This window comes from Anas acuta, chromosome 1 (genome assembly GCF_963932015.1).
Source record: "Anas acuta chromosome 1, bAnaAcu1.1, whole genome shotgun sequence".
NCBI lineage: Eukaryota > Metazoa > Chordata > Aves > Anseriformes > Anatidae > Anas > Anas acuta.
Window position 1 is genome coordinate 177,957,908 of NC_088979.1, and position 72,089 is coordinate 178,029,996.

At 35.7% G+C, this 72,089-nt stretch overlaps 1 long non-coding RNA gene across 1 annotated transcript in view; it reads right to left on the bottom strand.

Annotated features, from left to right (window-relative positions):
- Positions 1-71,846: 71,846 nt before the first annotated feature.
- LOC137849666 (uncharacterized) overlaps positions 71,847-72,089 on the bottom strand; it is a 22,369-nt gene continuing 22,126 nt past the window's right edge. Inside the window, exon 3 of the long non-coding RNA XR_011092017.1 lies at positions 71,847-72,089. This exon is cut by the window's right edge and continues 1,822 nt beyond it. This is a non-coding gene — a long non-coding RNA (uncharacterized lncRNA).

The window sequence follows — 72,089 nt, forward strand, 5'->3', positions numbered from 1 at the left end:
GGAGCTACGGGGAGAGCTTACCATTCACCAGGGAAATCCTCTGGGCTTGGTTGCTCTTTTCCATGCCTCCCCTAAGGAAATGTGACCAATCAAAGCTGCTCTGTGCTTTATGCGCTTCCTCTGATGAGAGCTCTTATTCATTCTTGAATGCCTGCTAGCACATTTTCCCATTTTTAGGAGCCTAAATGCCTTTTCCAGTTTAGCCCTTACTCCACTTCATGATTATTTACAGTCTCTGGCTGGTCTGTAGATGAGTGAGTAGGAAGTGCCTGTTTTGTGTCGTCACATGCAAAATGAGTTTCTTTTGGCATTGGGGGAAGCAAAGCCCTGTCAGCTCTGGCTATCTGCTTACTCCCTCTTCTTTCAGCTACTTTAAATTTTTCCTGGCTAGCTGAGATGGGCTTTCTAGCCTGCTGAAGAGAGAGGGCTTGAGGATATAGGCATATCTATCCTCATGTTTTGGGGGGGCACACAGACATCTGTCAGAAGAAAGAATGGCTGCAGGATCCTGTTGCAATTTCATCTGGTGAGAGTACTTAGTACCATCTCCTGCTCCTCTGCTATAGCAAGGGTGATTACAGGGATTGCACAACACATCCCCAAGAGCACCTGCTCACATACAGAAATGACATAGAGGCAATACAGTTGAAGGAAAAGGAAACCTCTTCACAGATCCAGCTTCTGCTGACCCATTATGGCATGTTGGGTGCTCGGCTGAAGTTTATATCTCTGAACACCTCCCATATGAATAAACAGAATTCAAGATGAGAAAAAAAGGAAATGCTAAGACAAAGTAATGGTAAATATATCTTGGAACAAAAGATACCTTAGAACAATTGTCAAACTATGTTAGCTAGCTCAGGAAGTATTAATTTCTTTCTCTTACTTTCTTACTTTAGTGTCTTGAATAAAACTAGAACTGCTTGCAACTGAATTGCAACATAATTTTTAGACTATATAGGGCTGTGTGTGTGTGTGTGTGAAGCTGCAGCCTTCCTAGCAATCGCCTTGCTGACATACCTGCCAGTCAGCAGCTGCACACACCAGCCAGCCCTCTTTTGTGCCAATCTGGTGGTGAGTGGTGCAGAAACATTTTAATTAACGTTGAACTTCTTAAAGTTGAAGTGAAAACAATTACAGCTCAATTTTACTTTGCCTCCTCACTTTCATCACTTATATTCTCTCTTCCTCCTCCCTCTCCATTAGAGGGCTTCATTTCACAGACAGTGAATTATAATCTAATTATTATATTTTAAAAAGGCAGGCAAGGCATTGTTTCTTCATCCTTCAGTTAAAAAGCTCTGAAATGACAAAGGAAAAGCTCTTTCCTTCGTGAGTGCCAGGAGCAGAGTCACTCCCACCACAGACATCTCATCTCATTCTTACCCATGTGTTTTTGTTTTCTTTTTTAAATACAGAAGGGATCACGTCTTTCCCTTAACAACTGTTTGCACACCAGACTCAAAGAAAGTTCACAGCACACATTGCATGTACATTGGATATGTAAGTGAAGTGATCTGTAGCACAGCTAATTAGACCTAAATTCTTGATTTACTATTTATAAAACAAAATTGATTATTACTTCATCAACAACATTTAAAGCATCATTAAGAGAGGTCTGCTCCAGCAGCCTCAGGTTAAATTTTTTAACAAGCACTTTAGTTGCTAATCTGTGTTATTGCCAACATATGTAAACTTCCTAATGCTAATTGCATTCAGCTGTGAATCAAACAATGTCTAATTCTCTTCAGGATTAATTATGCACATGTGCTGCCTGCATTCCTAAACATGGTTCTCATAAATAATAAGAGATATATCTAGGCAGATGGGATTTTTTCCAACTAAATGATCTGTTTATCATGAATAAAACAATTGACATACACTAGACGTCTAATGCAAAGTCACCACAACATTCCCATGTTTTTTAATCATAAATAATTGCTGCGACAGTTGCTTGCGTGAACATTTTTGTACAGCCAAGCACTAAAAACCATGTCCATTAGTGTTACCACTGTTACCGCTGTGTGCATGTCTAACTCCTCCCTCCCTCCCTCCCTCCCTTCCTCCCTCCCTCCCTCCCTCCCTTCCTCCCTCCCTCCCTCCCTCCCTCCCTTCCTCCCTCCCTCCCTCCCTCCCTCCCTCCCTCCCTCCCTCCCTCCCTCCCTTCCTTCCTTCCTTCCTTCCTTCCTTCCTTCCTTCCTTCCTTCCTTCCTTCCTTCCTTCCTTCTTTCCTTCCTTCCTTCCTTCCTTCCTTCCTTCCTTCCTTCCTTCCTTCCTTCCTTCCTTCCTTCCTTCCTTCCTTCCTTCCTTCCTTCCTTCCTTCCTTCCTTCCTTCCTTCCTTCCTTCCTTCCTCTCTTTTTGTTTAAAGGTGCAAAGCAGAGTGGTTTATATCATGTGTTTGATGAATGAACTAACAGTCTTCTCTAAATGCAAAAGTTTTATAAGCCCCAGGGAAACCTGGTTTAGGTACATTGTAAGAAAAATTGCTAAACTGTTAGGCATTCTGCTTGTTTCAGGAAGAAGCAATGAGCTTCTAACATCCAAAAATAATGTTGGCAGACTCTTTATATATATATGCATATATATATATAAATTAGTCTTAAAGGGATGATAATTAACTGAATTGGTAAACCAAAAAAAAAAAAAAAACTTACAGTGCTAAGAACACGGGAAGTAGAAATATATATATATATATATATATATTTTTTTTTTTTTAGTTGGTTTTGACAATGAAAGAAGGAATTTGTTCCTAAAGAGGGGATGCAAATAAAAGCTGTCTATCCCTCTTTTTGATTAAGATGTCTACTTGTTAAAATCTAGCCCCAGTGAGCAAATCCATAGCATGTTTTTTCTTATATGACGCAAACTTCTTGGTTTCTGCTGGAAAAGTATTACGTGCAAAATGCACCAGAACAGCAAGAACTTGATACTTGTAGAAGCTTATAAAATTATATTGTTTAATCAGATATTGTTGCACCCATTATTTTCAGTGTTTCAGTGTTACCGTAGCATATTTTAATTTTCCCTGGCTGCCTAGGTAAATTTGAATTTCAGAGTGAGTCAGTATAATTTCTCTGTCTCTCCCTTCCCCCCCTTTTTTTCTAAAACAAAAATTGGAATAGCATGGCATTTAAGAAATGTAATAGACTAATAGCCTCGATGTCTGAAATCTTTCAGCTTCAGAGTAAGTGGAATACACTTAACCCCTGGCAACGTGCCCTTAAACTTATTTTCCAGGTGCCAGGTGTAGATGTGTGAAAGTTGTTGAGCACCTGTGTCTCATTCAGTACGTCATTTTTCTGTTGAGTCAAGCAAGAAAGGTTATCAACTGGTATAATTTATTTTTTTTTATAATGACATCTGTCCACTATACAAGACCATCAGCTAATTTCATTAGGCAATCAAAAACTCAGTTATCAGTGGCGACCTTTGCTGAATTTAAGCTGGTGACATAGAGATGGAGAGCTATTACTTGTCTGTGAGTCAGCCCGCCCCTTGCTCACTTTGGGCAAGATAAAACTTGATGAAGCTTTGGCTGATCTGTTTTGAAGCAAAGTTCTGATGTGACAAAAAAAGATGAATAATCTGGAAAACACATTTTAAATAGTTTGAACAGTTTTATCACAAAAAGAGATATTTTCTATTCTTTGAAATCAGATTATTCATGATGACAGCATGTAGCTGAAAGAATAAAAAACAACTGAAGAGGTGAGGGAACTGTAACATTCAACTGTCTTTCAGCAGTAGAGATTGAAAAAAACAAAAACAAAAACAAAAACATTTAACAGTGCAGAGTGCTGTACTGGAGCATGACAGACAAGAGTACATGCATAGGGTTCTTTACCACTAAGTGAGAATATACTTACCAGGGATATTTTTTTATTTGTTTGGTTTTTGTTTTTCTCTTTTACAAAGCCTAGGAGCTGTGCTTAGCTGAGTCAGCTGAAAACAGCTCAGATTTCCACTTAGGGAAGAATGCCTTTCAAGAGTTTAAAGAAGTCCCAAAGTTTGTGTTTAAACAGGTTTTGAACTTTTAAGCAAAGGTGGTTTCATTGTCATTTCTGAAATGTTACAGAAGATAAGAGTGAACTAAATTATCATATTTAACCAATTCCCCAGTGAAAAAAACAGACAGTACTTCTGGAAGGTATTGGACCTTTGGAGACACAATTGTTTCACCTGCTTACCACTGGGTTGTTGCACAGCCTTCTGTTCCTCCTGCTTCTCCAAGGCAGACTGACTAAAACACCTGGTCTTATTTTGGATGGGGAAATTCATCATCTGACAGCATGAGTGACACCCTTTCACTGCACATAGGTGATATACAGAGAAGAGGAAAAGTAGAGTGTTGGGAGAAAAAAACTGTCAGTGCTAAGACTCACATACCTTTCATCTCAATTCCATCATGAAGACCCAGTTTAAAATTAAATGTTAGCAAAAAATATATATTTTCTTACAAGTGATTTCAAATAAATTAATTCAAAACATTAACTGGCACTTCTTACAGTTTCACTTGCCTGCAAAATGAACCATTTTGGATATTACTGTTCTTCTGTAGCCTGGAGTATAATTGTTTATGGATTTTAAAAAAGACTGTTCACATCATGCAGTCACCTTGGAGAATGTAAACTGGACACCTTTACTAAACTGGATTATATTTCCCAAACGCGTACTGAAAATACACCAACTGCAAACAGGCACTGAGCTCATGGGCAATACAAGGATCAGTCTAAATTAACCTCCCCTTGAAATGTGTACAGTGGGGTTGCTGGATCTTAAACACCATCTGTTTAGTTTTGCAGATCCAATACTAGCACATACACAACTCCAAAAGCCATAAAGGGTACTCATTGAATGCTGAACTTCTCTGAAAGTCCAAGCATAAGAGGGAGAAAAGCAGTTAACACACATTGTGATTCTGCCCTGCATAAGTAAATGCAGAATGTCTCAAAGATGCTTTGACAGGTTCTTTTGTAAATTGGTGGCATCATAGGCAACCTTGGCAATTTTTGTCTGAAAGAAACTTTAGAAGAGGATTTCATTGTTATTTTAGCACAAGAAATTGTCAGGTCAGCGTGAAAGAGGAAGAAAAGTACCTTATAAAATGAAACTTGCTAAACAATACACTTAGACAATGCCTATGCTGCTAAACAAAACAGGGCAAGGGAGACAGTACAAGCTCTGGATGGCTGGACATGGATGCTGTTTGACTGTCATGTGCTGTTAGGCCATGCTCACTGTGGCTGCCTGGGACAAAGCCTACCCACGGCCAGAGTGGTGTGGTTTAAATGGCGACAGAATGGGCTCTCTCTATCCCTCACAGATCTCTCCCCCTTCTACACACCTATGTGTCTCCATGCACTCCACAGCATGGAAGTGGATGGGCTGTATCACACCCCACAAAAGGTGGGGGATGATCCAAGCTGAAAAACATATACTCACAAAGTCCAACAAAGGTGGAGGTTCCTGCACCTAAGGAGGAATAACCCCAAGCACTGGTGTAGGCTGGGGGCTGACCTGCTGGAAAGCAGCTCTGCAGAGAAGGACTTGGGGAGCCCTGGTGGACAGCAGGTTAACCATGAGCCAGCAATGTGCCCTTGTAGCCAAGAAGGTCAATGGTATCCTGGAGTGCATTAGGAATAGTGTTGCCAGCAGGTTGAGGGAGATGATCCTGTCCATCTCAGCACTGGTGAGGCCACACTTGGAGTATTGTGTCTAGTTCTGGGCTCCCCAGTACAAGAAGGACATGAGCTACTGGGGTGAGTCAAGATGATGATGAGAGGACTGGAGCACCTGTTGTATGAGGACAGACTGAGAGAACTGGGCCTGTTTGGTCTGGAGGAGGGAAGGCTGAGAGGGGATCTTATCAATATTTATAAATATCATAAGGGAGGGTGTGAAGAGGATAGGACTCTTTTTGATGGTGTCAGCAATAGGAAAAGCTGCAACACAGGAAGATCCATCTGAATATGAAGAACAACTTTGCTGTGCACACTGGAGCAGGTATCTCAGAGAGGCTGTGGAGTCTCCTTCTCCGGAGACGTTTAAAACTTGCCTGGATATGATCCTGTGAAATGTGCTCTAGGTACCCTGCTTGAGCGAGGGGAGGTTGTACTAGATGATCTTCAAGAGGTCCCTTCTGACCTCAACTATTCTGTAATTCTGTGTAATATAATAATTACATTTTAGGATCATAAAAGCAACATATGAAGCTTTGTTGATACACAGGACATTTTCACCTTCACTGTGATTCCACTTGCGATTTCTCCCATGTATTGCTTTAATCCCAACATCCCTTGCATTAACAAGAGCAGAGCTATAAATAAGACCAAGCTAAGAAAAAAAGAATTTTTAGTCTTGTGTATTTTACATAATAGTTCTCCTAGAAAGTCATTTTCACATTGTAGTGGCTCCATTTCATTGTTATTGTTGTCAGTTATGAATATATTATTGTCTGATGTGATTTTTATATCCTCAACGATTATAAAAAGATAGGGTGTTTAAAGAGAAATCTCTATATTGAGGGGGACTTGAATTAATTTGGAGGGAAAGTTTCCTGAGCAAATGAGGAAGGAAGAACATCCACTTCTACATTTTGTTTTGCCTCCTCTCATACTAAAACATTTTGAAGAACTTAGTGGGATGCTGAAACCTAGGGAATTTTTGTCAAGTTACTTCATTTACGTAGTGCTGGTGTTTCTCAGCTATGTGCATGAGATAAAAGCCTATAATATGCCTCTTGGTTGCAACTTTAACCTTTAGTAATTTTGTTAGTGTGACACAGATATTTTGTTTTCCTTTCAGGCAAAACAAGTGAAAGCACTTTACAAAGAGCCTTCCTTCTTTAAAATCAGTAGCAGATTTTTTCAGCTGTTTTTGCATAAAATCAGAATATCATCCAAGACGTTTTCCATAGCTTCTTCTTTTGTTATTTTATATAATAATAATAATAATAATAACAATATCATCATCAACAACAACAATAATAATAATAAATGAAAGAAAAATAAAGAGGTGTTTTAAATTATTTTCTGTTTTATTCATTAACAATTTACCATTTTCAGCTTAGGAGAAATTTTCCGATGCTCCCATGTGCAAGGCATTTACTGACATACATAGAATAAATGACTCAAGCACCTATTTTCACACAGCTTTATAATTTGCTTGCAGGATGTGCTACAGTATATTATGTGTGTATACCTTCCTATCCCAAACTCAAAATTTGGGATTTTAATGTACAGAATATCTCACAGGTCTTACCAGAACTCAAATCTAACAGTACTTCTATGCTTTATACATTTAAACACCAAATGAAACCCTGTTTTAGAATGTGATTTTATGTAACAGATCAGTTGCTTTTGAGACCGAGTATAACATAGCTGCCATTTGTCACGCTCTGGCCTGCTCTGCAGACATGGTGAAGCACACTACATTTTCAAGTCCTTGATGACATTCTCTCAATTGCTTCTGTGAAACTGTTTGGATGATACACCTAAACTGATTAGGTCACCATTACGGACATTAACATACTTGAGTGTTTGAAAAGGGCAATAGCAGAACCCCTTTGGATGGTAATGACAAAACGCATGTTCTAAAGGATCATGTTGCTTGTAATGTATTTATTTATTTATTTTTCAGCTGAACTGTTTCTAACAATTAATTTGCCATCTACTAAAGCTTACCATTCTTATATTCTGATTTGTGTTTAATAGTTTACTGATCAGCCAAAGAAAAGCAGATAAACATATAATTTCAAGGGTGTAGAAATGGGGATTATTAGAGCTGTGATCACCTCTGAAGGAGGACTTGTCTTTTTCTGTGCCCCTCCCTCCTTTATTTCATTGCAGGTTCATTTAAAAATCTGATTGTTTTTATTCTGGAAAGTTAATAGATACTTTAATATCATCTCTGCCATTAGAGTTACTAAAACTTACTGTTTTTCTGTTGAGCACTATGGACAAACTTTCTTCATTTTAAAAGAAGTTAAAAAAAACTTGCATCAGTAGTTTCTGGGAGACTGCAGTAAACAGCTGCTCTATGAAGAATATGGAGAGTTTCCACCACCCGGTCATTATGTCTAGGGAGATGGCACTAGTAGAAACATTAGTAGTAGCAAAACCATGGTCTGGCTGGAATGATCAGTATTTAGTTTGCTCCTCAACAGAAGCTCATTTTTATTGGGAAATATATATGTGTATATATGCACCAGTCAGAAGGCTGAGGTAGTGGAATTACGCACATCTGTGAGCTTGCTAAAGAGGACTTTGGCTAGGGTTACATGTTTGCTGAGCTGAGAGAATATTGTATGCTTCTTTCTGCTCAAAGAGCTTCTGTTACTGATACTAACTGGAGTTGAGAGGAGACCAAAAGTAGACCAAGAAAAAAAAAGTTACTAGTCTAATTCAAAATATGAGTGAAGGGTGGTTACAGAAGTTCAATAGCTGAACAGCAGTAGCCACATGTTGTTTGTAGACATATGTCCATATACTGAGGTTTGTCCCTATGCTTAGCGTCCACAAAGTGTATTGCTCCATGAAGCAATTTATATCACAGAAAAAATTATGTGGCATATACTATACCTTCTTCAGTAGCTGACAGCCTATTCATAACAGCTAGGGCATGGGTGGACAGGGCTGCTAAACTGGGCTGGAAATGGAATGTAAGCAGAAGCAAGAGTCTATGATTAAAAAAGATCAATGTCAGGAGTGGGAAGGAGCCTTAATGTTTCAGTCTAGGGAGAAAATACCTTATGTACAAGTCAGGTGGGAAGCCCAGAAGAAAAAGCATCTGTATATCCCAAACCTAAGGGGCAAGGCAGAAGCCTAGCACTGGTAAAGGCCAGGGCACTAGGGATTTTAAATCTGTAGTGAGGGGACAGGAGCAGGAGCAGAAAATGCAAGCTAGTTGGAGACAGTTGGTCAAGAATGATCAGAAAATTAACCAAGAAGTACAGACCACTGGAACAAGACTTGGAAGCAATCTATAAGTTGCTGAGAGTCTTTTTTATAGCTCTCTGACTCTAGTCAGAAGCTTTATTTGGAGCAAGATCCAAAGCAAGATGTTGCCTCTGAGGTAGTCACCTTGATCCACTTTGTAACTAGCTGGGAAAAATATACACCTGATGGGTGCAATTCATCTATTCCTAAAGCAGATGTTTAAAGTAAGACTGATGAATTGCACCCTAGAAGTGTCTATTTCTCTCCATTAATTATGAAGAGGGTCTACACTAAGTAGCTGAGATATATGCTTTTGTTATAAATGTCTAGTGTTGGATGAGACGAGTCCTACAGCCTCAGGTGTCCTAGTCGTTCTGCTGTACCAGTCGTTCTGCTCTGCCCTATTCAGTTAAGGACCTGATCCATCAAGCTATTAAATATGTACGTAGGTTTTTGAGAATGAATGTGATTAAATGTTCTGGGGGATTGTAGGCAAGTTGCAGATGAGTAAATGCTTCAATGTGTGAAATGTGAATCTTAAATTAACTATTTAGTTTGTATTCCAGAAGCCTGACACCAGTTTTGTAAAAATCTCCATTTCCTCTGTACTTCAAGCTGCATTCTGTCCCTAATGAAATATACCAGCCCTGCTATCAATGCAGTGTGCAAGCACACACTTGGCTTTCTGGTAGCAATTCAACAATATTCAACCACCCAGACATCTGGAAATGTAGTCAGCAGGGAGCTGGAAGAGTAGCCAAAAGAAATTAATCTCTGAATTTCCATGAATTTTCAGGTGTATTTCATGATCTTTCCCTAGTTATATCAGAAATGATGGGGTGAAGTAGTTTAATCAGTGTCAGAGTTCATGAGATCTATGGTTGATGGGATGCTGTAGCAGATCATAAGGAGATCTCATTATCAGCTACTATAGCTGTCTCCTAGAAGTAAGGAATAAATAAACTTAGTTGAAAACACGATGTTAAAATATTTCTGGTTTAGAACATTATGCATGCAATTCATCAGATTTTCTTAGTAGGTTATGTCACTGACCATGACTTTATTGAGCATTTTGGTACGGTGTCCCATTTTTGTTTCACAGTTGAGATATTACAGTCTAGATGGATAGACTACCAGGTGGATGAAAATATGGCAGGGTCACTGGTCAAAGTGGTTCACCACCCTTGCTCTTCCTTGTGTGACTGCTTACAAATGAAGTTTCTAAGGGAAACATCCTGGGACCAATGCTATTTAATTAATCCCATTAAAAGCTTAGAGGAGAAGATAGAAGATACCCACATCAAGTTTGCATTGTACGCCCATTGTAAGTACAATGGTTACTCCTGAGAGCAGGGCTGCCCATCAGATGGATCTGGCATACTAGATGAATCAAGGAACCTTGTCAGATTCAACAAGGATAAATTCAAGGAAAAAAGTCCTGCATCTTGTACAGACTAAACTCTACATCAGTGCTGGCTGGGTACTGACTGACTGTCTCAACTCTGCTGGAAAGCCCCTGGGAATCCTGGTGGACAGCAAGCTAGACTTGAGTCACACCAGGCAGTGGTAAGGGCTAACAGTATATAGTGTAAAAATAGGATTTTGGCCACCAGATCAAGGGAAGTGCCTAACCACTTCATCCTGGTACTCTTTAGATCACTTTCGGGAGACCTGCATCCATTTTTGGGCCACTCAGTACAGTAAAGATATTGATTAATTGAAGCCAGTTCATCAAATGACCAACAAAATGGATGGAGGATGAAGCACTTATCCTGTGAGGAGACAATGAGGGAGCTCAGCTTATTCAGCATGATCAGATAATGTAGCTTCAGGGCATCTTAGGGACTACCATAAGCACAGAGACAGGCATTTTACTGAGATGTACAGTTAGAGAATGACAAACAGTGCTCATAAATTGAAGCAAGAGAGTTTCTGACATGGTACAATGAAAATATTTTTGTCATGAGGATAGCTAAGCACTGGAGTAGGATGGTCAGTATCTATAACCTTGGAGGCCTTCAAGAATGGACAAAATTCTGAGCAACTTGGCCTGAATTCAGTGTTGACCCTACCTTGATCAGAGGAACTAGAGACCTCCTGGCATCCCTTCTAAGATTCTGATTCTGTGATAGGTGAGGTGACCTCATCTGTGCTGATGGTGACTGTGGGTATAAGGAAACAATTATATGACAAATAAGAACTAGGTGCAATACCATGTTAGGTACAGGCTATAGTCTTTGTGCCAGACTATGAAGATAAAACCTAGTGTTCATGTGTTGTGGAAAAAGTATGGGCAAGCCTACAAGTGGGTCTGACTGGCTTGAACTACAGTATCAGAACAAAACACCAAATTTCTCCTCAAAGAAGTATCATCATGATTTTTTCCAGGTTTGATATTTCAGAAGCACAGGTGAGACTGTGCTGGCCTACTTTAATACTGGTATTTTATTGCAGATTTTTTTATACATGACAGCTATACCTTTTAGGGTGTCTTTTATTATTTTAATAATATTTTGGCTTAAGTAAAAAGCCTAGTGATGAATGCTCTTTCTAACTTGGCTCTATCAAACCACAGGTCTCTCTGAAAATTTTACTGGAAAATATAAAAGCACAATTAAACTAGTGCTATGAGTAAAGAAAATGATAATTTATAATTTCACACTCTGTAAATATGTTTTCTTTGGCTATCAAAATTGTATATGCCTCCACAGCATGGTATGTCATAGTAACATAATAAACATACTTTGAAGGTGTGTTTTTTTTTTTTTTTTTTGTGTGTTGTTTTTTTTTTTTTGAGCACCTTTAAAATTTTATTCATAACTGGAATATAGGATACAAACAATGTAAAGCTTTCAAAGTTGGATTCAAGGCATGTATTAAAATGCACTCATGCTTTTCACCATCCATTTGAGGTGACCTGTTATTTGGCACTTTTTGGATGGAAAGATTCCTGTTCAATTCATGGAACATTTTCAACTATAGTGGTCCTAGTATGTAGCAACAGCTTTATATAGGCATAGACATATAACACTTATGGAAATACTGGAGTAGAGTACCATGAAAATTAATATTCTGCTTTTTCCCTGTAGACATCTTGAATGAGAGACTTTATATTATTTTTACAGAAACTTGATATGAACCTATACATACATTAAATATCACTTTATTTGCAGTATATTTTAGCACAACGCCAACATCTTACATACAATATAATATTTATTTTATGTGAAGTGTAGTTTTGATAATATACATTTTGTATGCAATGTGTATTTAACATTTTCATACTACACAGGATCCTTTTACAGCAATAAATATGGCATATATTCTTTTCTTTTTCTGTAAAAATATACTCTCAGCAAACTCCTGGCAAGATTACTTGATTACTTTTTTTTTTTTTTTTTTTTCTTTTAAAATCAATTTTATATTAGACATATACAATAGCATAACAAGGTCACTCCTGAAACCAGCCCTCCTTCTGATGGATCCTTTTCAAGTACTTGGGAAGAATTATTTGTGAGTCACATTGTTTATGGTACTATCTTACACCTTAGGACTCAGTATTGTCTGCACTGGGAACAAGTACTTTTAGAAACGTGGAATATCCTTTCTTTCCTGTTAGCTTTGTAAAGTTCTGAAATAGAGGTTCTCATACTTGTATATGCAGCAGAAGTGAATGACAGCATTTCAGGCTGCTGGAAGTTTCTGTTTCCAAAAGCTAAAGTACCTAAGCTAATGAAATCAGCAGGACTTTAAGAAAATTAAGAAAATTAAGACATGTTTCTCATATTTCTGTGATTAGTTTTTTTTTTTTTTTTTTTTTTTTTTTGCTTGTTTGTTTGCGATGCTACCCAGACTTTTGGAATATACTTTTTTTTTTTTTTTTTTTTTTTTTTTTTTTTTTTTTTCTGGGCTTGGGAAAGTCCAAAATATACACTGAAACCTTCAATAATTTGATCCTTAGGAAAGACAGCATTTTTTATTCTTTCTACAGTGTGTCTAACAGAGTGGCTTCTATGTGCCAAGGCGCACAGGGAACAATCATCACCACCATTATCAATAACTCTTGCTTTACATTTTTTTTCTTTACATTTTTTTTCTTTACATTTTTTTAATTTACAGAATTTAGTTATTATCACCAGGCTTCACCTCAACTGTTTGGTCTGTGCATATGATTATAGATATTTTCTTTTTTTATACACCAATACATAATGTGGTGACTTTATGCAGACAATTTTTTTCTCTACCCTTTAACTGCCTCGTAAAAGCTCTTTTACACTCACCGTTTAACAAAACAGTTACTGTGTTATGACAGTTTTCTAAAAGTAAAAGTAGTTTATTAAATTCTAGGTAAAAATTCAGCTTCCTCCATAATTGCATGCTCTGTCCTCTTCCTTCCCTACCAGTCTCTGGAATGACAAACTTCAGTTCTTGTTTCTGAGTGTATTTATTTGGTCTCTCAACAAGTTATAAAGGGAAATTGGGTATTTTTTCGCCATTGTTTCCTGGGGTTGTGCTTTTGTCACCACTGCTATCAAGAACCACTTTGGAAACTGATTATCTAACCAATCCCTCATCTAGGAGGGACTAGAATTTCACAGAAATCACACCCAGAAAGGTGGCCATCAGGAAATGGGAAAGAGAGATTGCTTGGTTGAATTTGTCATTTTAGATTTGTAGACTTGAAGTATTCTATATTATCGCTACTCCAGTGTAAACTGCAGAAGGTGCTGAAAAGAAGCAATTTACTCACTTCTGTCCCAAATATTAATGTCCAAGCCTCCTTATTCTTCTGTCAATAGCCTCTCTCTGGAAGAGATTCCATCAGAGGAAGTTGAAAGGAAATGCACTTTCCTCAGTAGCAGAATATTTATCTTCCTTTTGAAAAGAAAGACAGTGCTATAATTTTTGACCCCTTTCATCCTGGCAGTAGCATACATATTCATTGCCTTTTTTTTTTTTCTTTTTTACAAGAGAATGATGCTACTGCATCAAAAAGAATTGCTTGATATTTATTCAGTACCTTAAAGATGTATTTATAATAGTTGTGTTGTTTTTAAACACATAACTCTATCCAAAAGAAATAATGAAAAATAACGAAAATGTGTTGCCACTGATTGTGTACTTGAATAATGCATATATTTGAATATCCAAACAGTTAAAAGATATATTTCTAGAATCTAATGCCCAATCTTTTCCTGAAGTTTGACGAATTCCCACATTCTTGTTGTTCCTCTAGAGCTGATATTTTTTCATGATTTTTTATTTTCTTTTTTTTTTTTCCACAGCAAAACGTCAAATACTTTTTCTATTTTACCATAAATATGAATTTCATTATTTCTTCTTTTATAAGGTAAACTTTTTTTTAGTTTTTGTTTCCATTTTGTTTTGTTTCCAGTTGTCTTTGGTAACAAACATGGGAAATTTCAATACAAATCCAAGTAGTCCTGTTCTCTATTATGTGTCTGGTATGTCTGATTTGGTATTTCAAAGACAACTTCAAAATGGACATCATGCAGTGTAGATTACTCTCTCTTTACTTCGTGTGCTGTTGTCATCCAGAAAGTGAAAAACTGCCAAGTGGGGGAAAGTGGGGATTTCATTTGAAAGACTTCCTTTTTCATCACAGCTCCAGCACCACTCACCCATGCTACGTTCCCTATCAAGCAGCATTCTTGCTGATTCTGTTAAACAAATGGGAATTCCAGACAGAAGCAAATCATTTCCATATTGTCAGCAGACAAAATGAAACTTTGCATTAAATTCTACACTTATTTTGGAGTTTGTGAGGGCTGTTATTGTTGTTGTTGTTTTTAATCTCCTAGAAGATGAATTTACTTTAGAACTCATATTAATACCAGTTCTGAAACCCTTAACTCATGTTTAATTTGAAAATATCATACACAGTTAATTAAATTTTGGTTTGAGTTCTTTGGAAATAAACTTCTTGTTATTGATGATGTCATTAGTGCTAGGAGATATGCATTTCCTGTGAAGGGCTGTAATAACCCACTGGGATTATTATTATTATTTTTTTTAAAGTCCCTGCATGAAAAATTAATAATTCAGATAATTTGTTTATAAACTAGGCTGTAGGGGGACATTGCTGAACACTACAAATAAGTTTTTGATGTAGTTATACAATTATTTCCTATGCTATTTATCATTTCTTAAACCAGACACTGTTGATGAATATTCAACATCTGCATAAGGCATAGGAAAACCTTTTTAATCAGCACTAATATTGAAGTGTGAATTTTCTAATCAGCATAACAGGTCTGTGGTGTGGGAACCTATAGGGCTAGTGAATTTTTCGGATTAGGGAGTGTTAATGGATGGAAGAAGGATAGGTGTTGGCATCCATGCAAAGCTCTCATTCTTTTTTAGCACTTCCCTGACTTCCAGGACTGATATCAAGCCATGGGGAAAGGAATTGGCTTGTAGGGCAGAGAGTATCACCCACAATGGCCCTGGATCCCTTCCAATAGTTTATGTAAGTCTCCGTTTTGATGTGCATTGACCCAAACCAACTAGCTTCTTTATCATTTGTGAATTTGTAGTTTAACAAAATGGTGTTTAGGGTGGGGCAGCTCTCTGGATTTAAATGCATGACCCAACAATGAAACCCAAGTTGTTCATATTTCTCTTGAACTACAACTCATTCACTCATGCACTTTTTTTCATAGAACATAATTATGTAATTAGATTCAATGCAATTTCACACTGCATTTTCTCTGTTAGAAATAAGTGCTGAATTTGTCAGGCTACAAAGTGGCTGATGGAAAAGTACAAAGTGAACTGGAGAGCATGTGGGGTACCTCTTTGTCTTTGTTTCACCCAAGTTAACTAGACAGTGTTAAAGAACGGTCTTTCCCCACCCACTACCCACCATCCACCCACCTTCCACCCCCACCTCCCAACAGAACTACTTAATTCTCACTACACTTTTTTCCCTCCGTTGATTCCAGGAGGCAGCTTTTCTTTCTAGCAAAGACATAGCTACAGCGGTTCTGCTGTCTCTGTGCCAATTGGACCCAAGTTCTTCCTTGTCTAAACAGTGACCAGAGCACTTATGTAGAAATTGCTGTATTACAGATTAAGATGTCTGCCCCAGCTCTTTGCTGGGAACTCTCCCTCTTGCATGTTGGAGATGTGGAATGGAAAGCATCTCCATGTCCTGAAAGCTGTTTTCACAATCTGACAAACTGATGCAAATGAATCTGTACTGATGGTCTGTAGACTGGACTCACTACTCATGCAGCCACTCCCGACGGTAAGGGAAGAGAGGACTGGAACAAAACAGGAAGAGGTGGAAAATTCCTTTACCTTAGCTGGTATGCCAGAACTCTTAGGAAACGTATTGCAAAGAAATGTGGCCATCCTCCTTGCTGAGCTTGTATAATGACTATTATACAACTAGTCTCTAACTATAGATTAAGGTCATAATAACAATCCATCCAATCTTATATTTCTTTTATTTTTATTTATTTTATTTTATTTTTACTCTATGGCAAAAGATGTATCATCTGGAGCACCATAAACTACACCTGCTGAAAGCCATTCCGAGTTCAGGCCAAATCTAATATAAGCATGCACGACTCAATTAAAGTCATGCTTGCTTACACCTGTAGTGAATTTGATACTAGATGTATGCATCGACTTGTACTAAATATGTTGTCTAAAATGATTAAGCACCAACCCAGTCTGTAGCAAATCTCTGAAGCCTATTCAAGTTAGGTGATTTATGATAATTTTCATTGAAATTGTTCTTTTCTGTGCTTGTCTGCAGTTTCTGCATTACACTCTCAGAATCTTTCTAGTTAATCTGTTTTCATAAAAGCTCTACCTGTGTTGCTGTGACTGCAGTTCACTTAGAAATAGCTGCAGAAGCTTTATACTAGCTAGCAAAAGTACAAGTGGCAGGACAGTTTCTGCAGCAAAGAACTGAGTGTGGGCTGCAGAAGCTTTTGGAGAAGTAAATTAAAGGTTCAGATGGTTAAAACAAGCTCCATGGGGCCATGGCTCTCTGTTGACACATCCACTTGATCAGATTTCAAGCTAATTCTGGTATGTCCTCAAGAACAGCAGTCACTGCAGGGACAGCAGTGTAGACATCCCAGGAGACATCCCAGGAAGCAAGCAAATAAATTCACAGTTAATGAGACTAACTCTTAGCAAATTCATCTTCTATTTTATCAATACACTACATATAATATGATTCCAGTACTTCACGTTGTTTCATGTACATTTGCTTGGTTATTTTGTGAGAAGAAACACAAAAAAATACCTAATCATGTTAAAACATTACACAGCTTTTTACATAATCACATTAACTGCTTATGAAATAACTACATTGCAATATCATTTTAAAGGTAAGGCAATTTAAGAATGGTCTATAAATTGTACACACTGCTGCCTGCATTAATGGTACCTCATATAGAAATATATGTTATTTCAGTTGGAAAACAGACTTTGTAATAAAGTCAGAGAAATCATAGCAAATTGGAAAGACACATTAAATTATTATTTAATCAGTTGTTTAATAAAATCTGCTTCATTCATAAGTATGAAAAAAAAATAACAGCAGGAAATATAGAACTGCTATCCCATTTAATCTTACCTGGAAACTACTTTCATACTTTCTCAAAGTATTCAGAGAAATACAAAGTTAGTCTATCTTCAGCACTGCTTATCCTGTTTGCAGAAGCAGAGAGATTGGTTTTGATGCTTGTATTTTTTTTTTAAGTGGAAGAAAATGGAAAACAATGCAGTAGAACAGTCTTATAGTTTGCCTTTTGTAGAGTTTAATGCAAAGATCAGTTAATCTCTTTTGATATGGTCATGATTAAAATCAGTTGAGATATGTGGTGTTCGGTCAGGCTACAGTACCTGATCACACACTGGTTCTTTGCCCATGCCAGCTGTGGAAGGTGGTTTAACATGTCTGATTTTGCAATTGGGGTGAAGCAACAGTGCACATACCGTCAGTTATGATAGCGGTTAACCTGAATGGCTATAGTCAGTAAGACCCACTGACTCAACTGAATCGTTGTTTTGGGTTTGAACAAATGTTCAGATTTAGTTTTCTCATTTAGGATTTTGTTGAGTGCTATCTCGCAAAACTTATTTGATCTAGGAGAAAAGTCATATTCTCCTCTCAAGTGAGAGATGTAGAAATGTTCCTTGAAATCTGGAAAGGAATTTATTTGGGCAATGTCAAAACATAGCAGTCTTATACTGGCATATTTACAGCATATTTAGCAGCTCCAGCTACCAGAAAACCATGGTGTGGTAGTGGGTGGTAAATCAACACTCTGCATTCCTCAGGAAGTAGTGTCCAACAGGGTTTGCAGGAGCTGTGCAGGGCAGAGGGATGTGGGTGGCCAGAGCCATCTGTGCCAGGATCCATGCTGTGTCTGACACAAGGCCCAAGGAGATAAAGCCAGGATGAAACTAGATGAAACCTTTCTGTTCTGATCCCTTAAGTCTGCTGGTGCAGACTTATATATGGAATCTGGGTGTTTCACTGGTGAAATATCTATGTATTTGTGCCATTCACCTAAGAATGGCATAAGATGCAATTCTTCACTGGATCACACCATTTTGCATTTTTTTTTAGCATTTTATTGGCTGTTATCCTTGAAAAGTAATGGAAATAGCCAGATAAAAAAAAAAAAAAAAAAAAAAGAATTATTTAGCTGAGGAGATATGTCAATGAATGGAGAATTAAAATATAATCAAATATTATAAACCATAAAAAAAGTTTATGACCAGCTCTATTAATATAGTGTTGCTTACTGCAGCTGTTAAGGCTTTCACAGTCTTCTTCCTTCCTTCCTTCCGTCCTTCCTTCCTTCCTTCCTTCCTTCCTTCCTTCCTTCCTTCCTTCCTTCCTTCCTCCCTATTCTTGTTCTTTTGTTCTTCTTCTTCTTCTTCTTCTTCTTCTTCTTCTTCTTTTTTCTTCTTCTTCTTTTTCTTTTTCTTTTTCTTTTTCTTTTTCTTTTTCTTTTTCTTTTTCTTTTTCTTTTTCTTTTTCTTTTTCTTTTTCTTTTTCTTTTTCTTTCTCTTTCTCTTTCTCTTTCTCTTTCTCTTTCTCTTTCTCTTTCTCTTTCTCTTTCTCTTTCTCTTTCTCTTTCTCTTTCTCTTTCTCTTTCTCTTTCTCTTTCTCTTTCTCTTTCTCTTTCTCTTTCTCTTTCTCTTTCTCTTTCTCTTTCTCTTTCTCTTTCTCTTTCTCTTTCTCTTTCTCTTTCTCTTTCTCTTTCTCTTTCTCTTTCTCTTTCTCTTTCTCTTTCTCTTTCTCTTTCTCTTTCTCTTTCTCTTTCTCTTTCTTTTTCTTTTTCTTTTTCTTTTTCTTTTTCTTTTTCTTTTTCTTTTTCTTCTTTTTCTTTTTCTTTTTCTTTTTCTTTTTCTTTTTCTTTTTCTTTTTCTTTTTCTTTTTCTTTTTCTTTTTTCTTCTTCTTCTTCTTCTTCTTCTTCTTCTTCTTCTTCTTCTTCTTCTTCTTCTTCTTCTTCTTCTTTTGTCTGGGAAGTAAAAGCATAAGACCGACCTTGTTTTATAACCAAGCAAACATCTTTCATCTTCCAGACATCCGTAAGAACAGACCCATATATGATAATAGCCCAATCAATATACTGAAAATAATATAATCAGGACCATTCTTTTGTTAATTATTTCTCTACATTTTTGTTTTTACAATTCTGAGACACTATATTCTGAGTTACCAAGAAATGTAATATAATATATCAAGCCTTTCCAACACAATAAGCTTCTTGTAATGATCTCATTGTATTTTCTAGGAGGTATTTGTCTATCTCATAAAATCACTGCATAACAACACAATTGGCAGCTTCTGTTCAGCAGAAGCATAGTATAATGGCAGGTCAAGGATAACACATACTGGCAGAGCTTTGTGGGTAAGTTTGTAATTCTTTTTCTGACTTCTCATTACTAAAAAAAAATCATTTAAATGATGATTCCAGAATTCATATTTTTTGTTTATGAGCTATACAAAAAGCTAAACAAAAGCTATATATACTTGCAGTTAATATCAATAAAATATTGTGATCACTCCGTGCATGGTATTATTAAACACTGAAATATTTTATAGACTGTCCTCTCTTGACTACATTGTGGATAGCCCCTCTGAATGCCTCTTCTGTGAGCTCTTCCTCCATATGTCCAGTGTAAGGATGTTATTATAGCTTGGCACCTGTGATCGTTTTGACACTCTGTTATTCTCAAGCATTCCTCTTTACATGTCATGAAATCATCACTGCAACAGCAACAGCCACTTCCTTCTTTTCTTTCTTTCTTTCTTTCTTTCTTTCTTTCTTTCTTTCTTTCTTTCTTTCTTTCTTTCTTTCTTTCTTTCTTTCTCTCTCTCTCTCTCTCTCTCTCTCTCTCTCTCTCTCTCTCTCTCCCTTTCTCTCTTTCTCTCTTTCTCTTTCTCTCTTTCTCTCTCTCTTTCTCTCTTTCTTTTGAATTATCTTTAATAGCTTGACAGTCAGCTTAAAGTCAGGATCTGTTTTGCAATCAATGAGAAATAGCAGACTGATTATTGAGTAATAATTGTTCCTCAATAACCATTACAAGAATAATCCATTTTAAAATCTTAGCATTTGGTCTGTCTATTGTCTCAATACCACATAAGGATAAGGACACCAAACACGTAACAGAGGTATGAATAATGCCTATTTGTTCTGAAACACAAAATCAAAAACTTTTTCAAGTAGTTAGCTATTATTATCTAATCATAATACAGAGGGTTTTTTTTGGTGTAGAAATATTTCATAAGCGTGAACATGCAGTATTCCTCCTTTCTGACTACCTAAAAAAAATCCTATCAGAGCCATTCCACGTTCTTTTTTTTTTTTTTTTTCATACCAGCAGTATACAACAGATCTAGCTATCTAGCTTTTATTTTTTATTTTTTATTTATTTTATTATTATTTTTTCCACATAAATTAGCAGTGTTTTTATAATTTGGAAATGTTTCTAGAAAATTATTACTTAGATAGACACTGATCTATATTGCATTTTGAATAGGGAATGACTTTTTACAGTAAGCATTATTGTGGTTTTTTATGATATAGTTGTTCTGCACTTCTTTCACAGCAAGAATCTAATAATATAATGTGTGTTCTGAAGAACACATTAAAATGACATTATGCGATCAGGATGCCAATTACAGTATGACTAAAGACTAGCTATCAAGCTACAGAAAGACAGTAATTGTGCTGATATAAACATAATGTTTATATGTCTTGAGTAGAAAAGAATGAATCCCATTTTATTACTTACATACGATTATTGACAAAACACTTAGGGATACATTTTCAAAGTGTTGTATGGGTTTTTAGCTGCATGACTCCCATTTAAGTCAATAAGAGTCACATAGTTAAAACCCCATGCAACATTTTGAAAAATTACCACAGAGAAGCCTCTTTTTTATTGCTTAGCTGCACAAATCATTTCATTCCCTAGTAGCTCTTCCACATGGCAAGCTAGTAGTGTTGGCTGTCAGTACTTTCATAAAAAAGCATCTACAAGCTTCCAAATATAGTGGTCTATTTATATGCAGATTTCAAAAAATAATAACATGATTTGTACTTCTATTGTTCCTTTCATCGGGTTATAGCCCAGTGCTTTAAAGCTATTAGTTAATTATATCTCACATCACTCCTCCAGGTAGATACACTAGTAGCTGCCACCTTTGGTGGCTGGCCCAGGGAGACAAGGTGAGTCAGTGAAAGAACAAAGAATTGAACCAGACCAGCTCCAGGTCCTTGGTCCCTTGTTTCAGCTGCTAAATACTCCCAACCCCCAAAGATTCAGCATTCAATAGTAAGTAATGCATATGAAATGCTAACATTAATTGGAAATGGCACTGGAGTGACCTCACTTAAGTCTACTGAGGTCTGATATTGCTTCCTTTCACTCATTAATTCATTAATTAGTTTAAAAGGGCTAATGGAAAACAAAAATATTCCATTTGCCAGGGAAGATCACTGCTGAATATTTAGATTTTTTTTGTTATTATTATTCATACAGAATCATAAGTGCTTGACAGACAATTCTTGTTGTTGTTTGTTTTTGTTTAGATAAACATAATCCAGACTTTTTAGAGCACATCAATTTAATGGACTGATGATCACTTCACTGTGCTTTGACTTTGCAAGGCTAAAGAAGCTCCACAAAACCATTTTTTTTATCAGCTTAGTATACTGACAACCACCACAACTCATTATACATTGTTGGCCTCAGCGACTTGCAGCAACAATAGAATGGTATCGTATGCTTATTTTACTTCCCTATTATGCAAAGAAAGAGATTTTAACATTTTCTCTCTTTAAATAAGAAGCACATGATCAAATTACTGATTAACATTAGTACCTATACACATAAACAGTACTTATTAAAATATTAATGTAAATGCTTAAGATATTGAAAAATTGTAAATATTTTACCATTAGCTAGGATACTAGTATCATCAGCTTTGTTCATTTTAGCTCATATCCTTCCCTGAACTAAAGAGAATTAGCTTTGTCTGGCAGATACCCATTTGTTCTCTTGAATTGATGCATGCAGGTTCCCATGCATGTGACTGGCTTGTTTATTAACAGAAATGTTAGCCACAGTCAGGTTGCCTTAGAATAGGAAGAATAAGTTAGTGCATAACAAAAGTCATCGCAATTCAGAGTTTCCAGAAAATAAAACTAGACTTCATTAAGATTACCTTTACTATCCCAATATTTTTCATTTAGTAGCAACATACATTTTTCTTATTTCACTGCTGTAGTATTATAATGCACTAAGACAAAAATTGTTTTTCCTAGTTGATTGTACCCTTGTGTCTTTGTTACTTGTATTTCTATCGACACTGAGCGCATTATCCATTGTTAAATGATTTATAAAAATTGTTAAATAAGGCAAACACTATATTCAGTGTAGTGTAATGAGGCCTATCAAGCAGGAGAAATACTTCTCATCATGATATTAAAATTAAATGTAGCATTTTAAAAATTCTTGACATAAATAAAGAAGTTATTTATCTGGACCACTGCTTTTTCTGTAAGCTCAGTGTTCTGTATAAGTCATTGTCAAAGCATATATTTTATTCTGTAGAATAATTTCATTTCCTTTTTCTCAAATATATTTTGAACTTGAAGTCATGAACCCATAGTACACAATCATTTGGTCTTTTCCATGTTGGACTGTATTGTAGTCCAATTTTCACCAGCAGCTTTGTATCTCATTAGAATGCTTTTTTTTTTTTTTTTTTTTTAATACATGAAATGTGTAAAAAAAACACAACACGTCATCCATTCAAATTTAATTGACTATGGTGAACACAATGTTATTTATGACTGTATTGAAAAACTTAATTTAGTAGTTTTCTTTGTGTGCAGTTGCCACACTCCTCCTCCCCTAACTTCCAGTTGAGGACTGGAATCTAAATCTAAATCTAAATCTAAATCCAATCTAAAGCAATTTATCAAGATAGTAGTATACAAAAGGCATGCAGTAACTGTAACATCCAATTACAAGGCAAGGATGGAGTCAGCATCAGTTCCAGTTGTCTTTGGTTCCTCATCCTGAACAACATGGTCGTTAAGAGCTGAATCCTTTGAAATAATTTTCCATTAAGTCTTAGACTTCTGGACCAGTATCTAAATATCTACCAGTTGTAATTACAAAGCCAGTGCAAATACTATTGACTTTTTTTTTTTAAATGCATATTTATATATATATATATATATGTCATACTTTTTGAAAGTCATCCTAATTATGAAATAGTGCACCATACCTTATTGAAACTGACAGATATCTAATTGATACAACTTTAACAGAATTGTGCATCTTTGTGTAACTGATGTTCCCTGTTTTGTTACATTTCTCTGTTTTCAATACATTTATTATTTTTTATGTTATTAAGATATTTATTCAGATATTGATGTAACAGCACAGATCAGCTTTTACTTTCCATTGTTGCTACACTATGGAATACAAATAATCTGTGAAAATAAAAAAGTTGTATTATTAACAATGTATTTAAAACTCTGAAACCCTCCTCTACCTTACCTTTCATAACTCTTCTCCATATGAAATGTTCTTCTTAGGGAAGTCCCTCAACTTGTCATTTGGTGGTTCCTTTTCCTCAACTTGTGATAGACAATAATACTTAAAATGATAAATTTTAATAAATTATAAATTCTTGATAAATACTTTGTTCCTTCTTAACTCCTCCTCTCATTTAAATATGATCTTATATCTGGAGAGAATTTTAGCTACATAGAAAGACACAAATTCTCTTTCTCATGGTTGATTTCTGTTCAGTCTTACAGATGAGGTTATTTGTTTTAATCCTCCTGTTTGTTTCTCTGTTGCTGTTCATATAGAGAGACAATCAGTGAAGATGAGATATTTGACTGAAAAAATGTCAACAAGCTGAAAACAAAACTGGTTTACATCTTTTTCTTTCAAAGACCAGTCTATATTCATAATTCCAAATCACCCAAAGACGAACAAACATAGCAACAAGTAGGTTTCATAACACATCCCAGCAAGAACTTACCATGCCAAAAATGAGAGTTTTTTCTTTATTTCTGCATGAAGTTTACTTGACTAATTTTATCTAATAATGTCTAAATCTGTAATTTCATGTATTTAACTTCACTGAAACTTTGTGAAACAAGCATCCTGTAATTCAACTAAGATTCAGTAAGATTAATTGGTTTAGGAAGGGCCACATAGGAAGATAAGTAGAGAGTACCACATAGGTAGAAAGAGTAACTGATCATAAACTCCTTAATTAACATGGTATAATAGAATATAGATAAATAATAGATAATAGAATTCCCTGTTCATAACTGCATATACACAGAAGGCTAATTTTCATTTTGGTTCTGAGGATGTTTTTTTTATTTGTTTGTTTTGTTTTGCTTTGACATTAGTAGAGCTATTTAATGGAATAAGGGAATATAATAAAGGAAAAAAAAAAAAGCAGTGATATTTAGCTGTTTCAGGGTTATGCAGCAGAAGATTAAAAGATTCATGTTTTTCAAATGTCAAGTCAAGATTTTGAGATTAAATTTGAAGAAATTTAATGTGATTTTATGAAACTGATCTCCAATAATTTAGGAATTAAATTTCAAATTTCAAAATACTGACAAAAAATCCTGTAAGAGTTTAAGTTATTTTTGACTTTCAACAAGTTTTAATACCACATTCACAAACGATGTAATCATTTTAAATGTTATATCATTATCTAGCAGGTAGAAAACAGCAATGTTTTGGAAGCAGGGAATCTAGATCTAGGTGGTGAAGAAATGGTTATCTCCAGGTGGAATCTGAGACTCAAAGCCCTGAATGTTGTCCATATGAGACATGTGTTCTAAAGAAAAAAAAAATAAAAAAATCCAAAGCTTTAGTACACAAGGATGGCCAGTTCTATTTTCAATAGTAATGACTATCTGGTGGCATATTCAAATTCAGAGAAGTAAATTAGAAAAGTGGTAGGATGACTGAGGTATAAACCTCATACAGGTATAAGGATAGTGTTATATGAAATATTTCCTCTTGTTGGTTGAATTCTACAGTAAAATTCTGCATTCACAAGATTTTGATTTAAATTAATTCATAAATTGTTTTGAATTCATACTTGTTTATTTACTTCCCTGCAAAAAGACTGATTCCCAATGTTTGGCAACCTTTAAAACACATCAATAAATGCAGGTTTTGCATTTTATGCTTCTCTTGGCTAAATAGTTGGATACATTAAATCTTTGCACATTTATTTGGGCATAATTTACTGCTAATATGCCTTAATGTTAGATATTTTAATTGTGCTAGGAAAAAGTGGTTGCTACATTTTTATATTGGTTCTGCTGGATGAATAACAGGTCTTTATACTTGATTTCTTCAGCAAAGACTATTCTTTTAATGAAGCTCAAATATTAAGATTTTAAAATTTGAATAAACCAGCATTAGCTTGTTTCTAAGGACTGCATAAAGTTATCTAAGAAGCTTGCATTTTACTTTGGTACGTTAAAGTAGTTGTAGCCCTCAGTCCCTAGGTCAGTATGGGCATATTTTGCTATGTGAGAAGAAACTCTTCAACCAAGATACACATACTTTAAGAGTGATCAATGATTAATTGTTGGTTAAAACACACAGAAGAGAGATACAGTTTCGGAAATGCATGTGATAGGGCTAAGATGTAGCATACTCACCTGTTCTCCTCCTTCCTTGAGATACTCGATAAGTACTTGGAGGTCTATCAGATGGAGAAGCAGAGATCTCCATTGTTTCATTGAAGAAGCTGATCCTCAGTGTTGCTGCTTTGTTGACTCTGCATTCTTTGTTTTCTATTTAAAATCCTAGATCACCTTTTTATGTTGGTATTTTTCTTCTTGAACTGCTATCAACATCTCGAGTTTAAATTCTGCCTGCATTTTTACTTTTCTTATGTTTTATGGTTTATTTCATGTATTTGCTTACACCTTAACAATTTTCTGAGTAAAACTAAGTCAAGGTCACAGAGTTGTGCTGCATCAAACTAAGCTCTCTATCACAGAGATCTGTACCCCAGATCCTAGGGTTACAGACATATTTAGTGAGGGGAATGGAAAAACTTCCTTTTTGCCCTCACTGATCACTAATTTTGGAATTAGTAGATCTCATCCTCCTACAGACTAATGGAGAAACAAACAAATCTTTATATTTTTTCAACTTCCGGACAGTTTTTCACCTTCCAGTGAGCTAGTAATTGAACTGATTTGATTGAAATGAAGAAAATATTCTCTGTGCAACTGTAAAAGATTTTACCAGTGCCAACAGCTGGTTGAACTGAATTCAACAGACTCTGAGTCCAGTCATTTTCCCATTGATTTGCACCAATTCAAATTTATCTCAATCAGTACTCCAAAATTGAATATAAATCTGAAATAACTGTATTACTTTAACAGTCTGTCATAAATGAATGTACAGTAATATTTAAAATACATTTACTAATGTTTAAAATATGCTTTCTTAAAAAGTTATAGATAAGTTTTCATCTACTCATGTAATGGTCTAGGACAGAAGCTATTGGATCAAACCGACATGGCAGCAGTGACAGAACCCTCATTACTACCATTACCACAGCAGTCTGTTGTATTAAACATGCTGTGAGAACTCTGAGGCTACATCCGTACTTGTAAATTAAAGATGTTGGAAGCATATGTTGGCACTGAGTTGATGAAGAATATTAAGTGTCCCTACTATCAAACTGTCTTAGCTCTTAAAACAGGATGACTGCATTCAAACTGCCTCTTGAGCATAGTCTGTGCATAGTGCTAACTCCCTAACTGCCTGGAAGATGTTGTAAAGCAAGCTTGAGTTGGCCAGAGCCAAAACCATGCCCAGGACAATCTAACAATGTAACAATATGGATGATCATGTTCCAGTACCCAGGAATGTTTAATTTAATAGGTGTTCAAGGCCTGAATGTGATAAGGAAACCATACAATTTGTGAATCCTTTAGGGGATTACGCATATGCTGTATGGCACTGAATTGTTCAAACTCTTGGGTGCATTCAGTAGCCAATGAAAAGACATTTCAAAGGTTTTATAACCTTTTGTTTCAGGCTTATTCAAGTAAACTGCAGGGTTCGGTACCTTCTGTGTATGTATACGTTTGCAATAAGGATTTTCACTGGAGTTGCTCTCACTTAGTTTGGTCTCTATAAAAAGACTGACACAAATAAGCCTTAACTTTGATTAAACATCCCCACTGTCACTGCCTTTTTTCAGTGCCCCAATTCTAGGAAACAGTTCTGGTCTTTCCACAGGTGGTAATCAAGGTCAGTAGAAGGCCATAAATTCAGGAATAAAAATGTGATGGGAATTGCACTGGTAACTTCCAGTACTAGTCATCTGTAGCACACAAAAAAGTTTTAACCACAGCTCATGGTGGGTAGGAGTTTGCTGACAGCAGCCATTCAGCAGAGCTGAATGGAGAGACTAGGTTAAGCTTTTCTTTGGGTGTGACGTTGAACAATATTAATAGTGAGCATAGACATTTTATCACTCTTACCTATGATAAACAGTTTAGTCCTTTAGTCTTTAAAATGTCTCTGCCATTTTTAAAAATGAAGTTTAGACTGCCAAGTCAGTGAAGTATTTTCAAAGCTTGTGTATGAAAACTGTATACAACCAAAAAATGCCACCGTTCAATATTGTCTAAACAAGTGGCAATTGAATAAAGTTCTTGAAAAAGCAAATTCATAAAGGAAATATTATTTCTGCTCAAAAGCAGAAGCTTATGTGTGTAGAATTACATGTGTACACTAGACAATGAGCAAATGTAACAGTCATCTAAAGAAAGGAAATACCTAATATAGAAGCCATCAAACGACATGGAAAAAACAAAGCTCAGGACCTCAGTAAACAGCAGGCACTTGCTGAGCTAATAACATATGAGCACACTCACAAAATTCTCATTGTGTTTCAAAAGAATGAGAACAGCAGTGAGATACTTGCAATAAAGAAACGTTCTCCTGAAAGCTTACTCCTTTCTGTTTTCATACTATCATTTGCTAGCTAAATAATTATTTTTGTATTTTTAATTGCATTTATTAAATATAAAATTATCTGTTAAGCAAAGAGGGCTAAAAATGAGTCAGTCTTATTAAAGTTCTGGTTATGAGCTACAGACTTTTGAAAGGAACTGTCAATTGCTTTTTACTGGAGGTTCTCCTTTAGTATAAATTTCCAGTAAGTATACATAAGCCAAAGTATCTATTTCTTCATCCGTAATTGTCTTCTCATATTTATTTGGGTGGCATTGGCTTAGGTGTGAAATGCAAATAGTGTCAGGATGTCAGAGGTATCCCATTGTTTGAATACATTGCCTTTTATTTTCTTCTTCAGGGAAAGAAATAAAATAAAATATAAAATAAAATAAAATAAAATAAAATAAAATAAAATAAAATAAAATAAAATAAAATAAAATAAAATAAAATAAAATAAAATAAAATAAAATAAAATAAAATAAAATAATAAAATAATCTTTCCATTCAAAGAATATGAACCACTCTGACAAGACTCCTGATGAAAGAAATGCAGCCTACTTCTTCTGTTGACCTAACCATCAATTTCTGTCAGGATTGCTAGCAACAAAGCAACAAATGTGTTTTGCAAAGTGCATTATTTTTATAATTTTTTATTTATTTTTATTTTTCATTGCTCCAACTTAGTATGTTGTTTAGGAATTTGGAGTTTTGGAACATTTACTCATATGAGATATAACTTGTACTAGATTCAAGGGCCTATATGTGCAACGAAATACTTCTGACCAAAGATCCTGGAAAATTTTTAAAATTCAGAATACGTGCACCAAGAATGTGTATGGATTATTTGCTGGGAGTATACTGCAATGATGCCCTAAGGGAATGCTGTCCTTTTAGGTTAAGATGCTACATTATTACTACTAAGTGACTATGCATTTTCAATTTAGGAGTGAGAAGAATGATGCTGTGCTGACAGGAGATGAAACAGTCAGAGTAGTTTTTCCTTGTTTCATCAGTGCAGATCTCAAAAGCCAGTGAAGTCATCTACAGCAAAGTCAGACTAGCAAAGGAAAGTTCTGTGTCAACAGTGTTGAAACTACAGCCACCTTCAAACATTGTAGCAGGTACCAAAAATGCAGTCACAACTAAAAGTATACAGGGCATATGATTTCTCCAATCCTGCAGTACACAGGTCTCAGTTTTCTTTCAAAGCATTTGAAAGCAATGAAAAAATTGCTTTGAAAGCACAGTTTAAAGGATCAAGATCAACATTTTTTAAGGTTCTATTAAGAAAGTGGTGTTTCCTGCCATAAAGTTACACTTGTTTTCTACAGATTTTTATTTGGTTCAAGAAGGATTGACTTTGAAATAAAGTCCAACAGGTTTCCCAGTTGATTTTGATTTAGTGGATGTCTTTGGTGGAGGGCCTCAGGACAGGCTGGCTCTAGCTATTTATCTTGATATTGGGTAGTTTATATATTTTAAGAAAGTGACAAATGGCAGCTTTAAAAAAACTCATTATGGTAATTGATTATTATAGGAAAACCTTGGAAACTTTATGAAAGAGCGACATATTTTCTACATGTCTTAGTTTTAAAGCAGACTTGTAATTAGAAGAATCCATAAACATTTATCACATTAAGAGAAGCTCGGTTAGTAAGTTTAGAATAAAACTGCGGAGTCATTTTATTGTCCTGTGTTAAAATCACATACTTTACTGATTTTCTCTTACCACAGTGAGATCAATTTGCCCAGCTGAACAGAAGACCACACACACTATCAGAATTGGTCTAAGTGGAGTTCTACAACAAATGTGATGTGCATTACTCTGGGAAAAGTGACTGGACTAATATGTTCCTACATATTGTAATCAAGCCATATTTTCTGAGTATAACTCACTCAAGAATTTGAATTCTAAAATATTGCTTCTCTCCTTCTTCTCCTTGGCTTCTCCATCTATTTGAAACTTTGGGTGTTCAGCCAGCAGGCAACTCGTTGATCTCAGATTTCCTTCCTTCCCTCAGTTCCCTTATTTTAGCTGTAGCTCATTCTGACCAAATTTTGAGAGATTCCAGTTCTGGATCCACATGTAAGACTACATTTGTCTTATATTTATGTCAAGCTGATTTAGAGATTGATTTACATGTATTGAAGAAAACAAACAAAACATTTTTGTTAATTTATAGCTAATGTGGCTAGGAGTTTATTTGCTTTCACTAATGTGACAAACCTTTCAAACAAGAAATGGACCACCCTTTGCAATCACTACCCCATGTTACATTAGCAGAGACAATTAGCACTCCAGAAAATCATTCAGTATTTTCAGAAATTCTGGATATGAAAAAATATCTATCTGATTTCATGAACAGGAAAGTACATAATCATGTCCAAACATGAGGACTTGCCACTGGCAAAGTGTACATAAAAGTAAATATTCTGTAGTAGACTTCTTATCACTTTTTGTTGTCAATATAGATCTGCATTATATGACATGGTTTGATTTTTAATTTAGGCATGTATTTCAAGTATAAGACTGAAAATAAAAGCTTGCACAGGAGAAACCCTACTCGAGCATAAGAGGTAGACAACACATGCAAAACCATTACCACAGTACACGTACTTCAACAGTTTTTCAGTTTGGAAACAGTATTTTGCAGTATTGAATTCTTGCAGATGATCTGCTATGGCATTTCTTATCTTTCAACTGGCTTTTATTATGGCAAGACTCAGCATTTACAATTTATTTTTTTTTAATGGCACCAAATCCAGATATCATAGGAATACATAAGAATGCCATCATTATTTCTAAAAAGAAAGTTAAAAAACAAACAGACAAACAAACAAAAAACTTTGTCACCTTAGTTTTTTTTAAGCCTCACAAGTGAGAATACAAATGAAAGAATGATATTTTTAAACGTTATTTTATTTTAACAAAAACATAATTTTTACAACTGTTTTATGGTATTTTAACATCTGGATTTGACAATATCATCGTTTCTCTTGTTTAAATATATTTTATTGCTTAAGATAATGTCCTACATATAAATTTACACATGTCCATAACAGGAATAAACCACAAAATCTGAGAAACAAAGTAAAGCTTTCAAAAGAAAAGAGTTTTTCATTCTTCTAAGCAGACTGCTTCCAAAACCAAACCCATAATAATTACACTGATTCTTTCCCCACAGCCAGCTACATCTTTTTACCATTAAAGTTTTTCTTTTTCCAAGTTTGCTTCAGTCTGTAAACCCCTCTTTAAACATGAAATAAAAATCATTGTTGCTTTGGCAACTATATAGTTTCTTTGTTGAAAGCTGCTTAATTCAAATATTCTGCTCTCAAAGATATGTTACTTGGCAGCTTGATGTGTACAGTAAAAGTGAATGATATCTGTTAATAGCAGAGAGGAAAATTCATGTTCTTTGTGTTTCCCCATAATAGAGCTTTTTTCAAGTTATCCAGTGTTTCAGATTGATAAACGTCAGGTAAACAATGAAATGTATAAAGGTCTAACCCTCTGAGTTCTTTTGTCCATACAGCGAGTGTGAAAAGAGCACATTGGCATGGGGCAGGATCAGGCCATAAGATTTCCAAGCATGATGCAATCGTAATTTGAGCAACAGCTGAGCTGTCTCTTTGCTCCTATATAGCACTGACTCACTGGAGGAACACTGCCTTTCTATGGTTTTATTTTGCATAATTAGCTGTTCTGAAGTTCTACCTGAAACCAAAATACTCTCTGCTAAAACTGACATAATGCTGGTAACTTTCAATTATAGCTGAAAGGGTATTAATGCACAGTAAAAATACTAGTTGAAATATATACGTTATCTCTGGAAATTTATTGCTGTATTGTGTAATGTTCACCTCTTTTTTTTTTTTTTTTCTTTCTTTTCTTATTCAGACTGCTTTGTATATATGAGCAAGTTTTTTTGTTTGATTTTTTGTTTTTAATAAAGTGAAAATATTTATTTCTGTAGAAGTGGTGGGGTAGAACAGAATAGGAGATCACTGAGCTTTCCCCTCTAATTTATAAATAGATCGTTAATTCTGTACATTTTTTTCTACTAATTGACAAGATACTGAAATTAATTTTTATTCCCTGAATCTCACATCTGGTTGTTTGTCTAGTTTCCTGATCAGCGACAAAAACTATACAAGTTTTGGAAGCAATAAGCTACTTGAAATATAATTTTTTATTTTTTTATTTTTTGTCAAGTGAATTCTTTTTAGATATAAACTCTTAAAACTACTGCTATTCACAAGAACTTCAGTCCAGATCTAGATCTCTGTAGACATAACACTGCAATTCTAGGAAAATGTGCCAGACCTCTATTTAGGAAACAGTTAAACATCAATACAGAGTGGAAGCAAGCTTTGCACCATCCTGTTCTCATTTCCCATATTAAAGTTGTGGTATACTCCTGCAAGTTCCTTGATTTGGCTGGTTGGGAGCCTGGACTGGTGAATGCCTTGCATTCATTGGCATAAGTGAAAAGAAAGCCCCAGAGTTCCAGCTTTTCAAATGGGATTTGTCTCATCTATCATCAGAATATTAAAAGTTAGATATCTAAAATGAAGCTAGTCTCCATTTGCTTCCTTAAGGGAGGTTGTTATATTTCCTAAAGCAATCAATCTGAGCAGCCTTGAGACACGATGGCTGGTATATAAAAAGACAATCTACAAATAGGCCACATGCTGTCTTCTTAGTCCATGCATTTGTGGTGGCAATGTTAAATTTACTGTATACTTCAGAGCAAAAAGATAGGAATTCCAATTCACTGTACAAGCTGAATAGGGACAACAGCCCAGTGACTGCAAAAGGGCTGCTATGCCAATGCATATCTTGATTACTGAGAGCTATGTTAGTATGGAGATGCCTTTTGCCTTTCTTCCAGTGTACCCTGGTGGAAAAACTGGTAAGAACTCAATCCTAATTTAGTGCAATTTCTTGTGCATATATTTGCCCCAGCAGTATTTTATGCTTAAAGGACAGAATTTACTCTCATTAACCCTGCAGAGGTCAGTGGGATATACAGATACTCTACTAAGCATTAATTTTATATCATTCACATACAGCAGTTTTATCAGCATTTCAAAGATGCAAAACACTGTCATAAGGAAATTCATTCACTGATATTTTCACAGTATAAAATGTTTATTGGGAAAACATATGCTTCATAGTACATATGTTCCTATGTTTTAATGCACATTTCATGTGTGTGTTTTTTTTTTTTTTTCTTTTAAACCTGTTATTTTACCCTTTTGTTTTTAAAAGTTAATTCATTGTTATTAAACAAAATCAAAGAGGTGAAGAAAACAACATGTGGCAGCTCTTTTTGTTGCTATCATCTTGTTTTATTGTTAAAATGCCTCAGAAGGTGGCCATTGTACTTTTATTGAGCAAGGAATAGAATCCCTTTAAAATCCAGGTGTCAACCACATGTTTATCAGACTTTCCATAAACAACAAAGAGTTTTTCTTTCCATATCTGCTTTCTTTGTGAAAATCCAACTGAGCCTTGCAAATATGTTAATCCAAGTCTGCAAAATCTTCAAGCTCTTGATTTGATTCATGCATGCTAGCAAGGGTCAAACTGAGGGGAAATAGTAAAGCAGCATTTCCTCTGAGGTGATTGTATTGCTCATGCCTTTATATATTGCTACCAGCATTGAATGGTGGCAGGTTTTCACTGCTGAGGATTAAAACTAATTTAATGTTTCTAAACTAAACATGCCTAGGATGTAAAGTTCAGATACAAATTGCAGCTTTATCAAATTAGATGTTCAGATACAGTGACTGGGGTTTGCTTCAAATATATAAAATGTTCAGATCTAGTTTTTTCAGATGTTCTCATATTTTTAAGTGGTGATGTTTTAGCATGATGTGGGGCTGAATAAGAGCCATATTTTAAAAATAACCCTCTAATTTTGGACTTCTTCTTATCACACTCCTGCTTGCCAAGCCAATAAACTCCAAATGAAAAAAATAGATTTTGGATACCCAAGAGCAGTTTCCTGCACCTGGGAACTTCAGTTTCTGTAAATTATTAGTTTTTGGTTGTATTTACTTCACAGGAATCCTTATATATATTTTACATAATGTACATATATATATATATATATATATATAAGAGATAAAAGAGAGAGAGAATGCTAAAACAACATGAATACTTTTTTTTTTTTTTTTTTTTTTTTAAGAAATGGTATAAAATAACAAGCAACGTAGGTCTTGAACTTGCAGTTCCTACATGACCAAGTATAATAAGAAGAGTCATTATTAAATTAGCAATTATTCTTCATGAGGCTCACAAAGAAGAACTATACAACAAAAAAGAACAAAGAAGCATATCTTACACTAAAATAACTATAACAGGGCAAAACATTGAAAGAGTAAAGGAATGACAAGAAAGTTATGTAGTTATGTGTTATTTATCAGTTATGTTGGCAGACTATTACCTTTATTAAAAGGTAGCACTTTCCTTCCTTCCTTCCTCCCTCCTTCCCTCCCTCCCTCCCTCCCTCCCTCCCTTCTTTCCTTCCTTCCTTTCATGAATATACTTTTTTTTTTCTTTTTAGAGACATAGTAAAAATAAATTTGTTGTTGAACTTCCCTGAAGTTTGCAGTGTCAGGAAGATTTCAGGTAATTTTCTCCATATTATGTTTGGTGTCTCATCACGTGAATGTGAGAGAAATTTATGCTACTTTATCTAATTAGCACAGCAAACCTTTCAAACACTGTTAAAATTTAATTAGGCTTCCTACTTATTATGTTAGAGTAATGTTAGCTTATTTTTCTCTTACAATTGATTTCTACAATATTTTTCCTTAGCTTTTGGTGTTTATTACAGCAAGAAGTTCAAGAGGATTATGGCTTCAAAAGTAGTGCCTTAAGACATTTAGAAGTGTGTGGTTTGTTGTTGCTGTTTGTTTTTTATAAAATAACTTTACAGTGACAGTTCAGATTAGACATTTTAAAAGTTCACTGGCTGTGTATTCATTTGACCAGTAACATATCAGTTTTACAATTTTGCTATTGATTAGCTTTTCCTTGTCTTAATAATGGAACAAATTAGAATATTTACTATTTATAATGTGACTGTAATTTTTGTAAAATTATGAAAAAGAGCACAATGGAGAATTGTGCTGATCTAGAAATGGACAGACTGACATGTTCTCAAGATGCATGAAAATGGAGTGGTTGGTGGTTTTACTGTCTTGATGATTTCAGTTGTCTTTTTTTTTTTTGGGGGGGGGGAGGAGGGGAAGGGAAAAGGGGTAAATTAATTTCACTGAGCATGTTTAAACTCTCTAAGCAGCTATAGAAGTTGCTCTATCAGTACAGTATAGGCAACACTGAAAAACTGAATATGAAATTATTCCTGTTCATTGTGATTTGGACTCCAAGTTAATTGTGAACACAAGACTCAGAAGTAGAGCTAACATTATCTACTTTGACATGTGCTCTCTTCTGAAAAAGTGGTATTTTCTACAAACAGGCAACAGGCACATGGCCTGTTGGATCAGGTTACATCAGGTGATGTTTTGTTACGTGATATGACATGCTCTGCAGTGACCTGAGGCAATGTCATCTTGTGTTACCTTGGTAAGGAAATACTGTTCTTTATTAAGTAAGTGAAGAGAAGACTAATCATCTCTAGTCATGAAGAATTTCTATACTCTCTGTAAAGAGAAGCAGTAATAACAAGTAACCCATTCTTTTGATTTTCTTTTGGATAATTCCAGTGAACCTAAATCCCATATGAATTGTGTCTTACTGTTATTTACTAGTTGGCATGTACTTTACAAATCTAATTTAATATATTCCAAAGTACACACAGAAAAGAAATTCCTGTAGTGTTACAAAGAGGTGTAGTACTTGGAGAGTGAATAGACAATAGCACCTATTTGGTTATGGAAATGAGAAATTTTGCAAAAAGGATATTAAGTAATCTTCTTAGATGGAAATGCTTAGTGTTGGAAGCCTAACTATTTATACATTTCTATGCACAGACTGGTCATTATTGCTTTTCTACGGTTCTTATAAGCTTCTTGCTTAAATAGTACATTATGAAAATGAGCTATTGCAACTGCAAAGTATGATAAAACTGAGTCTACAGTGTGACCCTACCCATGGCTCTATCAGGATAGGTACTCTCAGTAAGTGAGTCCTGAGTTACTGCATTATGAGAGATTATTAAAAGAACCCTTTGTACTTGGCCGTTCAATGTAATGATCTTTAATTTTATTTCCTATTGATACATTCGCCATGTAAATTCACTTTTAAAAGATTTACACAAAGAAAGTGAACACTATTATACAGGTACAGCTATCTACTAATTTTACAGTAAATTACCGGTGCATGGTACAGAATGTAACCTCATGGTTATATTCTGCAGTAAAAGGAATAGGTTAGAGAGGTTTTTATGCAAATTAGAAATGCTCTGTGTTGGAAGCCTAATTGTACTTTTTATTGTTGGACAAGTCAATACTGCTTTAATACACATTTTATAAGCTTCTTGCTAAAATTGTATATGAAAGGGATTAGTTCCCATAGATGAAAGGCATAATCTTAACAATGAGGCCACGTAAGCAGAATGGTTGAAGTACTGATAAAGGATTTGTTGGCTCCAACATAGAATAAGTCTTATTAGTCTTATTAGTCACCACTATTTGACCCACTACAGTTCGTTGTACAAGTTACATATACTCAGTCAGTGATAGAATGAACAACAGCAACTGTAATTGTATTCTGGCCAGTTAAAATAAATAGTAGTGATAGTAGTGTGTGAAGTACCTTGCTGTAAACCAGAAACAACATAAATTCTTTTTTTTTTTTTTTTTTTTTTTTTTTTTTAGTTACTCTTGAATGGAGAAAGAAAAAAAAAAGAAAAATCATTTTAAAAATGAGCTGTTTTATAAAACCTACTAGGTAGCAAGCACATCATGAAGGAGGCTGGAAGAGAGGGTCAAAGTTCAGGTTTGGCTTGCTGTCTCACTTGATCTAAATCTTCCCACATGTTCAACAGTGCTCATTATCACAAATAATAAAATTCAGATGTTGAAGAACAAGAGTTCAGTTCATCAGAGGAAAATCTGAAGAAAATTGTCTTCAAAATGCAGGTTTCACATTAGAAAAAAAAAAAAAAAAGTCATTTGTTGTGCATATTTTCCTGTTTTCCTTGCTTTTTAACTTCAAACCAATACAAAGCTTTTTTTTTTTTTTTTTTTTCTCTACATTTCTGACAGAGGTAGTGAAGAAAATTTTAAGTATGTGTATCAACTTTTAAATTAAAAAAAAAGGAAGCCAGTCCTATAAAATAGAAAAAAAGAAAAAATGAGAGGTTAAAATAATAATAATTATTATTAATAATAATAATATGTTGATATTCCCCAACTGTAAAGTAATCATTAAAACTGAATAAAATAAAATTCCCTAAAATATGGAATAATGCAGCATATAAAATATAGACCAGAACAAAATGCAACTGTAAATATACACAGAGGAATCTGTGGCCATCAGTTACGCCACATTTCTTCAGCCACATGCTGGACCATCCACTTCTGCTGAGGTAAGTGACCAGACTCTTAATCCTCAGTCTATTTGGTCCTATCTCTGAAATATTTTAATTAATTTCTGCTCTTCTCTGTGTAACCTTGTGCTGGAGAAAGTATTATCTGCTCACATCTGGAATATTTTTTGGAGGGACTTTCACTTTAAACCATGCTAAACAACTGTCCCATTACCGTTCCACGTAGACCTTTTCTTTCACACTTAATTCACACATTATTGTATGTGTAGCCACACAGTGTAGAGCAAGTGAGAATCTGTCTTATTCCTGCAGATGCTGTTATTCAGCATTTGCAGGTCTATGGGCAATATACCTGCACATTTAGTCCTTCTTTGTCTCCTGAAAAGAGCACTGTACCAGACTCCAGTGCAGATTAATATTTACCTACCATCAATTGCTTATTAGCTTGTCTTCCCAAAAAGGTGCCGTAGATAGACAGGCATCTTTCTGTGATTCTTTAGCAGTTCCTTATGCTAGTCTTTCCTTAAATATATATATACGTTTAAGAATATACTTGTGTGCATATATAACTATATAGAGAGAGTTATATATATGGCTTGTATTAGCTTTTGGGTTAGATTTGCAATGAAAAACTACTTTTCCCTGAATCTGAACAGACACTTGCAGTCATACAGTCCCAGTGCCACTGAAAGTGGATGGCATAGAGCAGTTATTTGCAATAATAACACTGGTAGTTCAAGACTCAAATGAAGCATTTCAGAGCAGCAATTGCAGTATGTTGTACAATATGAGCTTTTGGCAAACCAGGGGATAAAGATGATACCAAATTGTCAGAGAAATTGAAGACATTCTCCAGTCTTTTTAACAATACGGATGAAGTAGTCAGCAAAGCAGATATTTATGGGAATGAGGGGGAGGAGGAGTGAGGGGAAGATCAGTGGAGTTTACCGAAGCCCTCTGCCTCTTTCTGATAGTGTAAACAATTGTTCATTTTATTTAACTTTAACAATTTAAAAGACAGGCATTCAGATTAAGCAAATCATACAGGTTTCCACTACAGTCAATGTAGAGAGTTAGGTTCTTCCAGAGCTAATTCATCCCATCCCAATTATATTGTAGACAGGATTGATTATTCTCTGGATGTGTCTATTTCTCTCCATTGATTAGAGAGAGAGCCTAGATGATTAGCCTAAGCAACTAACTAACATCAACTAACAGCTGATGTTAGATGAGATGAATTCCCACTCTCAGACTTTTGGGTAATGAGGACGTCATCCTCTCCATTATTTGATTTATTTCTTCCATTTTTGTTAGCACCTATTCTCATTCCCCAGTCAATTTTTCTCAACAGTTGATAAAATTATAGCTTCTCATTCTCACCAAAATGGTTTCCATGTGTTTTACTTGAGCCTCAACCGGTTCTACCTCCAGTGTCCCTGTTCTGGCTATGATATGTAGGAGGGTATTAAAGTGGTTTTCAGATCAAGTCTGAGTTGTCTGGGCATAGCAGAGTGGACCTTCAGTTCTCAGTTCATTTTGTTGTTTATGAAAGAAGGTCAAGTTTTATCTGTTAAAACTGTTAAATCCTTGCAGTTAGAGATGCCTGGATTAAGTCTCTTTAACACTAGTCCAGTTAAAGGACTACACTCCTTTAACAAAGGTTTACACTCCTTTGATATTTAATGGATAGAATTAAGCACATCTAGATAACAATTGAGATCATAGATAGAAGCAACATTTGTTCTCCAACTTCTGTTTCTAAAAAGCTTTATATTCACAGGGTTTCTTGTTTTGGGAAGCACTTGGAGATAAGAGATGGAGGCATTATATATCATCTTCTCCCTGTTTTTCACACTGTAGACTTCAACGGCAGGACTTATTGGAAATTCATTCATTGTATTTTTTGACACAATCCATTCAGCTGCTTTGTTGGCAGTTTTTAAAATTTATTTTACATTGATTTTAAAATATTAACAGACAGAAAGTTTAGTTAAGAAAAAACAGTGCTTCAATACACAATTGTCTGTTCATTTAAACAATGGTAACAGGTTTAACAGGACAGGACATTGAAAACTATATTTAAAATGACTGAAATTCCTAAATATATATTTTTAATTATATATCTTTTTTTAGTATTCTATAGCATGCTGAGCTTTCTGGATCTCAAAATATTCTCCAGTATTCCCACAAAAACATTAAACTCTGCTGGTTCTCAGTCTTCATTGTTTAACATTTCAATGTCAGTCTTCAATATTTCGTTTGCTTATCTGCAAGGTATTTTTATACATACAGTATATCAGTAATAATTATATTATTAATTTCTGCTGTAAGTATGTGTAGTAACAAAGCCTCTTGCTCATATTTTTCTTTAAAACAACTTATGTTTTCTATTGTTTTCTCAATTTTATTTTTTTTTCTGGTTCTCACAGCAGCTGTTAGCTAAATCTTGAATATTCGAGTTTTGCATATTGGGTTTGTATTTGAATGCGGCTTATTTTTCTGGTTGTAGAAAAAGCTTTATAGAAAGAGATGACTATGTTTGTCTTGAGCTTACCAAACTTCAGGCCTGTTTACTGGAAGAATCCTTCCATTAAAGAACATGCCACTGACCATATGACAGAGAAACAACCAGGTTGCTACTAGATTCCCCCACTCTGTATCCACCACAGTCTCCAGAGATGGTAAAATTTGGTCCTCCTTTACTTCTCCTTCCTCATATAGTTTAAAAACTCCTGCTTTGATAGCTTTTCCTTTAATGAAAGGTCAGTGAATGTGCATTGTTTGACATAATTGATGGTGTTGTTAATTAGAATTATCCTGTACTTTAAATAGCCTGTGCTTCTAAGATCTGCAGCAGAAGAGCTACCTCCTGCCGAGTTTCTGAGATCTAAAGAAGGATAGCTTCCTCAAGAACTGTTTACAAGCTTCTTTACTGTGCTTGTAGCATCTATAATCTGTAGAAGAAAGACTCCCTCCTGTGGAACTAATAAAATCCACAGGAGAAATGCTGTGGATTTCCCAAATCCCCATTTGCCTGTAGGAATTTAGTAAGTTTGCAGCCATCTTTAGGTGTGAAGCCATGAAGTTCTATCATGTACAGTCTAGGTCTACAAACACTGGGCTCACCTTGTGTTGTGTTACTTGGGTTTTAAGATGACGTATCTTAAATGTAGCTTGATGAATACCCCGGACTTCATACTTGAATGAAGTCTTCTAAACAGACTAAATAACAGAAGCATTCTAAATAACAAGAAACGAAAAGGAAAAAAAAAAAAAAAAAAAAAAAAGGAGGGGGGGAGTCAGAGGAGGGAACACAGGAGAAAAATATATTTAATGTAACCCCTGATGGAAGAACTCTGCCATTAACTTCAAAAGGAATTGTCTAGATTACTTCAGATTGTGAAATGTATTGATGTTATTATGGACAGCAGCAAATTCACATATACGATTATAATAATTCCTTCCCCTTCATCTAAAAATTGCTTGCAAAACTAAATGCTTAGTGTATGAATTATTAAGTAAATGCCTTTATATATTCCCCCCTCTCCAAAATCCAGCAAACCAAAATGTTTTTAGAAGAGTGTTAATCAGAGAATTTGTCTGATTTAGCAAAATTAGAGAAGGTTATATGGCATTTTTAATAATGGAAGACAATTATGTCTTTACAAGAAGATAGCCAATTCTTCATAATGTAACATAGCATTTTTTGTTTATGTCTTCTCTGAAAGCAATATGGATTTTAGATTATGTCAGTATAAACTGTGGCTGACAGGACAATAACTTAGATCCTTTCATTTAAGGATAACAGACTTTAGAATAAAATTACTGTATATTCTGGCATGTATAATATTCATTACTAGCTATTGTGCTTTCAGTACCATTTTAGCTTCAGAAGTACAGATATCTTCATGCATAATATGTATTAATTTGGAAGAAAAAAATGAAAGAAAATAAAAGAAAACACTAGAAAGCATAGGGTTCTTTCAGTTGTGCTTTTCTTCCAAGCAGGCTGCTTACTTAATCTAGTACAAGAAGCTAGTGTGAGTTTCATTGACTTGTTTTAAAAAATCGGTTAATCAAAGAATAATGGATAGGATGTCTTCATCTGACAACATCTGTTGATCTGAAACAAGAGAATAGCCAGTGTGACAGTGAAGGTGTTCTCTACTTTTTTCCCAAGCTAAAAAAAAATGGGGCATAGAGCTGTACAACCCATAACAATGTGCATGTCTTTATATGATGTTGTTCACCAGAGACTTGTCAATAGACTGAGCCATATTGGTTCTGGCAGTCTTTCTACTGGGACAATATTTGCCTTGAAGTACTATCTTTTCTCTTTTTCAATGTCAGCCTGAAGGCTCTTAGACAGCATATGTTCATTTCATGTCTTAGAGATATTGCTTCTGGTATTGCAAATGCATTACCACATTGAGCTTTTTTGTAAAACAGATGGTACATATTAAGGTCTCAGTTTCTTAGACAATTTCTGCAACAATTGTGCTGCATTCTTCACTATGACAAAAACATCATCAGCATCATGCAGTGAGGCACTAGATTATGTCAGAATGGTAAATGAATACCCACAGCAGAGAGTTATGAAGGTGAATCAGCTTCCTTAGAGAAATGAAGAAAGGTGATAGTTTTATTTGTTAGATATTCAGTTAAAATTTAATGCCCTGATCCTATAAAGTGATTTGTTTGGGTGGAACTTAGCTTTCAAGAAGGACTGTCATTGATATGCATGAATCACATTTAGAATGTTATCTTTTATACACTTCGGTTCTTAGACTCATGAGGATGCAAAAATTTAGGTGACTACAACAGACAATCCATAAAGTGGTCATTGTGAAGGATCATGAGAATGACAGTGAAGTGAAGGTTCATGGGACAGCAAGCATCAGTAGAGAGCTAGGCCAAAATAGAAGACCATCTAGGACAGATCAAAAATCCATGTGTGCAGCAAACAGGCAATGAGCAAGAAGGAAATTTGTCCCATTCACCCAGGCAGAGTATGGAAGGAACTCACTGGTAACATAAAGGTGCCTGTAGGCAAAACTAGAAATGTTAGTCCAACTGGGATTATGATAGAAAAAACGCAGGTAATAGTCTGTTGGCACCACTAGCCTACTTTTGAGGTACTGTGTCTTTCTCTCCCACTGCAGCATCAGCCTTGTTAACAAGGGATTAGCTCAGTGACTAATAAATATAAGTTGGATCTCTTTATCTTCTTTTCAAGGGTCTCATATATGGAAAAGATGAAAGTCGGACGTGGGTTAAAGTAAAAACTTGGATCAGAATTGAAGTCAGTTATCACAGCTGGCTGTTAAAATCTGCACAGAAAGGCCTGAGATTGCCCTATCATCTGTTTATTCTGCCAGGAGGGTAACTGAAGGTGCAAAACTGCTTTACCATTCCCATGCCCTGTAAAGAACAGGGTTACTGGTTCTTCACATGAGAGGATCACCTTCATATTAAACCTGCATGACTCCCTTCTGAGTGTGAGGTTTGAGTAACATCAAACAAATTAAAAAGAGAGGAAAAAATGCATGAGGACAAGTGTCTTAATGACACATTAGCATAGCAGGTGTGTAGTGTAAGGGTGCGTAGGCATGCATACACCTTGAGCAGATAATCAACACTGCAGAAATGGTGGTCACGAGACATTTGTGCTGTATCAGTTAGCCAAAAATGTCTTGTATCCTACAGTGATGTTTCACATGTCATCCTTTACAGAAACAAGTCAAATTGAAACACTGCAGGTGGTGAGCACCATTTTGTGAGTGACGCTACTGTTCTGAAGCTGTATTTTCAGTCAGCAATACTGTGGGTATCTCAGGTTCTAAATGAGCTTTCAATTTGCTGCTGTAAAGTGAAGGTGCAGCTGTGTCTCATAAAAAGTTATATATGGGATAAGGCTAGAGTGCTCCAGTGTGCTACAAACTGTCCTAATTTGTTTTAGGAATTTACCATTATGGTAAATTCTTCATCAACACCCAGTCTCCACATTTGTTTGTTTTTCTTGTGCTCCTCCAGTCATCTGATCTTTCTTCCTGTGTTGCACATCAAATAGTCAGAGAGATATGGGACCTCAGATTTTGAACTTGGTATTTTATTTCTGAAAAAAAAATTAACCATCACATGTTAGTATGGAATTAAAGTCATAATTAAGTCATAATTTTTATCAAAATATCCCAAGTGAAGTGTCCTAAAGTGAAAATGGACAAACTCAGATGAATAATAAATACTATCAAGGCATAGTTCAAAAAAACCCCACTACATTACCAAGAGGCCAGGAGGTCTGATTGTAGGTATATTGGTATTGGACTTGATCATAATGTGATTTTGCAGAAATATGAAGTCATGTTTTCTGAGTTCATGGAAACAGCTCAGTCCAATGAAGGACTGAGGTAGATGGATGATATTTTGCCACTTCTTTCCCTTGAGGTTCCTACATACCTAAATAGATAGGGTCAGATTCTTGGTCTATTTCATATATTACCAGTCTGAATGACTTACTCTCTTCAGTTTCAAAGACATTTGGAAACTATTAATTACTTTCATAGCCCAGATTGAAACAGCTTAAAATAGCCAGATTTAAAAAACCAAGTGTCAAATCTGTGACAATTAGCTCTTCTGAAGGTACCTTATATGATAAATCTAGATTCCTGATTCTAGAAAGAGCCTGAACCAGGAGCTGTAATACTCATGGCTAATTATGCTGAAATACACAGGGATCTAGACAGCAGCATTAAGCTCTGGGGAGATGTTCTAAAAGAGAGCATATTTTCATGCAAAATGGTATGGACTCTAACAAAGTACTGAACAAATTAAAAAAAAAAAATCATATGAAAACATGAATGTCATTGTAGTCTTCAGTGTGGAAGTCCCATTAACACCAAAGTGAAATCTACTGAGCTCAGAAATCAGAACTCAGATATACGCATCCACCCTGTCCTCTAGTCAAAGGAGAGCTGTCTTGTACATTTTGACATTTAATAGTGGGTTTGCAAGAATTTTCAGTTTGCTAGAACAGATAAGTTTCTCTGAACTTATTGTGTTTCAAATTAATGATGGCACCCTGTTTTCCTAGTTCTTATGCCCATTAGGGAAATGCATAATTTATTCTAAAGATATGCGTGGATTGAGATACTTGTGTTTGTGACCAGCTTTTACAAACAGAAAAGAAATGTCCAGTTTATGTAAACAGCTGCTGAAGTGGAATGTATATATACATATATATATTCCCATTTAATTTTAGCCTCATTGATTCACTCTGTTTTTCGGCAGTTTCGCAGATCCTGTGAAAAAGCTATACAGCAGATTTAATATTCAGCAAGAAAGGCAACATACATATTTTTGAGCTGAATAATAAAACTTAATTTGTCTAATGGCTCTCTGACTTAAAAATACATGCAGATAAGTACAAGAAAAAAAAATCTCTGATGTTCGAAAGTCTCACAAACAGCAATTTAAGGTCTGTGTTCAATGTTTAAATTAATGAGCAAGCCATTCTGGCAACTTTCCAGTTTTAATAAATTAAAGACATTTTTAATACTGATAAGTCCTTTGTCTTTCAGAAATACTGTGCATGCGCTGTGTTGATATTTTCTGATAATACTGTAAAAAGTTTATTTTTCTTTCGTTGTGCTCCTGCTAAACATGAGCATGAGGTGAATTCTTGTGAAAAGAAAACAAAGGATATTTTCTTTGGATACCAAAAGAAATTCCTCACATGTCACTTGGCCCTATAAGCAGAAGGTGTGAAGGAAGGGGCTGAAATGCTAGAGACATCAAATGCTTTAAAAGCCAGCACTTGAGTGTTTAAAAAATAGACTGTCAGCTGAAATGTTTCAATGTGAGAGAAAGAGTAGGAGAGGCTCAAAGGTGTTTAAAAGGGCTGCTGGCTAGACTTGTATCAGGAGCAGTAATAGTGAGAAATTCATTGGTGTTGATGATGGAGGGGGCAGTATCATAGATGACTGAGGCACTGAAGATGCTGGCAGTGGAACTGCAAATGGTGACACTGGTAGCTGTGGGAGTGGTGGAGGTGACAGCTTTGTTGGCTGTGCTGTGTCTGATGAAGAAGTGAATGCTTCTCTCCAAGTGCACCCTTCACCTTTATGTTAAAAATAGCACTTGGTAAGCTATTCAAAGGGACTTGGGGGATTCTGCTTATCCTTTGCCATATGGATGGCTTTTGACATTAGCTTTGGCACTTCTCTTTCCCCTTGAACCACAACATTAGCAAATGGGGAGCTCTGAAATTCACTGTTTTAATCTATGAGACTTTCAAAGAAGCTGCTCCATTTATTTAATTTCTGATGTAAGCTTGTCATAAAACCAGCAGGAATCTCTTAATTGGACACACCTTCATTGAAGAAAAATAAGCAAAATACAAGTATTGAATTGGATATTAGATTTTGAATATGTGACCTGGGCTCTTCTTGGTGTTATTGTTGTGGTTGTCAGTTCATTTCCTTTTTACTCACAGAATAAATATTAGCTACTTTTTAAAGATCTGCCAGCCTTGCTTCTCATGGAGATTTTCTACAGCTTACGTTTAGGTAAAATTGTGTTTGCGTGGTAGTAGGTTTTCTTAGGAAAGTAGAGATGATTTACCTTACCTAGTCTCTTCAGGATTACTCTTCAGTTACAGATAGTTGTTATAGGTGTAGCCACATGAAAAAGTCCTTTGGTGATAATTCAAAATTAGAAGTGTTCAGATAAGGAAATAAACTTCAAAAAAAAGCTTTCCCTTCCTTTCCTCTAGAGAAATCTAGAACAAAGCAAGGGAAAGAATCTTATTTCTGTTTTTATTTATTTATTTTTAATTATGTGCCATTATTACACTATAACATTACATTGTAATATTGTAGTCACACATACTAGGAAACACCTAAACTAGATAGGACTTCTGCTGTGGTGTCAGAAATTTGTTGCTATTTATGACACACTGAAATTCACATTTTTATCTCAAAATTTCTGTTTCTGAAATGGTAGGGCATGTTGAGGGATGTTACATTTACTCCCTTTTAGGCATTTCCTGTACCTGAAACCTTCTTTGAAAAATGAGACAATGTAGTATGTCTTCAAGACGATTCCCAGAACATTATCAAGGCTAAATTTCAGAGCTATTATTTTATCCATAGATATTGGTAATGTATTTGCAACAGTGTCAAAGCAGAATACTAGGCAATTTTAAAATAAATATTTATTAATGTGCACAAACCTTTACAAGTTTGCTGTATTCATAAATGTATTTTTGGAAAAAAAAAAAAAAAGCAGGAAAACTGTAAATGTTCACATATAAACATGTTTAACCAACCTGATCACCTTCTACAATGAGATGACTAGACTGTCTGGTTGAATGAAGGGAGAGCAGAGGATGTTGTCTACATTGATTTCAGCAGGGCTTTCAACACTGTTTCCCATAACATCCTCCTGGGCAAGCTCTGGAAGTGTAAGATCCATGAGCGGACAGTGGGGTGGATTGAGAACTGGCTGGATGGCAGAGCTCAGAGGGTTGTGCTCAATAGTGCAGTCTAGTTGGAGGTCTGTGGCTAGTGGTGTCCCACAGACATCAGTGCTGGGTCTACTGGTTATTAGCTGAATCTGGCTATTCAACTTATTCATCAATGAACTGGATGTCTGAGGGACAGAGTGCACCCTCAGCAAGTTTGCAGACCATACAAAGCTTGGTAGTGTAGCTGACACACCAGAGTCCTGCGCAGCCATCCAGAGGGACCTGGACAGGCTGAAGAGCTGGGCAGAAAGAAACCTCATGAGGTTCAACAAGGGCAAGTGCAGGGTCCTGCACCTGGGGAGAAATAACCCCAGGCACCAGTACAGGCTGACCTGCTGGAGAACAGCTCTGCAGAGAGAGACCTAGGGGTCATGTCAGACAACAAGCTAACCATGAGCCAGCAGTGTGCCCTCATGGCCAAGAAGGCCTGCATCAGGAGGAGTGTGGACAGCAGGTTGAGGGAGGTGATCCTCCCCATCTACTCAGCTCTGGTGAGGCCACACCTGGAATACTGTGTGCAGTTCAGGGCTCCCCAGTACGAAAGGGATGTAGAACTTCTAGAGAAGGTCCAGCATAGAGGCACAAAGAAGATTAATGGATTGGAGCATCTGTCTTATGAGGAAAGACTAAGTGAGCTGGGCCTGTTTAGCCTAGAGAAAAGGAGATTGAGAAGGGATCTTATTGGCCTCTACAAATACCTGAGGGGACAATGTAAAGATGATGGGGCCAAACTCTTCTTAGTGGTGGCCAGTGATAGAACCAGTGGTACTGGATATAAATTAAAGCACAGGAGGTTTCATTGCCATGTGAGGAAGAACTTTATGGTTTGGGTGACAAAGCACTGGAACAGACTGCCCAGAGAGGTTGTGGAATCTTCTTCTTTGGAGATACTCAAAACCCACCTGAATGCGATCCTATGTAACCTGCCTAAGGTGATCTTGAGCAGGGAGGTTGGACTAGATACTCTCTGGAGGTCCCTTCCAACCTCAACCATTCTGTGATTCTGTGATTATACTGGCCTTCCTTCTTTTGTTGCTGGTCATCATACGTGTAAATAAATAAAAAGTGTAAATAAAACACAGATGTGAGGAGTCCCTCCTGTGATTTTGTTTTAAAGTTTCTCAGTTTCTTTAGCAGTTATCCAGTGTGTAAATATATATGCATGTGTGTTTGTGTGTGTGTGTGTATGTGATACTGGAATTTGGAGAGAGCTGGAGTGAATGACATCATTTCAGAGGCTTGCTGGCAAACAAAAATCTGGAGATATAGTTAGTAGCATTCCAGCCTCTCAAAACATAGTTGACTAGCCACGTTAAGCTTCTGTCCAAATAGTAAATGTTAAGATTGCATCCAGTAGGGCTCAGGTATTCATAGAAGACACATCCTAGTCTTGTTTCAATTCCCTGTGGAGTCCAAAGAGCTTTTTTTTTAATTCTTATATGAATTTAATAGCCTTTCTGCTTGGACCTCTGATTGGCTCAGCACTTGAAGCCAGCTGAACATGGTACCAGCAAGGCTACTTATTTACAGTAAAATTTATTTTTGTGAAGTTATTCACAAGAATAACACCAAGAATTTCTACTTCTGGCAATTTCTGAGCTCTTTTTAAAGACCTTCTCTGGTTTGCTCCCAGAAATACAGGGATACACAGTATATTTAGAATGTATGTGCTGTTTACTCCACTGCTTTTTTTTTTTTTTAATTTTTATTATTATTTTTATTTTTATTTTATTCAATCAGTGCTGTAAATATGGAATAAAGGTTACACATGGAACCAAACGGAACCAAAATGCACCATGTTGTTTGAGAACATTGTGTTCACTCACTGACGTCTCAGAAATTCAAGCATATGCAGCCTGTGTATACCCAAATTTACATGACTACCAAGGATTTCTGGTGCACATAACTGTTCTGTAGGCTGGCATTACAATTATTGAAAGTTTGTCTAAGTTTTTTTTTTTTGTTTTTTTTTTTTACAGTTAGCCTTTTTTTTCTTTAGAGCTATTTGAATGCACATCATCACTTGAAAGGGGTTGTCTGAAAGGCTCTGTATGTCATAAAGCATTGTAAATCATGCTTACCTGCAACTTTCACAGCAGTGCTGCTTTTTGACCTCTTTCCCCTAAGAAAAACAAACAAAACACACACCTCAAAACCAAACCAGAACAGAAACAGAAGTGGATTTTCTCATTAGGTCTACTTTTGGGGGTGGGAAAAGATTTAAGTTCATTTCCCGATATGATAGGACAGATATTCAAGAGGAAGACAGGAAAAGAATAGGCTGCTTTTTGGATTTCTATTTGCAAAAGGATCCTGTGAAAAACAGATTCTTGAGGCTTACCTTATTTTGATCTTTGAAGTGGTCTCTACTACATCTGCTCACAGGTGGAGCCCGTGCTCACCAAGTACTACGTTACTGCCTCAGGTGGTAAAACTGCTGACAAAGAAGTTGTAATGGCATATGCTCTGGCTACCAAATTCTCACTCATGGCTGTCCCCTGTCTTCTTGTTCCATGTCTTGTGGCAGATGGAATGAAAATTGTGAAGAGTGGAGGGGGAAAAACAAGCAAACAAACAAAAAAGGCAAGATGGAAAAGATGCTGTAGTCCAGAAAGTAAGGACAAGAGAATGAGTTACCAGATATCTGGTGTTGCTTTTCTGACTTTAATGCCTGATGTGGAACGTGAGGAAGAGCATAGGGAAGAAAAAGCAATGGGGACACCATCAATATAGTGGAAGGTTAAATAACAAAAAGGAAAGATGAGGTACCACCATGTATGATTTAGTGTGTTTCCTGCTTTACTATTTCTGTAACATTTGGATACTGCACTTTTTTCTTTCTTTAATGATTGACTTCCTATCTTCTGCTGAATTGTGAGGAAATAACCAGCACTACCCAAGGCATTTGGGCAATTAACACTGAATAACTGTATGCTCTGCTTTGTGCAAGCTTCTCATGGTGCTTCAAATCCTTCCTAATGCTTTTCTTTTGCTAGCCTGGTGGTGTCCCCATTCGTACCTGATTGTTGCTTCTCAGCTGCTCTTTCAGAACACAACCCCCTACATGTTTCAGTGTCCTGTTTTGCTGAAAAAGAAGTCATTGGGATGAATACCAATTTCATGCAGCCAATTCAAAATGCTTCTGAGCAAACTACCAAAAATCCTCCTGTAAACACTGTATAAGTTATTCATGAGTAGATCCCTATGGTCCATATCCAACCATTGCATGTAGAAAAAAAAATAAAAATGCAGTGTGTGTTGGGGGGGGTGAAGGGGGGTACGGAGAGGGAAGGTCTTCTCAGATCTACAGCTTTTAAGCTATTTCCAAGCTTTCACGTGGACCCCTTGACAGCAAGGTTAGTGTCATACTGTGATGGCTGGGGGTGTTGCCAACAGTTCTCACAGAAGAGGTCTTAGAAACAACAGGGCTCCTGCCTGCAGATCTTTCCCTATATGTATCTGAAATGTCTACTAAGCAGTGGTTTGTCACAGCTGATTCACAGAGTGTTTCCTGATTCTCTTCACAGTAGTAGAGTTTCTGACATATTTCAAAAATTGCAACCCTTTGGGAGTGGTATGGTATCCTGGACCAGGTCTCTCAGGAGCCTCTAAGAATCCATTTTTTGGCCCACTTGGATTCAGGAATGCAAATTCCTGTCTATCCTCTGCACAGCCATCAGGTCTGCCTTTATCCACTTTTTCTTTCGTGTCAGCTCAGTTCTGAACAGGCCCACAGAAAACTGGAAGGTTATAGACCACGAAGGGAAGGAGGACAATTGCAAGTGACCTGGAGGGAGCAAAGTATGTGTGTGACTGCAGGGTTGTGCTGGAATGGCTGACAGGAGTAAAGGCTAATTCTGTTCTAAAACTCTAAAGGTGCCTGTCACAAAGGAAAAACCTATGCATAGCAGAATTTAACTAGACAGGCACATCTAGCTCATTAGAGTGTGCACATATTTATTTTTATCTTATTATTCAATTGCAGAAAAGATGAAGCTGAGATTGGAAGGTTTTCTGGGAGTGGATCTGGTTCAGAAGTCTTTCAGATAGGACTTCCAGCCTAAAATGTACTTGTGAAGGAAAGTCTTCAAGCTTTACATCATTATATCCATTCTGTCTACTAAATATTGGGGTGTTGGGGAACACAGTATCTGTAAGCACATTTTGAAAATATAAGACATAACAAAGGACACTTGAAAGTAGTGTGCTTAATGAAAATAGAAGTACATGTAAACCAAATGTAGCCAGCCAGTGATTACTGAATTTTCAGTTGCACTTAGGACAGTAAAACTTTTAAGTTTGAACAGATTTTCAGCCATTTGTATATGTGTTTCTATAGTTCCATTCAAACATTGACAACATTTAGTGCCATGTTTCCTCATGGGCTGCTTTTCTACAAAAACAGAGAGGGTGTATTTTGGAAGCTTTGGTCCCTTCGCTCAGCATTTCCAGCTTCACTTCAGGTATCTGTGCATTATGCATTTGTGACTCCAAGGGATCCATGATAACTTTGAAGGTCTTCATGGATGTGTGCTGATAGTATATGTTCTTCCCTTATGACTGAGGATCCTGTTGGTTCTGCTGAATTCCACTTTGCAGTTGGGAAGATATTGGTGGGATTCCTTGCCCCCTAGCATGACTGCATGGATAAATGGAGAAAAGGGGGTTCAGCAATGGAGTCTGACTTAGAAGTATCTGTTCTATCACACTAAATGGCAAAAAAAACAAAGTGAGCTCTGCCTCTGGACATAGCTGTGGATATAGTCAAACTTCAGTCTGGAAACTGCAATGTGTCTTCTCCCCTTGCTATATCCCCAAGACAGGCCAGGCAACACCTTGCCCTTCCCTGAGCTGTGCATTCTGCTGACAGCTAGTCACAACTGAATAGAGGGTGGGGCAAGGACTGCACAGCCAGTCCTTTGGAACCAGAAGGGAAGAAAATAAAATGCTTTTATGGAGACCCATACCCAAATCCAGAGGGATGTGAGCAACTCTTAGCTGTAGGAAGAAAGGAACTTGTCAGACAATACTTACTATTTCCTAGGCAAACGTATTAGCAGGTTTTGTCTTGGTAGCTGCACGCTACCAAGATCATCCAATACCTATAAAGGTATTGGATGATCCAGCTACCAGAAAATGTATGTCTTGGTCTGGAGTAATTGTGAATTCCCAATGCAGCTTGCTAGTCTTACTGGTCTTGACTTCTAACATCCAACCAAACCCAAGATCTATGTTTGCTATGTTTTCTAGCCTTCCATCCCTATGAAATGCATTCACCCTCAGCATTCACTAAGGCACTCTTTCAGAGGAAAAACTGCTGAGAACAGGTGCTGTCAAGCAGACAAAGTAAAATGGACATCACCTATGAGCAGAGCAACCATTTTGATGCAAAAGATTATACAGTTTGTGGTACCTTGGAAAAAAACAATAACTTGTACAGCCATGGGCTGTTCATACTGTACTGAGCTGTTGTTTATGACTGCATGAATATTTTGCTCATTAACACCCTCTAAGTGAATAGTATTATGACATTTTGCAGTATCATGATACATCTTTCAACTCAACATAGAGAAAAAATCATATTGTATTATTTGTTGATACCTATTGAGTCCCCAGATAATCAATGGGGTTGCATAGAATTCTCCTGAGTGGTTTAGAATAGGATACTAAGTTTAGACTTTCTAACTCACTCTCAGAGGACCCTGTCTACCTACACTGAGCTTGGAGGAATCTGTGGAGATGAGTCACTGTAAGAAAAACTCAGCTTTTGTACATTCTGTTGTATCCAGGTATTTATTTCAGAATAATAACGATCAAAGGAAAGAAGAGAGAGAGAGAGTATTCAAGGGTACAAGAGAGTACCTTCACAAGTAGTGCAGGTACAAACTGGACAAACACCACATAGCTCCAGATTTTCAATGTGGTTTCACTGACAGATGGTCATTGTAAATATCTGTTCTGTATCTTTGAACAGGTGTATAACAGATGCAAAAGAACAAATTCTATTTTAAAGTCAACTTGAATTGAAGTCAAATGAAAAGTTTTTCTTGTACAAGGTATAAGGCAGTAGATGCCCAAATTTCCAAGTTTGTGAGGTTATTTAATTACATCTCTCTGTCTCTTCACTCACTCCAAGAATAGATATTCATAATTAGTTACTAAAAACTGTTATTTCAAGGACTGACAGACACTAGCATATTTCTATGTGTTTAATGTCATTTGATTTCTTCTCTTCAACACAAAGACAACTGCATTCGTTGGAGGAAAAAAAAAAGTGAGAGTCAAAGTAATAGTCCATTCCCTGACTGGTAGAAAGATGAACTGCTCTTTCATAGTATGACACAACATGGTGTTGTTCTTTGCTGGCCAGACAGGGTGATTTTCTATGGACAAGGTCCCTTTTAGGCTGACCCACCATACATATAGACAGGAATTTTATAGCTGCATTAAGCTAACCTACATTTTAATATACAGTCTTCAGCGTGAAATATATATATATATATATATATATATATATATATTTGTGGTCTCTATTCACACAAGCCTTTTTCTATAAACCTTTTACATAATTTGGTATAATTTGAAGTGAGTAACAATGACTGATAATTGTAGGGGTAAAATGTACCCCTAAAGAAAAGAACTTTCATAGGTGAAGGTTAGCATCCTATATCCAGCTGCGTTGGCCAAATTGATATTAGTTTAATAACCTGTAAACTGTGCTAGAAAAATGTAATTGTCCTACATTACAACGGTACTCCTTTAACTGCACAGTTTATTCAAATGTATAATCTAAATAATTGAGTACCTGTGCATACAATAGAACATTGCTTCATATGCAAACACCATTTAATAGACATTTATATCCAAACAGATGGATAAAAAAGATGCCTGAATATAATTGGTTTGCTTTTGATTATGCCACAGATACAAATTTACTTAAACAATAAGTCTAGACAAGGTCGGATTTACTGTCAGACAAAATTCAGTTTGGTAAAGTGAAGCTGAGGGATTTATGAGGAATTCAGTGGGACTGTTTTTTAATCTACTTCTCACCTTGCTGTTTAATAAGGGTAATGTGAGAAAAGAAGCAGACTTTTATCTTCTGTACCATAAATTTTTGTCACATAAGTGTGCATGTGAATACATATATGTTTATACATGTGACTGAATTTATAGAAATGTATTGAAAAAAGTTGAGTTAAAATTAGTAACGGGGTAACTATGCAAAGCTTAGCTATGCAGAGTTTCAAAAGCTCTGGGTACATAGAAACTCACTTGAAAGCCTCAGACTCTGTAATTTGTGTTAGTTGTGGTTGTGACATTTCTTCAGGAACCTCCCACTTGCAGAAGAGTCTTACCAAAGTCAACAGTGTGAGCTGTGTGAGCACAGGATAAAGTGTGTGTGACCATTAGTATGCAAATAGTATCTGTATTTGGTTTTGCAAATGTAACTCTTGACATCTGTCTCTGAAAACTACATCTGCATAGGGTCATAGACCATTCTAAGTTCTGTTAAGTCACTCTATGTTAGTATTTCTTATGCAAAGACTTTAGAGAAGGCTGGGACTAGTCAGTAAGAAACATTGCTTCTTCTGGGAACTGCAGTAAAGTTTCTGATTCACCATATTTTATTTTGCTGTTTCAGAGTTATGTTGTGTATGAACATAACCATGGAATTACAATATATAATATATATATAATACATACCCACATATCTTTGTTTATATATGTATATTATAAATTGATATCACACATATACTCAGAGTACATATCAATAAGGAAAAACAGAGAACTTTTACTTAAGCCTAATCTTACAAGTCACTGAACATCACTGGTGTCAGAAGAGGTTGATTATTAATCCCCAAATGATTGGCCACTGTAGTAAGTATGAAGTCATTTTGAGCCAGAATTTAGACTGCTTTCACTGCTGCTTAATTTACCCGTTACTAATGTAATGTTTTAGTTCAAGAGAGAATGAGCAATTCAGACTACTTCACATGTAGGGCTATTACATTCTTGTTCTAAATTAAAAGGAGGAAGTAATGCCAGTGCCTAATTTAGACACCTATGCTATGTGATTGGAATATATCCTTCAATCACTTAGAATTTTTTTGGCTTTTTTGCCATTGAGGTCAAATGTCCAGATGACGTTCTGTTAATAATTCCACTTGTATTCTTGTATCTACTATTCCTTATAATAAAATGAAGTCAATAACAGCCTGCCTCAGTAAATCCATTTTTACAGTTTATTTCCTTTTTTCCCCTTTATCGCCTTTATAGCTATAATGTGTTTTTTTTTTTTGTTTTGTTTTGTTTTGTTTTGTTTTTGTTTGTTTGTTTAATAAACTCTTTAAGCAAATTGAAATAAAGTATTGCCACTGAATGCTGCCAACTTTGTAATAAGATTTAGGAGCTTTCCAGAGAGCTACTTGCAGTTCTAATAATAATTTTCTTTAAGTGTTCCGCTTTAGAAAATGTCTTTGTTACTGAAGTTGCCATATGCACATATGGACATTTTTTTCTGAAAATATTCCTGGGATTTTATTACCATTAATCTTTTCTGAGGGTGTATATAATTTATCTCACAAGCCATCAGAATTCCCAGAGGGTAAATTACTCTAGAGGTCTCTGTGCCCTCATACTGTATCAAATTGACCTGCTTCTTGTTTGCCATTTTTGTGTACTACATTGCTTATTTAACAAGAAACAGAATGATTGTGATTCTGAGAAGGTCCTTTGATAGTAGTTTTGACACTCTGCCTGAATAATGACCCTCATTATGGAGCCCATGACAGGCTCTGAAAGTACTGATTTATGAATACATCACAGGTTCAGCATTAGAGCTCCCCCTACTCACTCCTGATATAGGACTAGATATAGATACAGCCTTTTGAAATACAGTGAAGATGAGATAATTGCATGATTATGACCATTCAAATAACCTCTTTTTCTGATTTAACAAAGCCCTGTCAGTTAATTTTGATCGTCTCCCAAGTTATTAGAAGCCTTTGACAAAATGTTTGTTAGGAAAATCTATTTCATGTTGCCAGCCTTGTCTTAAAGAACAGTAAGGCAGAAGTTACACATAGTCTTTGTTGCTAGAAATGCTTTTCTATAGCAAACACTCATTAACAGTTGATATGATAATAGACTGTTAGAAGCAAGCTTAGCTAAGAGCTAGAAGTCTGTGTCCTTGCTAAAACAAATTACAAGACACTTTGTAAACACATTTTTGTGAGGATTCTTGTTGATTTATTGTTTCCTCCATAGCAGTTATTTAAATAAATGTAGCTAATTTAGTTCGTTTGCTGCACTGTATAATTTTGTTCTTTGTGTGATGGGGTTATATGTAAAAGCCTGAAGGAATCACATCCCCATTAATCTTTTTACAAGTGCAATAAATAAATAAAGAGACATGGTTTAATTTTGCTAGTTAGGAGATTTAAAAGGCAGTGGTAGCAAACTAATTTCTTCCTCTTCTCACTGTTCTCCACGTCCTTCTTTTAAAGACGTAAGTAATAGTTCTTGGTAGGAAAGTGCACACACAGACAGCTAAATCTATCTGTAAATGTATTTAAGTCCACACATGGAAGTACTTTTCCTCTGCCCAGAATGCCCATTCTGGAATATGTTTGTTCCCACCTACCCCAGAACATGGTAGAGTTTGTTGATGGAATGTGGAGAATGCTGCTAAGGGCTCCAGGCTTCCACAAGACTTCAGCAGCCTAATAGAAGGAGCTCCCCTGAGGCTGTTGCTGCCATCCCAATTGTAGAGTTAGGTATCAACTATCCAGGCAGAGTCAGAGACAGTTCTATTTGGGGATTCTGCTGGGAAGAAAGCATAGAAGCGCAGCATGGATTTTGTGTTGTATCATGCAGCAGATTGATTGCTAAAAGGAGGTGATCTGTTCTCTGTAACCTTTCTGGTAACTTTAAAACCTGTCTGGGGTCCCTTTTACCTAAGTAGTACCTGTTCATTTGCATATAGGCACGCTAAGCCGGAATTTCAGGAGAAGAAGTGATTAATTGGAGTGCACTGAACAGAAAATGCAAGCCAAACTAAGATGTCTGCACCAACATTCTGAGTTAACCCTAAAAATGTAAAGATTCAGTGGTGGTTAACGACATTTTGATGAGTTCAGGAACACATGCATCATAAGGGGCTGTCAGGAACTACTGTGTTGAGACTACTTGAACTGGAGCTGCCTTGAGCTTTGTGTTTTCTGAAAGACCCAAAGATGGTTGAATCACACAGTCAGTTCATCAGAATAAACAGCAAAGTGGCATCTTTATGGTGAGAAAATGGGCTTGTCTGTTAATACAGCAATGTCATTACCAGATTTGGTCTGTATATAGAATACCTGGTAAGTTCATCATAATTTTCTACAAGAATTTATTATTTGTTCACTCTGTCCTTTCTGTTCATGAGAAATTCTGCAAAAAGAAAGTTTCTTGGAAGTTTTTGTTTTGTTTTGTTTTGTTTTGTTTGCTTGTTTGTTTTGTTTTGTTTTTAATGGTTAATTGCAAATTAAATAGAATTCAGTTATTAAGGCCACCTGTGTTATTTATGAAATTCTGGCATGGTTTTGAAAATTATGATTGAGGTCCATTTTTAGTTGTTGTTGTTGTTGACTGTCCATTTCAAGGCCTTCAAAATCACAACAATTTTTGGTAAATTGTGTCTCCTTTCAAGCAACAGCTCAGTATTTTTAACTGTTCGGTGTTGTTGAGGAAGACTTTTGATGAAATATTGAAATATATTGAAAATTGTTTGTGTGTATTGTATAAAGTCTGTGAAAATCTTTTTATGAAATTTTAAATATTCTTTTCAAAGATAGCAAGGATAATTGTTGTCTTTTTTGCTTTCCCGCTTGGTAAAGCTAGTACCAGATTATGGTAGTTCTATGAAAGTATTTCAGAGCATAACAAAACCTTTTAGACTTTAATAACTATACATGACTGATCTGTCCTCTCTGGCAAGGTTAACTGTTTCTCCCAAGGAGTTAAGTGGCATATAAACTATTGTTCACACCATTTGTGCTAACAGCCTAGCATGACCTCAAATACTGTAATGGTCATACAAGGTATCCTGTACAATACATTTATCAACAAAGGTAAAAGGACCACAGGGGCAGTGCTGACTTTAAGTGTATTAGGGATCTATAAGGATAAATGCCTAACCTCAATCTACAGCAAAAAAGTAATTACTGAACCATTGTTTCTATAGTGTTAATATTTTTTCATGGTTCTTTAGAAATATACGCTATTTAGTTCTTAGGTTGACATCTGTACTGCATTATATTTTATACAATGCATCTAGACTAAAGGGTAGAGCAATCATATAACTGTGAGATCATTTTACTTTTACAAGAAATCATCAACAGAAATAAAGCATAGAAAAGGGAACAGATTGAATTCAGTAGTTATTTTTAATAGATTTAAATGATCTAATTAACAATAGTCTGAACAGCAGAATTTTAGGGCTTTATTTTAAAATTGCATGCCCCATTTACAGTGTGTATAATCTTGCATACTTATTCACACTTAATTTTTTTTCCATCCATTAGCTCTTGGATGCAACTGACTCCCAGTCCTTGGACTCCCACCCACTTCATAATTAAGTGCCCTACCTGAAAAGAAGGTAAGATCCGCTCAAGTAGAGAGTGACCACCCTTGTACTATTTAAGATAAATGAATTCAGTGCAGAAGAAAACAAATTTGTCAAAATTTTCCATTTGAAGTAGTGTTCCGGAAGCCTGCCTAAGGATAGCCAGGAGATAGGCATTTATGATTTGCAGGGTATTTGAAAGCAGTAATTATTCTTATAGTCTTGAATAATGAATAATTATCAGAACAATCCACTGTCACATGGCAGAGGTATTTACAAAGGTCATAGTCCCAAACTCTTTACTTGAGGAAAATGTCCACTGAAGCGGATAAAAAAAAATTATAATAAAAATTAAAAGAAGAACCTGACTAATGGGAGCTGAAGTCAAATTACTCTATCATCTTTTAAGTCTGTGGGAAATCAAAGCAACTATTAATAGCTAAGGAATATGGTCAAGGTTTTTTTGCTATCCTATTTCCAGGGCAGGCTAATAGCATATGCTTCAGCAAGAGGTTCAAGAAGCTCTTGATGGGCAATTATGAAATAACTCCCCATAGAAAAGTTTTGGTCTCAACAGCAATTGTTTTTTGCACTTGTAGTAGTTAGTAACACAGTTTTTTCTTTTCTTTTCTTTCTTTTTTTTTTTTTTTTCAGCGTTCTATCTGTTATAATGTTATTGTGGAGTCATCTGAATCATGCCCATTTCTAAAAATACTTCATGACACTAAATCCCATGGGTTATTTTTTGAAAATAGGCATTTTCTTTATTGATTTTATATGACTTGCTAATCACACAGAGTTCTCCATTTACTACTATTATAAATAGATGGACTTGCTGATTTTTCCTTGTGTAGCAATCTTTTACACACATATACATGTATGTCTGTATGCACTACTTTTCTCCCATTTATTTACCTTCCTCCTATGCTGTGTAACCCAGGTCTTTTCACCCTGCTCACAGAATCCTGTCTGTCTTCTCTCAGGACTCTGTACCATATGTCAACTGGCTCCTCCTGGGAGTGGATGTAGGGAGAAATACCAACCCCTCTCTCTCTCTCTCTCTCTCTCTATATATATATATATATACATATACACATATTTCTGATTGTTTTTTTTCATGCCAATAAAAACATTTAGCTTTTTACCACATGTATATCATAGCACTGACATCTGCCCTCAAGGTGAGGTGTCCTTTTGCTGCACTTCTGAGTATATCAAACATTTCAAATTATTGCCAGTTTCTCTCACTTAAGTAGAAACCTTCCTTTATATGTTTCCTGTCTTACTGACAATAATGCAAACTTATGAAGGCCAGATTTTGAGCCAGGCCTCCCATTTTTGAGTCCACCACCTTGAAGGCACAACATAGCTCATTTGGACATTGAACATCTGGAGTGCAGCAGTCATCATTTGCTCTGTTCTTTATGCCAGTATGGCCATCTGCCATTATGAGAAGGACATGAATTTAAACTGTCAGAAGAAGATAGACCCATGCCGGGTTTGTGTTATTTTTGCATAGTGAACCTGACATTTTTATTTATTTATTTATTTATTTATTTTCCCAATGGCTACTTCCTTTCTATATGGTCATGAGAAGTGTTTTCAAAATCAAAATATATTCTGTGTTTCAGAGTAGAAACAACCTTGTCTGGTATTGTGATATACCTAGTTCAAGGCAGCATGTGATTTTGCTTAGATGAGAAGTGCCCTGTTATACAGTTGGATTACTTATCTATATAAAATTACTTTGGGGAAACAGTAGCCTACAAAACTACATTAGACAAAAGCATATCAAGCAAAAGTAAAATCATAGTGTAGAATGGAGGTTAATATTCTCCAACATCCTTCTTAATTTGGAAGCAAAACAGAATATAAAAATACTCATATGTGGATGATCAAAGGCCATCTACATTATTAATTATCAAAAGATACTGCTAGGATCATGAATAAATTAAAAAATATAGAAAATCTTGATGAACTAAAATTTAGTCTTTCTCTTGGGACTACATTGTTGGGCTTTTTTTTTTTTTTTTTTTTTTTTTTTTTCAGGAATACCATAAGCTATTCCATATTCTTCTATGAATTCTAAAGGAATTGAAATTGGACTGTACTTTATTTTGTACTATATGATCACCAGTCCAATGTCATTTCTTTTGTTTGCCTTAGCATTTGAGTTAGTGTTTGCTGCCAGGTGTGAGGCTTGTTTGGTAGCCATATGCTAAATTCTAGAATATATTTCCTTAGTTCCTTAGAATTTCTTTTTCTTGGCCTCTTCCTTGGCCTTTTGGCTACCTCTACTGCTAACTTTGCTGTTGGCTGTGAAATTGCCTCTAGGGCTGCTGTAGGGTCAGACAGCTTATGGTCTGTTTTTTCTTCATAGCTGCCATTGATGGAGAGCTGTTCTTACCTTAGAGAGGGCTGTGATTAAAAAGCCGGGTACTGAACTTTCTAAATTTTCCCAATATGCCTCTGGAACCCCTTTAACCATGTTTTGAAAAAAAAAAAAAATATCCCACAGCATTCATTAAATTACTGGGGAAATTCTTTTAAGAACATTTTTTTTTCTTTCCTGCTCCAAACAACATAAATATCTTCAAAAGGTTCTTTAGAAACAAATTGCACAATACTATTTTTGTCATTTGTTTTCTACATAATTTGTTTTCCCCATGTACACATTATTGTTATTGACAGCAATTCTAAAGCCCTTTAAAAAAAAAAAAAAAAAGAAATTAAATAGTGAATCAATAAAGATTAGCTATTTACTGTAGATTATTACTTTATCACTCCCATAATTACAATAATGGTTGCTGATGGAAATTCTATTTATGTGAATCATTTTATACTTGTTATTTATTATTATTAATGTTACCATTATTATCTTCTTACCCTTCAGTTCACAAGATGTATCTTCTCAGTGAATTTTAATTTCAATATCTTGCTATTATACTGTACATAATCCTATCAAAGACTGTCCTTCATGCAACATTTTCAGTGATATATTATCACAGAGACCATTAATGAATGAGCTTCATATCTTACTAATACTGTTTTAGATACTATTTTTATTAATTTTCTAAGCTGTAATTCTTCATACCGTACCTATGTCTGTCTTCTATTAAAGTTGTGTTTTTGATTTTAACATGAGGATTTCAAAGGGAGGCATTAACTTTGTCTTTAAAAATACATTTCAGTTCATAGATTCTAAATGATGATATTATAATGTCTCTGCTTTGTTCTTTCAGACCTTTTTATAAATTCATTTTCATATTTTCCCCTAGTTTTTGCAGGCAGTTTCCTGTTCATAAACAAAATTTTTTACAAATGTTTTCTCTCATCCCCACCTTCTCCTCCATCCCCACCTGCCCTGGCATGCCATAAGGATTAAAAAAAAAAACCAACAACATATAATTAAGGCACTTGCTGTTTTTCTTCTGTTATATGAATTTTTGTAAAGAATGAAAGATAAATATTTATCAGTTTCTAAGCGTATGTTACAAGTGAAAACAATAACTGAACACTACATACTGTAAGTTTCTATTGGCTCATTTTTCAGATAAATGCCAAATTTATTTATAAGGGACCACTATTATGATCAATTTGTTAATTTTGCTGTATCTTTTCCTTATTCTTATGGTTTGCTCTTAAGATTACTGTAAGAAATGCCATTATATATCCTGCATATGATATTCAGTTCCTCAAATATTTTAAACACCATGTCTTGAGAGCACTGTATTCTCAAAGTTGAAAAATGGCATTGGTTTAGAATTCCAGTTTAAGGGTAAAACATCCTTACTGTCATTTGAATTACAGATTTGACTAATCTTATACTGTTTAACCTTTTTTCCTTATACTAAAGCATTCAATAGTATAGAATTCGTGGTCAATACTAAAAGGTCTTCAAAATTGCAGTATATATAGAACATGTAAATAAGTCTTGCAGACTTTCTGAGGATTATTAAATATACATGTACTCTGCAGTTTAGATTAATAGCTGAGGAATGATGCATCGTTACAGTAACATAAATTTATGATATATTTAGCATATAGGGTGCCATCCTACATAAACAAAACATAGTCTTTTGACTGTTTGGAAAAAAAGTACATCATTAATCTTTATACTGAATGTTATATTTACCTAATTTTTTAAGTGAAACCAACTACTAATATAAAATTAAAAATCTATAACCAAATAGGAAGTTGCTCTTGTGGCATAATGCAGACAAACATATAAAAGGTAATTTTCATAGCAATATACTAACCTGAAAAATTATAGGATTATAGGACATTAAAAAGATTGTATACAAATTATTTTACTGAAGGTTTTTTAACTCCTGTGAAAAGGATCTGAATACATATGAACATCAGCAATTCCTTGCCTGTTATAACAGTATCACTGTTATGTGAGATTCATTTTTTAACATTTGACTTTTTCCAAGGGGCACTTCTACAGCCTTACAGGTTTAAATGTTTCTATTGATTTTTATGTCTGGATTTATCGTGCACATATAAGAATCAGAGCAGAGTAGCTTGTATGATATCTTAGGCAAAGCAATGTGATTTATGAAAGCTTAAGGATTTTACTTTATCTAACATATAAAAGAGAAAGTGTACGCTGATGGCCTAGTTCATCATGCTAGTTAAGCACATACCTAAATATAAGCATAAACAGTGTTGTATTTAAAGCAAATCAAGTGGTTGAGTCCTGGATGAACTGAGGCTTTAATTTGGCTTACATTATTTTAGAATCCATTTTTTAAATATTTAGTTTTCAGTGTTTACCGTTTGGCTAGGCCAAAATCCATTCCTAATGGATTTTTTCTCCTTGTAGTATATGCAGCTCTAGTCTTTGTGCCTTAGTATGACCAATTTTACTGAAGCTTGTAATGCTGATGAGATAGGGGCATTGCATCTTCATTAAAATAGTGACTTGGCAAAGCATTGAAATCTGTGTTTTACTTCAGGAAACTGTAGAAAATCAACCCTATAGAAGCTAACAGGGTTAAACATTCTTAAAGTTAAGCATATGCTTACATGTTTTGCTGGAGTGAGGCCAAGGGTACTAGTTCAGCAAAACATTTAAGTGCATGCTTACATCCCTTTGATGTTAATGGGATTTAAGCTTGAAGATTTACATATATGCTACAGTGATTTGCTGAATAATTCAACATACAGTGATGACTTGAGGCTTCAGACTGGAACATTCAAAGTGGACCCATCTCCTAGTGATTTCCAACAGATCTGGGAGAATCTGAGTCCCTAGAAATGTTTGAAAGATTTATGGGACATGGAGTACGGTTGCTCTTGTGGATCAGATGTGTCTTCAGTTCCATGGCAGCTGGCATGAGGATGCTGGCACCATTATCCAGACCTTCAGAACTAAGTTCAATGTGTGGATGGGACACCAGAATTTGATCCAATAAACAGTCCCTGTCTTTGCTGTCCCAAAATTAGGTTTCTAATCTAATCCTCTGTCTTTTCTTACTGGTTGCTGGGTGTTCATCCTGTCCTAAAAGAGTTGACAAAGTGAATGAAATTGGTCCATTCACTGGAACAGGCTCCCCAGTGAAGTAGTCACTGCACCAAGCTGGTCTGAAGTTAAACGACTGGACTGTGCACTTAGTCACATGGTCTAAACTTTTGGGTAGACTGTGCGGTGCCAGGAGTTGGACTTGATGATGCCTATGGGTCCCTTCCAATTCGGGATGTTCTATGATTCTATGATTCTATGATCCCTCTCTGAAGGTACATATGGCAGTACATTCCCTTGGTGGGCTGCAAAAAGAGACTAAATTAGGCATGTGGATTTTAGACAGATGGATCTGGTTGACATAAATTGTGCCTTCAGTAACTAGTCTTATCTCTGGAATCCAATTTGAGTGCTGCACTTTTTTTTTTTTTTTTTTGTCTTCAGTATAATATTAAGATTACATTTGAGTGTTCATGAGGGGCTTTGTAACAAACTCTGCAGATTAGCATCTACTCTGATTATACAGTGTTCATACACTCTGAATGCACAGTAGTTACATTATCTGAAACATGTTTCTGTTGGGGTCCCACATGAACAATTACCCTGGACAATATTTACTAAATATGTCATTTTTCACCAAAAGACTTTTTTTTTTTTCTTTTTTTTTTTTTTCTTAGGAATCTTGTAGTGTCGGTCTAAGAGTAACTGCAGCTTTCTTCTTCTGTGCTTATGCAGTAAAATTATATCTGTCAGAGATGAAAATACCATAATTATGTCTTCTTATAATTTATTCATTACTTTATGGATCTAAAACCTTCCAAGGAATGTCACAAATCTACAGAAAATTCTTGAACGCAGCATTTAGCAACTTGATTTCTGATGTAGCTGACAGGTTCAGATAAACACTTTCAGTTAGTGAATACATAGGTAGTATTTGTTCCCCTTCCGCTGGTGACAGCAAGATTTTCTGAGACTGGGAAACAGCTTTAAAATGTAACTCCAGCTGAGCAGTCACTATAAATTGTGTGAAGTTTTGCTACTTCAACAGTCTCTATGATATTTTGTAAACGGAACATTCAGTATGGCTTTATATTAGTATTAGTACTGCCTTTGTCAGTATCTATACTGTACCTGGCCACAGGGTACTCCCTGTATAAAATGTTCATGTCTCCCTTGGCATGGTTTAGTTTTCCTTTTCACTGCCCCTCTACTATCCTCTTTCAACCATTATTTCTTGCACAAACATTCTTTTATTGGGGGAATTAACAGAGACCAGAGTTGTAGCATTAGATTATTGCTGAGATTCTTCCTATCACCTGTTTAATTCATAGTGTAGGAGTTCTGTTTTGTTCTGATTGTGTATGTTCAGCAATTTCCATAATAGACTTCTAATAAACTGTCTCTTTCCTGATGAAAACAGAGAAAGCAGCAGATCCCCTGCCATTACACCAAGCCAAAAAGGATTGGCATTTTATAGGTATGTTAGCCTATAGTCAAAATTATTTTGAGATAGTTCCACGTTCAATATAAATTACAATGTAGAGATACAGCTTACTGATCCTGAGCAGTTATGTCCCTTACGAAGTACGTACATTAGGCAGCCAAGATTCAGTTTACAGAGCACTGTGATCCCATAGCTGAGGAAACACCTCAACTCCTATTCAAATTCCGGCCTGAGAAGACATAGAGTTACTCATCAGGTGATAAGGAGAAGGTTATAGCCCTTATAAGAATCAAGATTAGAAGGTAACTTTGCACCATGGACTGGTAAATGTGCTATGGTGCAGAGGTTCCCTGCACTTAAGTGCTCTGCAGTTTCTGTTTTGTTGTTTGCTGCCTAAACACAGAAGGACCAAATCTCCCTTTGCAGCTTGATCCTGCTGCTATTAAAGGCAGCAAAAATCCCATTGCCCTGAGCAGAACTGGATATGTACATGTATAACTAAAATCCTTTTATGTGTCTGAGAGAATAGTGTCCTCTGTGTCAGTTCTGTTCAGCCCCAGCCTGGTTTGTAACTTCCACTCTTCCCATTTGAGTTCGTTGCAGCATGAAATTTGATTGTGCCAGGTGTTTCAGTGATGTTTTACTGATGTGGTATTCCCCTTGAAATTAATGTCTTTCTAATCACACACATTTATAGATTAAAGAGGCATTTGGTGAAGTACAATGGACTGAGTTCACTCCTGGCTTTAATGTCATATTCTTACCTTAAGTACAAATATTTTATGTTGTCTTTTCTTATGTCAGTGGTTTTTAATGTGCCCATAAAATGACTTGTTCTATGAGTTGCAAACTCATATTTGTTTTCAGCTAACTCTACTTGTATATCCCTCAGGAGCAAAATTACAGTCATGGAAGCTGATGCAGTGAATTTGGTGGTTTATAAGTAGGAAATACTGAGATTTTGGGGCATGTGCAGCCTTTCATGTACAAAGTTCTCATTTTAATGTACCTCAGGCTACTGGCTTTACGATTTACAGTTAATTAGGATTCTGATTTGGGTTGAAAATTCCAATACCTATATGCTTTTATACATGCATTTCAGATCATGCTGGCTGAAGCAAATAACTGTGACTGTAGTCAATAAATGAATGTATACCACAGGGAGAAGCCCTTCCCCCGGCCTCCTCTGACAACCTGTAAGAAAATCCTTCTGTGCTCCCAGTTCACAGCAATATCATTCTGACATCACTTTGTGATAGCTAGAAGATTTCCTTGCCTATCATTTAACAAAATCCCAATACCATTTCCTTACTTTTAACAAAGTCTCAAAATCCCTAATGTATCCCATATTTGCTCTGCCTGTATTTCATGTTCAAATTGAACTCTTTAGATAACTGAGTTCTAATCTGCACATGCAGATGCGACTTTTATTAGCATCAGTCAGAACTGTATAAGTGTGAGGAAGGGTAAGTGAGGTAACTTCCAAAATACTAATGTTGGAGAAAAAATAATAATACTAGTCTGGAATTTCAGTGTTTTTCTTGCATATTGAGATTTACAATAATGCTAATATATATACAATAGGAGGTAACTTCATGTGATTCAACTGTTCTTTCTTAAATATGAGTATTTTAAATATATCTTTTTATTATTTTTCCCTTTATTGACTTTCTCCTTAGAAAGCTTTCATACAGACTTTTTATTTGTTAAGGAAGCAATATATTTTTGATATATAAGATCTGTGTCAAAAAAAATAAAATAAAATAAATAAAATAAAATAAAATAAAATAAATAAAATTAAAATAAAATAAAATAAAATAAAATAAAATAAAATAAAATAAAATAAAATAAAATAAAATAAAATAAAATAAAATAAAATAAAATAAAATAAAATAAAATAAAATAAAATAAAATAAAATAAAAAGCAAAACAACAGCAACAAAAAACTCTATTAGCCTCAAATACTAATCTCAGAACTTCTCAGTAAGGTAAGCTTAATTGTGAAGCTTGTCATTAAGCTAGCCAGGACTCAGGCTGGGCTGGGGCTGTGCATTTGAACATAATACAGCAGGGACAGAGCTAAGATGCAAAGGTGGGGAAATCCTGGAGAACAGCCTGTACAGCTCATTTTGCTGTAGAAAAACGGGATAGGCAAGAAGAGCAATGGCTGCTTGTGGGACAGGCTATCCTGCAAGACCACTTGTCATCTCAAATCCTTTTCCACATGAAGGTGGTAGTTCGGTAAAGAAGACAACAGAGCCCAAGTTATTTTTGTAGAACTTTCCTGCCATAAGGAACTGTGTACTTGCTTTTTCTGAGAATCAGGTCTTGAAAAAATTCTTGATGACAGACAGGATTTATGGTGGCAGAGAATTTATACTGGCAGGGGATTTTATTTGGCACAGTATGCAGTAAATACATACACTTTTGATCATGACAGAACATATTTGCTTAACTTCTTCATTCATAATATTAATATAACTCTCCAAAGGAGGTGGTCTAAATGTTGGTGTACCGGCAGGAGAAATTACTTCTCCAGAGTAAAAAATGGGAGCTGAAAGTATTCATTGGGAATGCTAAAATTTTTAAAAACCAAGCCAGGATATTCAGGACCTTGACCCTTATACAGTCATTTTCAGCTTTGCAAAAATAGATTAAAGCAACATTTGCAAATTTCTTATGATGATGTACCTTACCACAGGAAAAAATAACCTACTTCATATATAAGATAACAGAAAATCAGTAAAAAATTCTGTTCTGTTTATAACCATTTATGCTTGTTGATAATTGCCTAGCATCATTTTGATGTAAATATGTAAATTCTCCTGACAAGATTAGGCTCCTACTGTGCTACACATCATATAAACACTTACAAAGATCTGTTCCATGCCTTACAAAGATGCTTGCTCAGATCTTACACTTTTAAAAATTGAATGGCTGTAATGAGTAATCTAAATGTGGGCATACAATTCTGTGGAATTATAGATTTAATAAACAAGAGAGACAACATACAGAAAAACTAACCAGAGAATGGAAGTGGGTTGTCCAGGGTTGCCTGTCAAGTTAATAATGGAGGCGGCAATAGAATTTAATGTAGAATCCATTCCTTTATCCTCATTAACAAACTATGCCATGGTAGGTCTACAAGGTTCAATCAGATAGACACATACTAACTCCATACATAGCTGAATTTGAGATTGAATTCTCTGCTGTCCAGAAGCTGTCTTGGTACAGTGGTAAACAAATGCCTTTCTGGAAGCCGAGAGAGGTATCTTCCTCTTTCAGGTCTGGCTATGGCTAAAAGCATTTCAAGACAAATGTGAGAGACAGAAGCAAAAGGAAACAAAATATATTGAGGAAGTTTAAGTTCTTTTTAAAAGTCAATTTAGTTTAAATAAAAGGTACTCTTGAAATAATCTGCTCTTTAATGGTGGATAAAAAAAAAAAACAATAAAACCCAAAATAAAAAGGGATAAAGCCAGAGCTTGAACTTAGAAAGGAAAGGGAGTGCAGCTAGTGTTTAAAGCACAAGGTTGGAGTCCGGGGTTCTATCCTCGTCTTTGCCACTGATGTATTGTGTGCTGGCAAGCACGTAATTTACTCCATGTGAGGTAAGTATTATTCTGTGCATTAAAAAAAGAATATTGAAACATATAGAAGTTGAGTGCAACATTTCACAAAGCAGTTCCTAAGTCAGATTGCCTCCATTTTTGATTATGCAGCCTGAGCTACCTGTTGTTCAATATTCAGAATCTTGTATTCCAACAGTGCCTTCTGAAATCAGTTTAACCCTTAACTTCAATTTGTCTTCATTTACTCAAGAATTTACTAGAAAGAGATGCTACAAGTCTACACTGTCATGGTTCAGACTTTAAATTGCTTGCTTTGCATATTCTTCTGCTTTCTCCACATAGGCTTAAAAGACAAGATTTGCCAGATATGGTGGAAATCAAAAAGCATCTGTGTTTTGGGTTTAACAGTCAGGTGAATAATAGCATGCAAAAATGGTCTGTATGCTTTCTCACCAGGTTATACCAGATACACCCTGGGCCAAATGGCTTCTGTAGCACCATGTACACTCTCACTGGAAGAGTTAGTAACCATCTCTCAGCATTTAAAATCCTATCCCTTTTAGTATATGTGTGTGTTACTCTAAGGGTAGGGTTCACAGACACATCTAAATTAGATCAAATGAACACAGGGAGTCCCAGGGAGTCCAGGCAATATTAGGGGCCACATTGCTTTGATCAGCATGTTTTTCTGTGGCACCCAGGCACAGAAAACACTGCAGGCCTGATGTCACACAGGACAGCAGTCCTGCAGCTCACAGTGCAAACAGGGGCACACTGATGTCCTATACTTTATTGGATCTACAGGTCTGATACTACAGTGACGTGTAGTTTACTCATGTGAGAAAATGGAGAGTCTATCTGCACTGTGATAGAATCCCCCTCACCTGAAGCTTTCCCTCATATTGAAGGATTTGACAGATCTTGTGTTACACTCACCAGTGGTCTGGTGGAGACTACTCTGTAACGAGGGTGGCAGAAAAATGTTTAAACACATTCATTTTCTCCCAGAGGACTAACTGAGAAGTCTACACAACGTAGTTGAAGCAAGTGCATGTAGTGGGCTGTGAGTTGGTGTTGTCATGGAGAAGACATCTAGCTCCCACCACTGGGAAGATGGGAGAAGTGCACAGATGAGGGCAGAGGTGCTTCAACCTGATTTTGCTAATCCAGCAAAAAACGATGCCTTGAACCCTAAACCTAATCCACTGCTATTGCATATCTTGTAGTTTCTCCCACAGTTGTATCAAGCTCTGAAATCTCAAGTTTTTTGCTTCTGCAGGTCCTCCCACGATTCACTTTTCTGGGAATTAGAAAAGCTCTGTTCTCCAATCCAATGGTGGTGTTGACCAGTTTATATATATCTCAGTAATACTGATTAAACAAGGTTAGCTAGGTGCGTAGTACCATGTACAGATACACACTGCTCCTTGGTCATCTTGTTAAAACTTGATTGTCAACTATTAAGCCAAATGAACTCTAATAGGTTTAATTGTGTGCTGATTTATGCTACACAAATAGCCCTTAGGACACTATAGAGATTTAATTTTGGCCAAGTGACAGGAATGAAGGAGGTCAAATTCTCTGCATCTGGTTAGCTGGTTAGCTTTCTGAAATGCGGTAAGCAGCTTTAAGCAGCTTTTTTCTTTTTTCTTTTTTTTTTTTTTTTTTTCCTGAAAAGCTTTCAGATGTCCCTACTGGCAGACTTTAAAAGGTCAGCAGCCCTGCTAATATTGTCTCACACATCAAGCAAGTGATTATAATCATTTCAATATCATCAATAAGAGTAGTTTAACTAACAGGACTCTTTCAAAGACTCACATATGTTTGTAATATCAATGCCTACAGAATGCAATACCATCTCTAGTACTGTAAGCACAATATTTTGGTGAAGTGTTGTTAAATTAAATATTAAGATTTTGAAAAAAAAAATAAAAATAAAAATAAAAATAATAAAAATAAAAATCCCAGAAATTTACGGCACATATAATGAGTGCAATGTGTATTTCTGCCTTTGGGAGAAACATGACAGCTTTACAGGATGTATGGGATGCTACTGTCATATTTTTCATTTTATTTTATAGAGACATATAGGAGTGATGTGTTTTAATCTGTCATTTTCAGGCATTAATGAACCAGGTAATACAAACTCTTTGCTAGAGGTGACTGAATTTTTTCACAGGACACTTTTTTTCATCCAAACAGTACAATTTCTGTACTTTAAAAAGAGAATTTAATGAACAAGACATAGTTTTTTTCCACAACATTTTTAATACAAAACTTACCATAAATGTTATTAAGATCAAACTGAAGTCTGTGTTAGGCAGCTAACTGTCTTTGTGGACGTAGTCAGAGTATCAGTGGCAAAATCTTTTGTTGGAACTAGAATTTTCCAGTTTTACAGCCTTTGAATCTGCTGTAATTTTACAGAGATAAGTGGGCAGAGATGAGATCTAGTA